General features: G+C 34.7%; 4 protein-coding genes and 1 long non-coding RNA gene across 6 annotated transcripts; 2 read left to right on the forward strand and 3 right to left on the reverse strand.

The window, feature by feature from the left end:
- Positions 1-3,447: 3,447 nt before the first annotated feature.
- On the reverse strand, positions 3,448-6,086 carry LOC145102037 (putative 2-carboxy-D-arabinitol-1-phosphatase). 2 transcript variants are annotated; one of them, XM_079039363.1, is made up of 7 exons: positions 5,844-6,086; positions 5,476-5,627; positions 4,591-4,734; positions 4,341-4,440; positions 4,009-4,148; positions 3,850-3,929; positions 3,448-3,666 (listed from the first exon to the last, which is right to left on the reverse strand). In XM_079039363.1, exons 1-7 carry the CDS (start codon positions 5,971-5,973, stop codon positions 3,540-3,542), a joined length of 873 nt encoding a protein of 290 aa, XP_078895489.1. In that variant the 5' UTR covers positions 5,974-6,086; the 3' UTR covers positions 3,448-3,539. The 2 variants fall into 2 exon arrangements, with proteins under 2 accessions (XP_078895489.1, XP_078895490.1); XM_079039364.1 differs by having other exon boundaries at positions 4,615-4,734; positions 5,844-6,084.
- An 18,990-nt stretch (positions 6,087-25,076) lies between these two features.
- Positions 25,077-27,305, reverse strand: LOC145100232 (DNA ligase-like protein). The gene is made up of 8 exons (XM_079037587.1): positions 27,091-27,305; positions 26,805-26,894; positions 26,152-26,211; positions 26,027-26,066; positions 25,835-25,928; positions 25,658-25,717; positions 25,473-25,564; positions 25,077-25,359 (listed from the first exon to the last, which is right to left on the reverse strand). The coding sequence occupies exons 1-8, from the start codon at positions 27,273-27,275 to the stop codon at positions 25,273-25,275; spliced, it is 708 nt and encodes a 235-aa protein (XP_078893713.1). The 5' UTR covers positions 27,276-27,305; the 3' UTR covers positions 25,077-25,272.
- A 24,529-nt stretch (positions 27,306-51,834) lies between these two features.
- LOC145100233 (uncharacterized) lies at positions 51,835-53,024 on the forward strand. The gene is made up of 3 exons (XR_013704910.1): positions 51,835-52,512; positions 52,588-52,658; positions 52,795-53,024. It is a non-coding gene; the product is annotated as an uncharacterized LOC145100233 (long non-coding RNA).
- Positions 53,025-59,767: 6,743 nt separating this feature from the next.
- LOC145098570 (uncharacterized) lies at positions 59,768-61,054 on the forward strand. The gene is made up of 3 exons (XM_079036197.1): positions 59,768-60,339; positions 60,445-60,654; positions 60,757-61,054. Exons 1-3 carry the CDS (start codon positions 59,768-59,770, stop codon positions 61,052-61,054), a joined length of 1,080 nt encoding a protein of 359 aa, XP_078892323.1.
- Positions 61,055-65,087: 4,033 nt separating this feature from the next.
- Positions 65,088-66,126, reverse strand: LOC145098571 (uncharacterized). The gene is made up of 2 exons (XM_079036198.1): positions 65,894-66,126; positions 65,088-65,784 (listed from the first exon to the last, which is right to left on the reverse strand). The coding sequence occupies exons 1-2, from the start codon at positions 66,124-66,126 to the stop codon at positions 65,088-65,090; spliced, it is 930 nt and encodes a 309-aa protein (XP_078892324.1).
- Positions 66,127-72,089: the final 5,963 nt, after the last annotated feature.

Genomic DNA, 72,089 nt, shown 5'->3' on the forward strand with positions numbered 1-72,089 from the left:
CTATCACACAACGAGTTGTATGAAAGATTTTTTGTTGTGCTTTAAAAGCCCCGTTTATTAATAAAAAGCGGAAGAAACTCTTTTTGGCCTTATTATATATGGTTTTGTGGTTCATTTGGAAGGCGAGAAACTCGTTGGTGTTCAACAATAGGAGATGTTCCCTTTTTAGAACAGCGGATGATATCCAATTACTTGTTTTCAATTGGATCAAACATAGGTATTTGTTTAGGGAGCTGATCCGTACACAATAATTTTTCTCCATACACAACAATTAGTGCTTTAAAATGTTGTATTGTACAACTATATAATACATGAATTGTTGTGTATGGCAAAAAACCATTTATTTAAGTCTATTTGTGGTTTGATTGATGCATGTCTCCTTTTAATGCTTGTATTTTGTAATCTTTTGCTAGCATTTTGCTAGTTCTTTAATGCATTTGTCATTCCAAAAAGAAAAAAAAATCTATCACACACCGTCATACTTTTTTTTTTCTAAAAACAAAATATATAAAAATAGTAATAAATAAAAGTTTATAAAAAATATAAAACTAATAATGATGAATAAAAATTACAAGACTAAATAATAATTAAAATATATCATCAAAAGTACATAAAAGTATTTCGTTCTAAACTCATCCCTGTGTTATTTCACGCTTTACTACAAAAATAATGGGCATTAGCGGCGACGTTTTACCAGCGACAGACACCTTTAGCGGCGACACATAACTTTCGCGTTATGTGTCGCCGCTAAAGGTGGTTGTCGCCGCTAATGCCTATCGACCCCGATCCACGTCGAAATATGAGGTGAACCCTTAGCCGTTGATTTTGTCCCTAATCCAAGGACTGAAAATCGATAACGTACAAACCAATAGCGGCGACGGGGTCGCCGCTAATACTCGAAAATTTTGACCGCCAAAGTTTCCCCCAAAAGTTGTCACTGATAATACTCAAAAATTTTGACCATCAAAATTTCCCCCCAAAGGCATCGCCGCTAATACTCTATATGTCGCCGCTAATACTCTACCTGTCGCCGCTAAAAGCTGTCGCCGCTAATTTCATTCGCAGATATAACCCCATTCAGCTCCTTTTTCCCTCTTTTATGAGCTCATTTCTCAGCTCTTTCTTCCCTCTTCTATGAACTCATTTCTCTTTGTATGTAGAATGTGTATTTTATATATGTTTGTGAATTTATATGTATATTATGTATGTATTTGTGTATTAGTATATATATATATATATATATATATATATATATATATATATATATATATATATATGTGTGTGTGTGTGTGTGTGTGTGTGTATGTGTGCGCGCGCGTGTGTAACATGTATGTATATGTGTTTTTGTATATGTATGTATATGTTTTTGTATGTGTATTATGTATGTATTTGTGTATGTATGGATGTGTTTTTGGTTATATGTTTTATAAAAATTCTATATTTTTATGATAATTTTTATAATTTTATAACGTTTCTTTTGTATATGGAAGAATGTTTTTAAAAAAAAAATGACAAAACTATAATTAGCGGCGACGGAAAGTATTAGTGGCGATAAGGTATTAGCGGCCACAGCCACCTTTAGCGGCGACGCCTGTCGCCACTAATGGTCATTATTCTTGTAGTGCTTGTGCAGTGACATAACTATGATTTTGTTTTAGGATAGACCAAATAATTTATAAAATATGAACTAATAGAAAAAATACTTCAAGTGATAACAAAATATAACTTTGTATCATTTTCTAGTAAATTGTTTTGTGTCTTTGACCTAGCAGTAGGGAGTGACTTTTTCAAATGAGAGGTTATGAGTTCAAATCTTTTAGGAGACATAAGTAATATGTAGGAGCAGATTGGTTAGTTTGCAGTTTCAAAAAAAAGAAAAAAAAAAGTTGGAAGTAATTGATTAATTAAAATAATAAAAAAAATATATTAATACATGACCCTAATGAAAAAGAAATTCTCTATGAAGATTGAAATGCAATTTGATCTATTCAAAAAAATGTTGCCTCAATTCTTTAATTGACGTGCCTCAACAAATAAATTATTTCTTTCATTATGAATTTAAGTTTTAAATAGGATGGATTCAAAAGAAATATAAATTCTATATATAATATATATTTCACTTTAAATTTATATGAGGTGGGTCAAGACTCACTTTTGCACCCATATACGCCTCTATGCTTGTGTTTGTGTGATTATACCGCATTCGACTGCGCTCCAATCAAATAATCTTGTGGACAAAGATAAATTTGCATATCATTATAATTTGTCATTTTAAAAAACTGAAATATAGATGTTTAAGGGGCGCAACGGCCGCGGCATCCATCCCAATTAGGGACCTTTTTATTTGGTCCCGAGACTCCCCCGTATCCGTATTCATTCGCGACCGTTCCAGGACTAGATTTGGTGGTGGCTAATAAATTTATCCTACGACAATTTCCAGGACTAGATTTGAACGAAAGAGTGATATCGAAGTATATATTTATTTATTTTATTTTATTGAGAGAGAGAGAGAGAGATTTAACCTTTAAATTTACAAAGACAGTAAAAAATAAAAGAAGACTTGGATGTTTTGAGAGATGCTGTGGGTTCAAAAGAACAAGAAGAATTCTAGAGGAGAAACCGAGAAACCCGCATCAGCACTCCAGTGATCGGAAAACTGATGTATATTTGTTGTAAAAAAGGAAAGAGGAAAAGGAGATTTACCACATTCATGCTTCCCAAATCCCACATAGCTGGTGGACTGGAGTGGTGAGTAAAAAGTAAAAACTATAAAGAGGAGAGAAGTCTCATTTTTCATTTTCTAAAGTTTTTTGAGGGGGCAAATTGTAACTTTGATTCTAACATAGAGACGATGCCCGTTTGTCTTTGACATATTTCTCAATGGCTTTCTTGATCATCTTGTAGCCTCCCTCTTTTCCATGGACTTTGTGCTGTGTGCATAAACATGCATGGTAATGATGATTCTTTAAGATGAAGATTTCTCGCCACCTTTCTTTTAGCGATGGTATATACGTACATAAAAACGATCCAATACGTACATACACTTTCAAAAAAGTGATTTCTATTTACTAGTGTTTCATCCACAGTGGCTTATACACACATCTTCGGGAAGAGGGAGGATACGAGATGATCAAGAAAGCTACTAAGAAGATGTGTATATTGATGTGCTTATGGCGAAGGGAAGACGTCTTAACTTGAGTAGTGGAAAAATGTGAGAAGAAGAATTAGATCTAGGGGTGTCAAAAAAATCTGTATCGATTAAAATATTTCTTTTCTTAGATGAAAAAAAAAAAAAAAAAATAGCTACAGTTATCTCGTACCTTAGCATTTAAGGCACGCAATCGTACTCATGGCAAAATCATCAAGGCATTGGTCTCAAGTTCCAACTTCCAATAGCATCTTTTTGAATAATGTACTATTGTTTATTCTTTTTAGTAACATATCAGGTGGATATTCAATACTTTCTTTTATATATTTATTTGTTTCAATAACTAACAATAACACATTTAAGTTTTAACAACATCGCAAAATATATAGATCTAATAAACATAATTGTAATCAGTATACATATGAGCCGTCATGTTCAAAGATTGAAGCATGGGTTCGCCTTCCACGTTCAACTTAAACACCGTTATCCCACCATTATTCACATCAACCGCCCGAAACCTAATAAATTGAAAATTCAGTTTTATTGTACTGTACTGTGTTTTACATGTATTGGACTGAGACTGATGTCCTAAGGACAAAAACTACATTTTTTTCGTCCCGCCCAAAAAGAAGTGGAAGCTCTAAATCTATGGTCTGTACAAAGGACGTAAATTCCCTCCTCATCCTGAAATAAATACATACCTCTCGGGGGTTAGTCCAAGAGCCGTGCATATTAGCGCCCGTAATATTGATTTATGGGTCACAACAAGAAAACTTTCTCCCTAAAAAACAAGCTTTGTTAGCCATAATGTGAAATGACTAAAATACCCTTTCGGGTGTAAACGAAGAGTGAGTTCTTACGGGTGTAAACAAGATTTCCTTCCAAGCAATTTTTGCAGTGTCCCATAGTTGGCGAACAGGATAAACGCCGTTTACATTGAAACTGGAGGGGTCTTGTCTCCACATTGTGTACTCTTTTGGATATATTCGCTTAGCATCCTCTGCCTCCAAATGCTGAAACTCATTTAGTATATAATAATACATAGAGACTAGAGACATGACTTAATCTGGTAAGCTATATATATATATATATACATGTGTTTCATTTTGATTTTTGAGTTAATGCAGAAAGAATGACTTAATAGATAAATTCATAGAAATGAGTCTTTCCCCATTAAGTCCTATATGCTGACCATTTTTCATGCCTTCAAGATAGAATAGATGTGCCTCCTTCAACGTATCAAGAAAGATCAATGGCTCTTCCCTCCCCTCCCACAAGATTTCAGCAGTCGACTGCATCAACATCACAAAATTTAAGAATTAGATTACATCTAAATGCAAAAAAATAGCAATGTACTTTTATATTATTTTTTTATTAGAGCATTCTAACTCAATAAATTTACAAAGTACATTGCTATTTCTTGAACTTAGCCTTTAATTTACCAAAAGCAATAGTTTCATATGGACCTTGGCACGAGAAATTGGACTGGAGAAACACTGGTCAAAATGTATATCTGACAAAGCTTTCTTGCATCTTTCTGCTTGTATGATTCCAGTTTCTGTTAAGATTGATAGGTTTGAGCTTCCCTGAATGTCATAAATCAGCAGAAAATATCAAAATGTTATAATCATAACAATTTAGAAGTAAAATTGATGTTTTATGTATTTGATAAAATGAATAAGGCTTAATGAAGAAATGTCCGAATGGAAAATTGGGATAATTTTCTATCTGGGATGCTCATGACAATTGTAACATTTCCCTTTTTGGGTAACTTTTGAGTATAAAGTTACTTATGAGCCCATTCACATCATTATAAAAATATGGCAAGATTGATTTAGGTTACATAAAGACTTTTGATTCTTCATTAACTATAACACTTCTCAAACAAACAGTCGTTTTTTATTCAGCTTCACTTATAGACACATGGGTAAAATAGTCATTTACTCTCATTCAGCATAACAATACAGAAGCATGCCTTTAATCGGCTATATGTGAGTGTTTCTTCTTGACTTAATGCAAAAAGAACAAGTTACTAGAGAATGAGGAAAATGCTCATTCAATCCTATGCTATTACAAGTTTGCCCTTATTATTTTTTTGTTTCTTAATCATTTTCTCAAATTGTCTTTAAGCATAATTTATCTACACAATACTGGATGAAAAACAAAGTTCTACATGTTATTACCCTGTGTTCTCTTCTTTAAACACTATTTATAGCGTGCATATTTTACTCATCAAAGAGTGAGCTCTAATATCATCATTTTAAGAGCTTACGCCATGCCTTATACATGGTTTCAGAAGATTAAAGGTAAAATAATGAATGGCAAACCTGAACTCTACTTTCATCGTTCCAAGAGCTTAAGCCATGCCTTACAAGAGTCACTTGTTTCGGGGATGACAATAATTTCTGTGTAAGAGAAGTTGTTGCTTTACTATAATCGTACGCACCACCAGTCACTGAAGCATCATTGCCAATTGTCCCTGCAATGGTTGCATATACACCTTAAATACTTCATCATCAAATTCTTCTGTTACTCAAAATAACATACAAACAGGTTGTTTGCCATTCCAACAAATCCAATTCAAGTTGATGAAGATTAATCCACACAGATCAGCCAATCATTCAAAACGCATTATCATGTACAGCATAATCACGCAATTCAGTTAAAAGAAAAAGATCTAGGGTTAGATCTGAACCTGATAACGAACATAGAATCTGAAATCGTGGAGATGAACAAGGAGTGTAGGATTGAGGAAACTTTTGAGATTTATCTGCTATAGGATTGAAAGGTAAATGAGTAGTTGTTAGAAGAACTCTAGAGCCCATGTTAAACCAGTGTGTTTGTCTGATTTTAGCATCAAGCGTTTTCTAAAATTGGGGAATATTTTATGTTTCGCTGGGAAGGGAATGGTTGAGGAGAAACCATATGTGAAATGAATGGATTAGGGTCGCCTGGGGTATCATCAGACTTCAATGGTGGGGCCATAACTTCAAAACTGGAAAAGGTGGGAGTGCAAGAAGATGCTCGTCAAAACCAACTCAAACCATTTTTTTTATTATTATATAAATAATAAATTTTTAAATTATCTTTTATTCTACTAATACTAGCCGTGTACCCGTGCAAAGCGGCGGACGGCGAATAATTTGATCTCTTTAAAGTTAAAATCATTTTGCTTTCATTTCAAGAAATAAATATTAAATGATATTCATTTTTCAAGAGCATTACTATACCATATTAAGGGGGTGTTTGACTAAGCTTTTTTTAAAACAACTTATTAGGTTCCACATCACTATAAGTTAAAAAAGTGTTTGGATTACAAATAACTTATTCTGGTGGGGAACCTCTAATACGTTATTTTTTCATAAGTTACCCTATACTTACTTATTAATTTATAAGCTAATAAACTAATAAGCAATAAGCTTTTTTGCCAAACACACCCTAAATGGTTATTACTTCCATTTATACATACCCAAACCACTTGTACTGTTTATCGCCCTCTTTTTTTTTTCGTTTTCCTTAATTCCTTTATTAATTTAATGTCCTACTAAGTAAAATGCTAAAATATATAAATAATAGTTTATAAAAATAAATCTTTAGAATATCAGGTATTGTGATTCAAAAGTCGATAAATAGGCCTTTGAGAATGCCAAAATACTCAGGTGTCAACTTGTTCATTGTGATTTTAAACCAAGTTTGGTCACAAATTAAAACATTTTCAACGATGGTATGTAAGTCAAGGATTCATATTGATTTAGGTTCTCAAAACCTTAAAATATTGAACAAAATCTATATAGAACCTTATAATAAGGATAATAATCACCGTAATCAGGAAGTCAATGTGATGAAACTTGATATTATAAGGACCAATGATAAAAAAATGTTTCATTTTTAGACTAAACAAGATGAAAAATATACAAACTACCTTAATCATGTCAAATCTTGTGTTTAACCGTTCTTTATTGCAAAAATAAGATGTCAAAATATACAAACTAATGATAATACAATGCTCTAACTGGCCCTCTTGGTTGAGTTCTTTGAACCTGCAAAGCCAACACATTAAAGAAACATAGTAAAAACCTTTTTAGGAACAAACCTGATATAATAAAGCCTTCACCCAATATATTTATAAAATAAAAATACAAAAAGTTAAAAATGATGAAATCAATTACAAGAAATGATTAAAATAAAAACCTGTTAAGAAAGAGTCATCTGCAGGAGGGATATTTGAATCAACATGTATTTTCTGATGGTTTCAAATTTTGAATTATCCGAAATTCAGGGAAGGAGATAAAATTTGTTGAGAAATATAAGGATTCAAAACACAAGTTAAAATTTAATATTATTTTATTGATGACTACTTGTACTATTAGCTTAATGATTTGAACGTCTTAAAAAAATAATATTATTATATTCAATCTATTTTTAGAAATAGTGGGATTTCTTTTATAAGATAGTAAAGATAATAAGAAAAAATAAAAATAATTTATTTAGTTGGATTAATAAATTGGTTATTTTAAATATAAAACTAAAAAAAAATTATATTTGAAAACAAACTTAATAAAATAGATAAACAAAGTTATAATCCAAACATAAAATACAATATTACATATACGAAAAATACAAACTACATAATCATCCATCAATGCTAAAATTTTATCATATATGTTAAGTCAAATCGTTTTTTATAATGTTATAAGTTTTTCTATTGTGAAGTTGTGTCATATTGGTGATATAGTTGGATAGATCTGCAATTTGTTGAGTGAAATATTCTAAATTTTGTTCGTCATCTTAAATATAGGTTCCTTATTTCTGGTTTGTGGGCATGTCATTTAGAAATTCGGATGGATCATAATAATGAATGTATGTATACGTTCATCCTCCACAATCATATTATGAATGATAATACATGCAATCATAATTTTCCCCATTATATCATTGTCCTACAAAAGACAAGGGTGTCAAAGAAATGCAAAACGAGCTTGTAGAACTCCAAATGCTCATTCAACATTTTTTCTAGCGGCCTCTTGATGTTCAGTGGACAACTTGTGTTTTTGAAGTTGGGAAGTTATTGACTTGACAAAAGCAGCCCATGAAGGATATATGCCATCAGTGAGATAATATGTCATATTATTTTCCCGGCCATTCACGTCGTAACTCATATGTGGTGCTCGGCCTGCTAATACATCATCATAAGTAGGAGACCAGTGGAGGACGTTAATGTCATTGCACATACATGGTGTTCCAAATAATGCATACCATATCCATAAGTCATGTACACAACGACTTCTCAAATGATTGTTGGTTTACCGCTTTTACCTACATATTTTCCGGCTAAAGCGGTGGGACAATTTTTCTATGTACACTACATACAATCAATGCTTCTTATTATACCTGGATATCCATGTTCCTTCCCCACACAAAGTAGTCTTACCAAATCAACTTCATTGGGACATCTAAGATACTTTTCACCGAAACATGAAATGACACCTTCTACGAACTTTATTACAACTTCCCTTGTTACAGTTTCATTCATTCTCAAATATTCATCTTGTACATCTGTTGATGTCCTATAAGCCAAGACCCGCATAGTTGTCGTACATTTCTACAATGGTGAAAGATCTTGTCTACATGTGGCATCACGTCTTTGTTGAAAATATAGGCCATTGGTTGTAACAATTATCACTATATGGAGAAATAGTGGTCTTTTCATATGAAATCTACGACAAAAGGTTGCTTGATCATACGTTGGGTTGTCAACTGTAACGACCGAAAATCAAGGGTAAAATTTTCATTTTTAATATTGTCAAAACATAAATACCATTATTTCCAAACATCCAGGACATTATTAATTAAAACATTTATCAGAGTCCATCCCAAAATCATTCAATGCGGAAAATATGGGTGTGTGCATTGCGATCAATCCAGTCCCTTCTTTTCCATAACGATGATACCTGAAACAATAAACAAGACTGTAAGCACGAAGCTTAGTGAGTTCCCCAGAGCATACCCCACACAATCCACATAACCACATAATCCATATTAGCTATAATAGCTACATAAACTGTATCAATCACATATCCATATCCATATCAATCACATAGTCATGCATATAATGGATTTCGTGGGCTCCCCCCTCCTCCCCCCCCCCCCCCCCAGTATCTTACTCCAAGATGCCATGGGCTCCCTATATGGTCTTGCACCTAAGTGTCATGGGTTCTCCCATAGCCTTTAATAGGAAAGCCATGGGCTCTCCACATGGTCTTGCATCCGAGTGTCATGGCTCTCCTATGGTCTTTTAGTAGGAAAGTCATGGGCTCTCCACATGGTCTTGCATCCAGGTGCCATGGGCTCTCCCATGGTCTTCCATGCAAATATCACAAAGATAATTAGCATACCACATGATCACTAGCATACCACATATACATGCATACCAAACATATCAGTAGTGAATCAACAATAAACACTACAAAATAGTAGGAAATTCATGGGCTCTCTACATGGTCTTACATCCAGGTGCCATGGGCTCTCCCATGGTCTTCCATACAAGCATAACACATATACCACTAACATACTTCCTAGCACATTACCGGCTAACATGCCACATAATACAACTTCAGCTAGTATATCACATATCATAAAATGGGTCGGCCTTGGTGCCTTAGACCCATTGGTATGGTGATGAGACTCACCTGGCACTGTTGAAGTCCCGCGGACGCAACTCCAGCTGCTGGTTGACAGATTCCCAAACTGCGAACATCAAACAATACCCAATTAATAATTGGGTTCCAAGCCCAAGGTCCAACTCACACCCCAAAGGTCTAATATTCAAGTAATGGGCCAAAGCCCAACATATAGCCCAATTTTCCGAATTGGGCCCAACCCTTCACATGGGCCTTACCTTAAGGCTCAACCACCTATTCTGGTCTAAATACTTGGCATTCCAATGATCCAATATCTCATAATCATAAAGGCCCAATTATGGCCCATCTATGGCCTAATTTTTCAAATTGGGCCCAAGTCTTTCACATAGGCCTTATCCTAAAGCCCATTTAATTATTTTAGTCTATTTACTTGTCCTTGGATAGCCCATCAGTAACCTAATTACCAAAGCCCAGAAGAAAGGGCCAAATCAAGGCCCAAGTGAAATTAGGGTTTTCCTATGAAATGACGATTTGGGTTAAGTGTTCCTACTTAATCCATTAAGGACTTAATCCATTATGTCCAATATTGCCTTAGGTTAATTTGCCAATGATTGTTAATTAATATTTTAAGTTTATTAATTAATTCTAGTGCGGGTCCCGATCTATTTATTTATTTAATAAACAGGATGTTACATCAACAAAGTAGTCTTCCATTAAACGTGTCTCCCTCTGGTCACGTTCTCGATCACAATACCTCCTTCTTGCTCTGGGAGGATGATCTCCTATGAGTAATGTAGTGACGATTTCATCGAGTAATCAATTATTTTGAACAACCCGTGTTTCCCATTCTGAATATTCATTCAAACTCGATGAGTTTTCATTATGAGACATTTTTCAAAGAGATAAGAAATGAAGAGTTAGTGTTGGATATCAACGTATGCCTATTCTATACTCTATTTATACTAAAATGTAATGATAAGAAAAAATGATAATGTTAAATTAGTTTATCTGAATAAAAGTAAGCATTCATTTCTTAATATATTATACTAACAATTCAAAATAAAACTCTTACACCTAGTTCCCGAGTTTAATCAAAGAAAAGAAAGTACGGAGAAAAAAGAAGATAAAGGAAAGGCAATGAAATTTGTCTGTGGTGTTCGGAAAGAAGTGGAAGGAAAATTAATCATTTTCTTCTTTCTTTCCAAATCCTTCCAAATCGGAAGGAAAGTTAGGAGAGAAAGTGATCATTCCATTTCCCTCCACTTCCCTCCTTTAATGAAACTCGGGAACACCAATTTATTATACTTTCTTCTCATTTTCACCAATTTTCTTTCTTTTTGTCTCGTTAAGTTGAACTCGGGAACGAGGTGTTTTTGGTGATCTCAGAATTCACTTTGCATCGCCCCTCTTTAATGAAGTCACCCTTCTTCTCCGGCGAGTGCAAACGCCGTAGAGTGCTAGTTTTGATCGGTTTTCTCTTCTTTTTCCTTTTCTGGTGAAATCATTTGATGACAAGGAACGATAAATGGGAATGGAGATTTAGGAAGAATTGAATTGGAATTAGGATCAATGCAAGCAATCAATGGAGGATAATCTGAATTCTCGCCAACAGAGTAAGGTTGATCACATCTCTGTTTCATATTTCATTACAAACTTCCCTCCATCTATGGAGGTACAGGGCATGCGAAAACTTTGTGTTGATTATGGGGCTATGGTGGATGTTTATATTGCAAGAAAATTTTCAAGTTAGGTAAAAGGTTTGGATTTGTGCAATTCTTGAAGGTCAAAGATGTCATTGGTTTGGCAAAGTGTTTAAGTGATATTTAGGTAGGGAACTACCATATATTTGCTTAAGTAACGAGATTTAGAAAATATAATGTAACAAGGCATGTTGTCCATGAACAAAAACTTCATAATCATGTGTTGGAAAAGAAACAGAGTAACATGTATAGTTTATTTGGTCAGGCTACATATGCTTGGGTTGTTGAAGGAAAGCTTAGTTTAAATAATTCTAATGTTGGTGGTAGTTTGAAGAAACACTTACAATTAAGATTGATGATCTTTTCAAGATTCTTGACCCTTATTATGTTGTTTTGGGTGATGTTGGGAATGTTCTTTCAATTGTTAATTTAAGTATAATTTGCAAGGAGGAAGGCTTTCAAGGGGTAGAAATTCACTATGTTTCTGGTCTTTAGGTATGGCTTGAATTTCCAACTCGACTTAGATGCAAAAATCTCCAAGAGCATTCTGTGTTTAAGAAGATTTTTAGAGTTTTTAAACCGATGGAAGATGCTTTTGTTGTGCATGATCGTTAGGTTTGGATAGAGATCGAGGGGTTACCACTTGTTGCATGGTTTTCAAATTCGTTTAATAAAATTTTGAGTTCATGGGGTTCTTTTCTTTTCCTTGATGAAGACTCTGATGAGTAGGGACGGATCTTATAAGGGACTAGGGGGGTTGTGGCCCCCCTGTTTTTTTTTTATAATTAGTCCATTAGTATTAAAAAAAAAATACATATTTGGCCTAAAGCTAAAAAAATTTACTGTGGCCCCCTGATCTTTAAGTTTTATACATATTATACTTTCAGCCCCCCAACCCAAAAGTTCAAGCTCCGTCACTGCTGATGAGAGCATTGGTGTCGATAGAGTTTGTATTCTTACAAATTCTTTTTTAGAGATTAAGGAAAAAGCAATGGTTGTGATAAATGACCAAGAATTTAATATTCGAGTCAAGGAGATTTCGGCTTGGAAGCCTCCTTCTTTAAAGCCAAGTAAAACTTTTTCTCATAATGGTTCATTTGATTGTGGTAGTGAGAATGACAAAATGGAGAATGACCATGAGATAAATGACGACGATAACTCAAAAGATGAGTTATTTTTTGAGGAATCACCCCCCCCCCTCCCAAAACCCAAAAAAAAGTTGAATAATCCGTTGAAGGCTAACGCACATTATTCTATTCAGGAATTTGGAAAAGAAATTCAGTTGGAAGATAAATTAAGACAAGAAGTAAAGGAAACATAAAAGGTGAATTATGGAAAGCAAGTTGTGGAACAGAAAAATATTGTTAAGGCTTATTGGAATTTTGATTAGGAGGCGGCTGATTCTTTTCCTAGACCACTTGCTTTTGGTGGTCATCGTTTTATCCAAATGAGTCGCGATCCCCAAACTCTTGGTTTAAAAAGAATAATAACAAAATAGAAGTTGCTTCCTTTTCACAATCTTCAAGTTTCAGTAGTAAAAACAATTCCCAGTTTTCTAATTTCTCATTATTAAAAAGAGATGGTTCATCTTTAATTGATGGGGTTCAAAAGTATTTACTTATAGCAAAGGCTTTGGGTCACAATATGATTGGTACAAAAGACGAATTGCAAAAATTGTTGGTAAGTATGGGTGTGAAGAATGTGGATCCATGAATACTATGTCTTTTAATATTTGTTGTATGGGAACGATTTATAAAAGGAGACCAATAAATAAAATTTGCTTTAACCATTCAATTAGTTTTTTGGGTTTGCAAGAAAATTTTCTTACTAAGGTATATTTGTTCAAGATTCATGTTGTTTGGGGTAATAATAGGTTTGACTTTGCTTCCAGCCAAGCTAGGTATCACTCACGTGGTATATTATCCATTTGGAATCCTAATGTTTTTTTAAACTCGTATTATTTGTTCAGATAATTTGGTGTTTGTTCAAGGGGCGTGGCTAAACTTTGATTTTCAAGTTTATATGGTTAATGTTTACATGCCTCAAAGTATTCATGACAAGTATGGTATTTGGGTTTTTATTACTGGATTTATGAATCGTAATCCAGGACAAGGTGATTTAATGCTGTCAGATGTTCTGAAGAAAGGTGGGGTCAATGTATTGTCAGAGTTCAATGAATCATTTCAATAACTTCATTATTGATAATGAGTTGTTTGATATTCAATGAGTGGTTTTAATTTTACTCGGTGTACTAGAAGTGAAGATAAAATGAGTAAACTGGACAGATTCTTGGCTTCGGAAGGGGTGGTTGATAGATTCTCAGATTTGGTGGATATTGCGCTTGATAGGTCTATTTCAGATCATAAGCCCATTGGTTTAAAGAATGGGAACGTTTATTACGAACCATCTCCTTTCAAGTTTTCTGATTTTTGGCTCGAGTTGAAGGGATTTGATGAAGTTGTTCGTGATTTTTGGTCTAATTTTCAACGTGATATTTTTGCTAATCATTTTATTTATTTTAAGGATAAAATTAATTTCTTAAAAATCAAGGATTAGAGATTGGCTTCGGGTTTTTAATTTGGCTGCCAAAAATGAGAAACAAGTTACTAAAAAAAGTCTTTGTGAGATCGATAAACTCTTGGATATTGGTTTTGGCTCACAATAGTTCTCAGTTGAGAGTCATAATCTTAGATCTCGGATTCTTGAGATGGAGAAAATAGTGGTTAGTGATTTGTCCCAAAAAATAAAATTGAAATGGTCAATGGAATGTGATGAAAATACAAAGTACTTTCATGGGTTGCACAAGAAGAAATGACGTTAGAATAATATTAAAGGTATTCGTGTGAACGATCAATGGGTTACACAACCAAATAGAGTAAAGGATGATTTTTTTTTTAATTTCTATAAAGAAAAGTTTGATTCTTTCCATGGGGTTCAGATTTCCAATCCTAGTCCTCAATTTAGGCTTTTAAATCAGGAACATGTTTGGTTTCTAGATGTTATTCCAGATATTGAGGAGGTTCGTATTGTAGTGTGGGCTTGCAGTAGTGATAAGCGTTGGTCCAGAAGGTTTCTCTTTCGCTTTTGTTAAAAGGTATTGTGATATTAAGATATATTTCGGTTTGTGTTTTCCTTTTTTAAATCGAATCATATTCCTATAGGTTGTAATTCTTCTTTTATCACATTTATTCCTAAAATTGATAAACCATTGCTTATTAAAGATTTTAGACTGATCACTCTTACTAGTAATTAATATAAGATTATTGTCAAATTATTGGCTCTTCGTTCAGCCAAAGTCGTCGACTTAGTGATGGGATCGGTGCAGACTGCTTTTGTGAAAGGAAGACAAATTCTGGATAGACCTCATATTGTTAATGAGGTGGTTGATTGGTGCAAGTTGAAGGAAAAAAAAAGGTTGATGTTTTTCAAAGTTGACTTTGAAAAGGTGTATGACTCAATTTCGTGGGACTTTCATTTTAAGATTTTAGGATTCATGGATTTTTTAGAGTTTTGGATAAATTTGATTTGTGATCGTTTGGGTAATAGCTGATCTTCTATTCTTATTAATGACAATTCGAATCATGAGTTCTCTATAAAACGTGTGTTGAAACAAGGTGATTCGTTATCACATTTTCTGTTTATTTTGGCAATGGAAGGTTTACATGTTGCTGTTAAAGATGCAGTTGCAATAAGTATCTTTTGTGGCATTCATGTTGGAGATCAAAGTATTCTCCTTTCTCATTTTTTATGCTGATGATGCCATATTTTTTTGGAGAATGGTCTCGTGATAATATTGTGAATTTGATTAGTGTTCTGCGATGCTTTTATATGGTTTCTACTCTTCAGATTAATCTTCAGAATTCTAATTTTTTTAGGATTAATGTCTCCTAAGAGGTGGTGGATCAATTTGCTTTAATTACATATTGTAAAAGTGAAAAAAATACCTTTTACTTACTTGGTTCTCCCGGTTGGTGCATGTATGCCACGGTTTAATGCTTGGAAGGTCATTATAGATAAGTTTCAAAAGAAACTTGCTCCTTGGCAAATTCGATTACTTTTCCATAGGGGGTCGTGTTATGTTATTGAAGTTGATGTTGGGTTCTTTAGGAATCTTTTATATGTCTCTTTTTCGCATGCCAAGTGTGGTAAACAAATATCTTGAGAAGGTTAGAGCAGGTTTTTTGGGGGTGATGACGAAGATGATCGTAAATTATATTGGGTTAAATGGAAGATTATTTTAGCCGATAAACAAAAAGGTGGTTTTGATATTGCTTTGTTGGAAGCTTTTAACAAAGCTTTGTTATTCAAATGGAAGTGGCATATTTTGGTTGATTTTAATTCGATTTGGGTTAAATTGTTAAAGTCTTTACATGGGAGACTTGGTGATTTTGGTTGGATTGATGGTTCGGTTCTTAAAAGTGGAGTTTGGAATTTGATCATTGATACGATCATTCAACTTTATGACACCAAAATAATCATGAGGGATGCTATTATTCGAAAATTTGGTAATGGAATGAGTACTTTTTGGAAAGATCAGTGGATTGGTGATAGTCATTTGATGGTGCGGTTTCGAAGACTATTTATTTTGGAAAGATCAGTGGATTGTTAATGGGGTTGATTGAAATTGGAATTGGTCTCGCCCAGTAAAGGGGGTATGCTTTTTGCGATACTACAAGAATTGACGACCACTATCATCTAGTTCGTCTTTTTGGATTGTAGAGATAAGTGGGTGTGGGATGTTGGCGGCTCTGATGAGTTCATCGATTCAGAGGCCCGTAGACTCATTGATGATATTTCTCTTCAGGATGGTTATCGTTCTACCAGATGGAATAAATATGTCCCTCGTAAAGTAAATATATATTTTTTATTAGAGATGTCATTTAAACATGTTGCCAACTCATATGAAATTGGTTGATAAAGGTGTAGATGTCCCTCTATGGTTTGTTTTATTTTCAACGCCGATATTTAAGATATCTTTCATATTTTCATTAAGTGCGAAGTGGACGGTAATCTTTGGACGTTTTTTTGGGAGATGGTGCGATGTTCCTATTCCTAATTCTTCAAAAATTGAAGATGTGGTCGGTTGGATCGATTCTCTTCATTTGACTGTTATTAAGAAAAGTGCAGTGTAAGCGATTGTCATGATCATGTGGTGGGTGCTTTGGAATTTTAGGAATGCTATCATTTTTAGTTGTCAAAACATGAAAATAAGTATGTTGATTGATAACTTGATCAATTACTCCTACAATTGGTTTGTTTTTAGAAATAAAAAGCTTTCTTTTAGTAGGATCACATGGTTTTTAAACCCAATTCTTTCCATTCCTTTGTAAGTATGTGTTAGCTCTTAGCTAACTTTTTTAACAAAAATTTTCGGCTATTAAAAAAAATATCTAAGCATCCAATATAAAAGTTGACACGTGAAAATGAAGATAATATTCGATTTGGTAGATGATAAAAAAATATTTGATTTGGTAGATGGCAAAGTATGGCAGTGCCTTATGACAACTCCATGTGCAAAAAAGATTTGTAAACAACATTAATTCATAAAATATATTACAAATACGTGAAATACAAAAGTAGAATATCTTACAAATACATGCTACACAAAACTACATAATAAAATATCTTACAAGTACATTCAAAGACAAACTGAAAATAAAACACATAATGAATGGTAATTAGTTTCCATAAAACTTTAACATTAGAAAACGTTTCATGTTTTCTTCTCCAATAGATAAATGCTTCTTTTATAGTAGTGTGTTCAAATGCACAAGTTGCATCTTCATTAACTCTCTTTCATCTATTTTTTGCTCCCTTTCTTTATCCAAGTCGATTCTTTTTTTTTTTTTTCATGACTTCAAGTTCACTTTCTCTAGCAAGCCTCATTGCATGAAGTCTGTAGCAATTTCATTAGAAGCCTTACATTTTCCTTTTTTTAGTTGTATCTCTGTCTGTTGGACGTTTAATTGTTGAACCATCACTAGTTGGCGTTTCTGGGTTAGAATGGACACAATACTCCCTTCTTCAGTAATCATTGATCTTTTCGTGCTACCACCACTTTCTTCGTTACCCACTTCATATTCAGGATGGGAACATGTTGTGTCATGATCTAACCCTAAAGCCCACTTCTGGTGTTTACACATAACTTCATTAAAAGCAATAATGTCGTTAAACTTATTCTCACTTGCCTCGTAAAGTTTATGAGCTTCGTTCTCAATATCTTTTTCACTCATTCCACTTCTTCTTCGACGTCATGCTTCCTGATATACACCAACCCACTTTTGTGCATTTTCATTAAGTTGTTTAAAACGACCTCTTATTCAATCTTCGACCCTGCTATTTAACTTTCTAGATTTTAAACCTAAGCGACATCATATAGTTCCTTTATTCGTGCCTACAATGATACATTTGTCTGGTTTTTTCCACACTTCTTATCTTCACTAGTAAAACATCATGTTGACATTAAAGCAACATCTTCCACAGCATCCCATTTATTTCTCCGTGGTTATTTTTCAGTATTTTGTGATGTTTGAAGATTATTTGTGATAGAAACTTGGTTGGGGTTTGAAAAAACCAGAGAGTTTTCAAAATATTGAGGCATGAGAACAATTTTGAGAGTCTTCAAGATTTATATAAAAATTTAGAAACTCATCATCCATTTTTAGAAAATACATCTCTAAAGAGATTAAAATACAAAATGAGGATTGGATATGAAGATGATATCATACTCTTTTTATAGATTAAAAAAGTTACGATTTTCTATATATATATATATATATATATATATATATATATATATATATATATATATATATATATATATATTAATTTTTTTAAATAGATAATGTTAAATTTTATTAGATATACAACTTTATTCTATAGAAATCTTAGTTTTAATTGTTACGAGGAGACATGTTTTAATATATATATATATATATATATATATATATATATATATATATATATATATATATATATATATATATATATATATATATAAAATAAAAAAAAGTAATCACAACTTGCTATAGCCATTGCGTCGTGGGATTTGTCACAATTTCTTATTTTTTTTAATACTAGTATTATTTTGACTGCCGACTAGCTTTTTTTTTTTTTTTTTCACCAATGGGCATGTCTTAAGAGTTAAAGACTTTTAGTTTTAGGCTAGAGGAGGGGTAGGTTAGGTACCACCCTTGCCATGAAAATAATGCCTAGCATTGGGTAAGTTCTTGTAGATAAAAGAGATTTAAAAATTAATATTTGTTTTGATTTTTTTATCAATAGTTCAAAAAACATTATAACAACTTATCCTTTAAATGGCAAAATGAATATACAATGTGACAAAACTGAGGTGGGATGCAAAATAGTGATGTGGCAGGGCCATATGCATAACATCCTTCCTTCTGGCCTAGAGCCACAAAAGAACAATTGATTTAGAACTCGAATCACCCAAAAAGAAAAATAGGAGAAAGAAGATGGGCTATTGGTTTGACGGGGCATATCATTCATTTCACCTTCCTTGTTAAAATAATTATATTTCATTAAACTTTTCAAGATTATGATAAATATTGTTTCATGTTTTAGAAGAACATAAGCATAATTTAGAATTAGGGCCAGAAGATCTTTAAAATTGTAAACTAGCATCTAAATTTGCCATTACGATCTTGTTGTGTAATACAGTAGTATACATTATTTGTTGTGGTTATTGTCACTCTTACCTAAACTATCTTTTTTGGTCTTATTTAGTCACTATAATTATTTTCTTGTATTATGGATCCCTCAAACTTTGATTTTATCGTTTAATTAGAGGAACCTTTTAAAGTGTATCCTGTTTTATTGGTTATAAGGCTAGGATATGGCCAAATGAACGGGGCCATGACCACGGAATAGGGTCAAACCCAAATCTTCCTCAACATACTTGATTTTCATCGTTGCTAAATCGGAAACTATCTATTTGAAATAAAAAAGAATGATTAAGAATGTTTTTTATTCATCTTTTAGTTTGTGTAGAAATACTTTTTTTTTCTTAAAATACATTTTAATGGTAAGATGAGTTTCTCATGCATATCTAATTTTTCTTTTTCCCAACTAAGTCCCGATTAATCTCTAACTAGTCATTGACTAGAAGGTGAATAACAATTAATCCTTACATACACAATAAGTGAAGCAGTAGCAAACAATTATTTTTAACCTATTTTGTTATAATATTAGTGATATTTACGAACTTTGTTATGATGTAAGTCATATTCAATTTTTTAAAATTCAAAAAAAAAAAAAACAATTTAGGGTCTCTGATTAATCATCACCATACCGATTAATCTCTTAACCTCAATCTACCGACTAGCTAAAGTTGGAGGTTTTTTACAAACTTGGAATTTATTGGAAAATATTATTGTGGAGATGGAGCTGAATTAGGGATATGACCTAATTTCTTCTTCTCTTCTCTAATCCCATCGATTTGAATTTTTGCTTCCATAAGTATACAATACATCATCATAATATTCTTGAGCCAATAATGCTCTCATCTTGACTTGTCATAAAGAAAATCCGGTAGCACAATATAACAAAATAAGGTCATATTTTATTGAAACCGTCAATCGAATATCAATATATCACCTTAACATGTTTAGACGAAATTGATATGAACCTTGTTGTAAGTTTTGAGGAAATCAATTTAAACATGTAGAGGTGTAGGAAGAAAATTAGTAGATTGAGAAACAATCCATTTAAGCATGTGAAGGTATAGGAAGAAAATAGGCAGGTTTGGAAAGAAATATTTAAGTCTTTGAAGATTTAAGAAGAAAATCAATAAAACTCTATTGTAGGTTAAGAGAAAAATGGATTAAAAGTAAAGTTGTAAACAAGCCGAGCTTAACTTGGCATAACCAAGCTCGACTCATTTAATTTTATAAAGCTTAAGCTTGAACTCGAATCGTTTCAAGCCGTATATGTAAAGTTCAAGCTTGGATTATTTGACTCATTTCAAACAAGTCTAAACAAGCCACGACTTTGCCCAACCTAAACTCATTTGTCAAGCAGCCTAAACAAACCAAACCAAAGTATGACCTGAGATTGGCTCACTATATGAGAAAAGTTTTGAACTAATTATTGTTTTTGAGCTCCAACTCATTTATTCTTTGTGCAAATGTTATAGAATAGAAACAACAACTTCGATTTTGTAACATAAATGGTTGGCTTTACAAATTCCTTGCTGGACATAAATCTAACATAACCTAATTTAGGGAAAATGACTCATGAGGGTAACTAACTGTTGAGTTTGTTCACATTTGATCATTTTTTTTGTATCAAATATACCATCGAACTTGTTGTTTGTGTTCACCTGTATCATTAATTCATTATGACTTACTATTGTAGGTTTAGTCGGTCAAGTTGATTTTTTCGGCCAATATATGAATTTTCCGGTGACTATATGAATTTTCAAGCAAAAATATGAATTTTCCAGCGAATTTATGAATTTTTTGGCAATTTCAAATGTGTGTTCATTAGATTCGTTCCAGAAATCGTTGATTCATCAAACGTGTTCTATAAGATTTGTTCATTAGATTCGTTCATCAGATGTGTTCTATTAGATTTGTTCATTAGATTCATTCATCAGATTTGTGTTTATCAGATTCGTTCCTCATATTTGTGTTCATTATGTTTATGTCCATAAATTGATTTCAGATCTTTAGATGTGTGTTCATCATATTTATGGAACGATTTCAGATGTGTGTTCATGGTTTGTTCTATGTGCTCTTATTCTTGGAACAATTTTTGAAACCCCACAAATCATAAACTAAAGCTGAAGAACAACATAGAATGATTTGGAACAATTTCTATGGCACACACTTACCTGCTTGTTTTCTCAAATCTGACACACTCCATGGATGAAATCGATTTGAAGGTCCATATTTGGAAAATGGGTTTGAAGCTACATCCATGGCAGAAACTGAATCTAGAACCACTCAACTTTAAACCCATGAATCTGGAACTCTTTAAACTATGGAATTTGGAACCCTTCAAACTTGTTGGTTTCCGGAGAAGACAAAGTAGTCGGAAATTCATGTTTGGTCAAAGACTCGCCGGATGAGATAACCGAAGGGTCGCCGGAAATGATGAATTTGTCAGAAACCTTCAATAGCATGTTACAATGGTTTTTGTGAACACTTATACAAGTTAAATGGTATATTGGGTACAAAAAAAAGGAAAATAACCAAATGTGAACAAACTCAACAATTGGTTACCCTCCTAAGTCATTTTCTCCCTAATTTATCAACGATTTAGGCTAAATGGTATCATACCGTTTTCGCCGATAGACAGCTAGACATTTTGCCAATTTTGCAACTTTTAAAAATGGGTAGGTGTGGGCTTTTATTTACCATCGGCAAAACCCATACAAAACTCACAAAAAGTTGATTTTTGCCACCGGTGAACTTCCACCGCCGACACATTACCGTCGGTAAAACAAAATCTAGGAGGTGATGTTCACCATTGGTAAAAGGTGCCACATAGGCACACCGCCGATAAAAAAAGGTATGACACCGTTCGACCTTAGTACATTTCAAACTATTTATAAAGGCACATAATTTCTTTCTTCTATAGTTCATGATCGATGTGAGACCGGCTTAACACGTTCATTTGTATCTCTATATACTCAACACTTCATTGACCATTTGAGTGTTTTTTTGTTAATATGACAAATTACAATCACAATATGTAATAGCCTAACATATTTTGGTTATTCTTTATTTATTTATTTTTTGCTTCTGGTCAATGATAATAACGGATGAATTGCCAATAATAATATTGTTGCTTATCTTAAAAAAGAAAGTTTATCTGCACTCAAAAATCAATTAATAATGATCGTATTCAGCAAAAGTAGTAGGAAGATGGTGAGAGATAGCTGGAAACTCGTATCAGTAACTATAAACTTTTGAAATATGTAAAATTACATAAAAAGACATATAGATATAAACTAAAACTGAAATATAATCATGATAAATTAGTTTTTCTAAACTATAACCATCAAAAGTTAAAAACCTTTCAAATGATAATTTTATTTTGTAAGAACTTAGACCAAACATTTTTTACATATTACAAGTGTTTCGGCATACTTAAAAGAAACAATATTATTTGTTACGGCATACTCAAATACTCAAAAGAAACAATATTATTGTATATTAACTTTGGTTTGTAAATTTATATAATAAATTATATTTATTTAATAAACTATATTTATCTTTAATCATATAAAATATATTTTGTTTTAAATAAAAAATCATAATTGTTGAAATATATTTATATTTAATCGTATAAGATAATTAACAAAAGTATGAATGTGATTTATTTATTTTAAAGGGTATTTAAATCAATTTGTTGAAAATCTAAAAAAGTGTTTTTTGTTAAACGCTAATTGAAATAACTTTTGGACGTGAGGTTTTTGTTTAACTCAAGTTAAAAGCTCCTAGAAATTGTTTTTTTTTTAATGAAGTTTTTCTTAAAAGGTAGAAGTTCTCAAAAATTATGTGCTCGCCCATATATTATGCTTTAATAATTATATATTGATTTGGTATAATGAAACTATGAATTTGTCTTATAAAATTTAAATTTGGATGATTTTTATTGTTTTTGCTAGAATTAAATGCAAATCATTTAGTAATATTCAGTCTAATGTTTTGTTTTTGTATTTTTATTGTATATATAGTATTAATAATACTATACTGGGTTAAAAGTATCAGTTAATAGTATCATATTATCATCTCTATATTAATAAAAAAGTAGTTTTTTTGCCATGTGTCATCATATTAGACCTCTTAATTAATGTGTTGACACATGTCAATCTATTAGTTCTCTGTTTTAAATTTATTAGACACTAGTTGTGAAACCCGTATATTATACGGGTTAATTAAAACATAATGGTAAACATGAGCGATTAAATGAAGAGTTTATTTGAATTTGAAATATGAAATATGAAATAAGTGAATTATGAAAAAAAAACATGCAAAAAATAAATTAGTTAAAATTATGTGTTTAATTGTTAGACTCGTGTACTAAACGATTTATTATAATAAAATGTTAAATACAAATGTTTAAAGTGTAAATTTATTTGAAATTGAAATTGAAATTTCAAATTTGAAATTTGAAATTTGAAAATTATTAATTATTATAGTAGGTTTAATTTATGGAAACTAAATTAATTAATGATATAGTGGAAATGAATAATGAAGTAATTGACAAGTGGAAAATAAATATATTTCAAAATTATGACAAAATGACATATGGCCAAATAAATGAGAGAATGACAAGTGGCAATAACATTTTTATTTATTAGGGTAGATCATCATTAATGTGATGCTATTTGTCAATGTATTTATTTTCTATTTTAAATTTTAAATTTAAATTTTATATTATTGTTTTCATTAATTCACGAATAAAAATGTCTAATATATATTAAAAATTAATTTTACATATTTATTTGAATCAACGATTATAATTTCATATAACTAATAAAAACATCTCTTAATTAATAATTTATTTAAAATAATTGATTAATAATTTTGAGTTTTTTACTATAAAAGTTTAATTAATTTTATAAACATAATTCCCACGGGTTATAAACTAGTATTATATAAATAATTTGTATAGGTTCATTTAGGTTCGCAGAGCTCGTGCTTAGTCCTAATATATGGAAATATTGCTTAATCATAATAATTGGAAAGAATATAACCAAATAACTTTTAAAAAATGGAGATGTTATTAGAAATAAAGTAACGAAATAACTCAAAAATGGAGAATTCGGCTCACGTTTTAACAGAAAATTCATGGAATAGATGATAAAAAAAAAAAAGGCTAATTCGATCATTTTACTTTGATATAAAACATTTTGTTTAGAAAGAATAATGGATTCTTCTTAACCAAACAAAAACTTTTTTTCAAGTGACAAACAAAGTCTGTCAAATAGCAAACAATATTCATAATCTTCCAGCTTAGTAGCTTTTTTTTTTTTTTTTTTTTTTTTTTTTTTTTTTTTTGCACATTTTCAATTCTTAAACTCTAAAGATGTTGTGACCAACTGATGCAAAATAAATAATCTTATATATTTTATACAATGGTGGTGACCCATTTCAAATCACTGTAAATCCAACCGCAATAAAATCTTGGTGACCATCGATAATATCGCACGAACTTGATTATATTATCAATTTAGCTATCTGATTCATGAGTCATGACTTAATCATAAAAAGTAAGATTATTTTTTCTTTACTATCTAATGTATTTTTCCCTAGAATTGAACGTTACATTTTGGTTGAAAATGGTATTTTGCCTTAGGGGTACTATGATTATTTTGATACATAAAACTTTTACAAAAAAATCAATGAATGCATAAACATAATACATAAATTTATATTTAATAAATTTTTTACTAAATAATCTTGCTTCTTGCCTTATATTTTCAGGCAATCTGATTAATAAATAACTAGCCAATCTCTGAACTTTTTAAAAGAGGGATGTGACAAATGGTGGACCCACATAATAAAAAAAAAAACTTTTTAACATAAAACTCCATTGATCAATTTAACTCCCAATTTAAACATCGATATATAATCCAATTTATATCCCTAACTGCATAAAAACAAACAAGTTTCTGGTTGATTTTGATATCCAAAGTGGTGGATTACTAGAATCTAGATAAGCATCTTTTTTTAACTAAAGTTCACTAAGATTATTATTATTATTATTAGCATATGAGAGAAAAAGTAGCAACAAGATTTCAATTTTCACCTCATTCATCAGGTGGGCAGTCATCATCAGAAGCAGTATCAAGAAATGAGCTTAAAGTCTTCCTCAGAAAGCTGAATGTTTTGTCATCCTACCAAACAAAAACAACATCTTTAACTCATAGCATATGAAATTTATAACATTTATTTTGAAAATGTTATTTTATAACCGAATTTATTTATTCACAAAGCAACAATCTCTAACCTGTTTCTTTTTCTTGAGTGATTCCTCAAGTTCAGAAATTTTGGTTGCACAAGCCTTCTCATGCTCGGATATCATGTTCTTTTCTTTCTTTCCTGTGTGCTCAGATATTAAAGTACATTGATATTTTTTTTACAACTTTAATTTTGATTGAATTATATGACAAGTGAAGGAGATTGATTGCTTACTGTGTTGTTCATATCTCATGGACAATCTCTCCTTCTCTTCTTCGTATTTTGAAATGGTATCTGTTTAGCAATAAAACCAAACATTCAGGAATTAATCATTCAAGACAGAAGAATTCACAAAATCAAGGGACTAATTTGCAATAGATGTCTTTTTATAATAAACAAGTGTTAAAGTACCTTTCAGAGCCTGAAGATGTGAGTTTTTGTCCTTGCAGAAAGTTTCATAAATTGTTTGGAACTTGGTAGTCTCATTCTTCAGCATGTTCTCACACTGTGTATGCAAATTTATAAGTGTTTTAAGTATTCAACAATGGAGAACCAAAATTATTACAAGTAAACTGTTTTAAGATGGATATTCTCTTTGCAAACCTCTTTTGAGCTCTTTGATAGTGCCTTGGCAAAGTTTTGCCTGAAATTTACAGATGAAGAATGTGTATTTGATCAAGACTATATGATAGAGATTCAAGCAGACATCAGTAGGTAATTACAGTCACCTTTCTTTCTCTACTTTGGACTTCAACTCATCAAATGTAGACCTGATTTCTGTAGCAACACTGTTGGAAAACCAAAATATTATCAATCTCAGTGAAACAGAACAATAGATAGGAAGAAGATATGTAAACTACAGAATCAATAAATACAAACTAAATGTTTATGAATCAGGGGCATATATCCGGATTGTATCTTGTGATTATGATTGTGCATATATCCAAATTATATCTTAGCCTCTTAGGTATAACAAATAGTTACAGTAGTGAAATACATGAGTGTCCACTGATAAGTGATGATATGCATAATTGAAGAAGGAGAGTACATAAGACCTTCTCATATATGGAAGAACAATTCCGTTACAGAAATAAAAACAATTGCGATCTAATTAAACCAGATAATGAATCATCATCTTTGCTACAAATCACGATGAATGATCGTATCCAAGAACATAACACAGAATCACCAGAACATACTTGCGATGTAGCAAACAGGCAATAGCTATCTTATTATGTAGATCCAGATAGCTAAAACATTAATAAATTTTATAGAAAACCTCACTAGGTCAAATAGACCTGATTCGTCATTCTATAGCAATGATGCTTTAGCAGCATGGATAATAAACAGAATTAAGACATAAGCAAATAGAGGAGTTCACCTGGAAATAGTCTCCTCTTTTTTCTTCTGTCCGTCCTTTTGCGCTTTCTCTTTGATCTGATGTAATGCGTTCATCAAACCTTTTATATCACTGCAAATTTCCAAAACAAGTTGTACGAACTCAAAATCTACAGATGATTATTACTTATATACAGAAAATAAGCAACACTACACGTCTACACCAAGTCATTGCAATTGAACTACTAAACTTAATCAATTTCGATTAAATCCTGTTCACTATCAACTGGACGCGTCGTCGATATTTTAGATTGAAACTGAGAATTTACCTAGATATATCGGCATCGAAATCATCTTCAAAGGTCGACCGTTGTTTCTTCGGAGCTCGCTGCTTCAATTGATTAGCATCGAAGTTGAAAACATCTTCTTCCACCATCGTACGTTTGATCTCCGTTTTCGGAGTTCCGGATTCAGTGATCTTCTTCTTCCTGGAGCTCGATTTTGTTGGCGACATTTTTAGAGTTTCAAGGCCTGTGAGCGAGACTGCGAGAGCAAGGAATAAGGAATTTGGCGCCCTTCAAAATGTTCTTGTTCGGTGATTTAAACTAACATACCGAAAACATTTTTATTTATGAAAAAGTAAATATTAAAGGTGTTTGACTTAACTTTTTAAATGACTTTTGATTTTATTTTTTAGAAAAAGTCTCAAAAAATGTTTGGCAAATGGAAAAGGACTTTTGTAAATGACTTTTCCCATAGAGTAATTTGAGTCTTTTTGAAAAGTCACGATTACCTGATTTTTTCTAACTTTTCACCAGCTAAAAATATTAAATTACCAATATACCCATCATCTACCCTAAACATGTCATTTTTTGTCATTTTACATGTAAAAGTTAAATCAAACACTTTAATTTTTGACTTTTTCCGTTCAAAAACCAATCCAAATACATTTTAAAAAATAACTTTTATAAAAAGTTCTTTTACAAAAATGATTTTTACCTCACAAAAGCTAAACCAAACACCCCCTTAATCCCTTTGTTATATATTATATTCATAGTATTAAAAGTGAGATTTAATTTTTGTGTAACTTAGCTTTTGCATTTGAGGTGCAATACTTAAATTAAAATTAATCCAAACAAAAAGCATAAGTCTACAATGTGAAAAGTATAGCATGTGACAAAATACTTAGAATGTTTAATTAAAAACTAATTATAACATAAGTTCTGAAAAATGATAGACTAAAGATATTTACTCGGTATTTTAGGAATGTCACAAGTTGGTATTAGAGTCTTGGTTTGAGGGACTTAGACACATTCTCAGGTGTATCTGAACTCAAACTGAGGAGTTAATAAAAAATTTTAAAAAGAAAATGAATTTTCCAAAAAAGTTTCTTTTAAGAAAAAATGGTGTGATGCATGCAATCAACCCAACTTAGCTCAAGTAAGTATTTCCTAAAATATCCATACATGTGTTTGATGAGTTTCTAGGTTATAAACAAAAATTACATGTGGCGGAAAACACTTCAACCCTTAACTTCGCATGCAACCTAGAAAGAATCTATGTTTTCTCTATTGATAGCAACTAACTATAAATATCAAAAAAAAAAAAAACCCTAAGAAAGAGGGCTTTGGGGCTCTTGGTTCGAATTATGTGCATGGTTCTCTTGGGTTTCATCTTCCGATTTGAATCAAGAGTGTAACCGTTATCCTATCTGCGGTTCGTGTACGACTTTGTTTTCGTAAGGTTTTGCTTTGGGGCAGCTATGTTGTGCTCAGTTGGCGCGGTGAGACTGTCGACAATGCCAGTGGGTTACCGGGAGCATTCCAGTCATAGGCTGTGGGCCTAGTGATCATGACGGTTCATTTCTTCTGCCTGTAGTACTTTCGATGTGGACGCGTTAATGGGGGTCATGCGAGTCGTAAATCTTTTGGTTGGATAAGGGAAGCTGTAAGGATTAAGGGAAGTATCAGTCAGGTATCAAAAAGTCTCAGCAGATTGTATGCAATATAATTCCAGTTGTTCGCAAGATGTTGTTAGATTTGTGATTTTCAAGTTGGAAATTTCTTATGCAGTCGTAAGTCATCAAGTTCTTGGTGATTGTATTGAGTGAATTCTCAGGTGGGGGTGCACCGGAACTGGTAAAGGTTGGATGTATCGCAGAAGTTCATGGTTTAATCGTCGTTGCTCGACGAAGCAGTGGTTGGTATTGGCATATCAAAGAGTCAAGAGTTGTTGAGATTTAGGTTTATCATATGGTTCGGTTTTGTGTTAAGTTCGCGGTTGATGTGATTTCAGGCTCATTCTCCATGGTGTTGGTAGTGCCCCAGTTAGGGTTTGGGGGTAGAATCAAATGGATATTCATCAATTTAAGGAAGGTTCCGTGAGGAGGTATCTGTTGGATTAGTGTCTAAGGCTGTAACTATATTTGGTAAGTATTTGATCCGGTTATGCATGGTCCTTTTGGGTTGCCTTCACCATAGCAACTTGACAGGATGATTTGTTAAGAGAGAAGAGATATTATTGTTAATATATTATGAGAATAATATATTAAAGGATTAATAATGTTATTTGATTAATATAAGTCATATATTAATTAAGAATTAATTTGGTGACTTAAAGAGGTTAATTGAATAAAGGGGCATAAACTGTCAAATGTGTGATAGTTGTGTTTTGGGCTATGTATCCTTATGTTTATGAGGGTGGACGAAATTTAGGGTTTGGGAACCTTAAAATCGTCCAAGCCTAATATCTAGGAGGATCTTGGATTGCTTAGGGCCTAAGTTATTCAATTAGGGTTAAAGGTGAAACCTTAGTAGCTCATAGTATAAATAGACCCCTAGGGTGAGGGAAATCGCCACTCATGCAAGGCAAGAAACCCTAGGGCCAATTTCCCACCCTCCTCCCTCTCTCTCAAGATCATCTTCTTGCTAGTTGGTGTTTGTAAGCCATTAGAGGAGTGATAATTGTGACTCTAAGCTCCAAGAAGAAGAAGTATCAAGCAAGTAATCCAAGGTATTATTCTATATCCTAATTCATATGATTAGAATCAATTGTTTACATTAGATCTAGTATTGAAAGTCTTGGATACAATGCATGTTCAATTAGAGAAACCTAGATCCAAGCAATTAGGGTTTGCATGTGCACATAGGAAAGTTCTTATGGCTCCAACCCATCCGTGGTATCAGAGCTTTGATTGATTTCTATTGAATTGATGCATTGGTTGATTGCTTGTTGCTTGAAAAAATTCGATTTTTTGATTCTGCTTGATGAACTCGGTGAGTTCCACTGTGGACTCGGCGAGTAGCTCCAACTCGACGAGTCCATAGTGGGAACTCGGTGAGTTCGAGCGTCAGAAAGAGGGAGTTTCGGGATTTCTTGCTGTTTTACTTGAGGAAACTTGCCTTAACTGCTTTGGGTCATTAAAATCCGATTTTAAACATATATATGAGTATATTCTTGACCAAACAAAAGATAATTACCAATTAGTTGAATAATAATTTCCTTATATGATAACAATTGATTGTTTGAATTGAATTGGTGGATTGTCTTGCAAGTAATATTAAATAAGATCAAATTAAGATAATCTAATTGGTTGATTTATATTATTTGCTATTTGATCCTTATGTTTTGAAAAGTTTAAAACTTGTCCTCAAGTTTTTGAAATTTAAGTTTTGTAATTAAAAGTCTAATTTGAATAATTTAAATTTCAAACCCTAGAATTTTACAAGTATAAAATTCAACACTATACTAATATATTATTACAAGCTTAATATATATATATATATATATATATATATATATATATATATATGATTAAAGATGCTAGTCTTACCGTTAGTAGGCCCCATTCACGAAGCCAGTCTATAAGGTGGGTATAAGGTTGCTGCCTATAAAATGGCGCTTAATGGGTGTACACTCACACTCACCGCTTGCTTGACTGGTGGAGGGTCGTTAGCCGAACGGGTAGGATAGGGCAAACCTCTTCTCATTAATAAGTATAATGAATCTATTTAAAGTAACTAAACTATTTTATAAAATTCTCAATCTTAGTTACTTTAGGAAAAGTGAATTGACGCAATCCCATGAAATTACACTTTGCACCCTTGTTTAGATATTAGTGGAGCGTGTGTGGTTAACCGGCACACTAATTGATTCTAAACAAAGGTGGAAAAGGGTGATTCATTGTTTGTCATAGTTCGGTGGAGCGTGTGTGGTTTACCGACACATTGAATAAGTGATTGTAACAATGAAGGCACCATGTAAATTTGCATGGTTATTCACACCCGCTTTGTGATCCTCGGTATCCCAGTCACAAACTAGAGGGGCATATCGAGATTTAAACATGCCATTGAAAAGTTCAATGAATCTCAAAATCTAGGAATTCTCAATACATTTAAAACTTAAAGATTATGTTTTTCGTGGTGAAGAATTAGTGAATCGTCATTCACTTACCTCCAAATTATTTGCATGTTGGATTACGGTATCCCTTTTCTAATGTGTAAATAATGTTGTTGGGTCCTAACCCTAAATTTCCATTTTGGGTGTTAATTAGGGACTTAACTCTAATCAACTTTGTTCCTTTCTATTTGTAGATGTCTAACGCAAACAACGCTGCTGCTAGCTCATTCACGCTAATGAGCCTTTGTCAAAAAGTGACTTTCGATGGATCGAACTTTAGCGAATGGATAAGATACATTCACATAATCGTGCGTTACGAGGACAAGGAGTATGTTCTCGATGAGAAGCTCGAGAAGATCAATCTATAAACTGCTACTCCCGAAGAAATGGCTGTCTTTGAGACCCATGAACGTGATGCAACGAAAGTCCATTGCATCATGATAGCCACAATGAACTCTGAATTCCAAAAGTCCTATGAGGACATGTATCCTTATGAGATGCATCTAGACTTGATGGAGCGATACCACCAAAGCGCGAGGCAAGAGCGCTATGAGATCATAACGAATATGATCGCTGCTAAAATGGGAAGTGGAGAGTCTCTGATGGTGCACTTGCAAAAGATGCAAAGGTATGTCGATCGTCTTCTCAAGTTGAATGTCAACTTTGGGGAAGATTTGGCTATCGACATTGTTCTCCACTCCTTGACCTCATGCTACAACCAATTTAGGATGACCTACCACATGAACAAGGAAGAGGTCACCCTAAGTAAACTCCAAGGGCTCCTAAGGACTGCTGAGAGCAACCTTAAGGACAAGTCTGTTGCACCAACTCCCAATCCAACCGTTGCTCCTGTTTTGGCTATTGGGCAGGGAAGGGGCAAGAAGAGGAAGGCATCTTCAAAGAACCACCGCAAGGGAAAGTCCCAAGATGGTTCCTCTTCTAGTGGGACCAAGGTTGATCCTGCCAAGCCTAACCCAAAAGAGGCAGAGTGCCATCATTGCCACAAAATAGGGCATTGGAAGAGAAGCTGCCCAAAATATCTGCAAGCCATCAAGGATGGAAAGATCAAGCCATCTTTTGCAGGTATATACACAATTAAATCTAATGATTCATCCCATGTTATTTCTTGGGTTCTTGATACAGGGTGTGGTTACCACATTTGTTCTGATTTGCAGGGACTAGGAAGAAATAGTGATGTGGAGCTTGGAAGAATAAATCTAATTATGGGGAACAGAAGATCGTCGCCTGTTACCAAGATTGGAGTGTATTCTTTAGTGCTTAGTAATGGATTGAATTTAGATTTGTTGTTACTCGCCAGATATGGCAAGAAACATCATTTCTTTTCATGGTTTGTTTTAACAAGGATTTAGATATTCGTTTAATAATGAGAATGGTTCGATTTATGCTTATCTAAATGGTGTTTTATATTTTTAAGCAATGCCTTGTAATGGAATTTATGAAACTGTTATGGTTGTAGATAACCTAGGAAATGATGTGTTGTGTATGGATTCTTCCAATAGTATGGATAGAGCATCCTTGTGGCATTGTCGTCTTGGACATGTCAACAAGAGGCGCATAGCCCAACTCCAAAAGGATGGAGTGTTGGAGTCATTCAACCTTAGGGAAGATGACACGTGCGAATCTTGTTTACTTGGAAAGATGACCAAGTCACCCTTCACTGGCACTTGTGAGAGGGGTGACGGTTTATTGGATCTCATACACACTGACGTGTGTGGGCCCTTTAGATCTACCACAAAGGATGGGAACCGCTTCTACGTGACTTTCACCGATGATTATAGTAGATATGGGTATATCTACTTAATCAAGCACAAGTCAGAAACGTTTGAAAAGGTCAAAGAATTCAAACATGAAGTGTAGAATCAATTGGGCAGGAAAATCAAGATGCTTAGATCCGATCGAGGAGGAGAGTACCTAAGTCTTGAATTCCACGACTATCTCAAGGAATGCGGAATAGTTTCACAATTGACGCCACCTAGGACACCGCAGTTGAATGATGTGGCAGAAAGGCGTAATCGAACCCTGTTAGACATGGTTCGTTCTATGATGAGTCATGATTCACTACCTATCTCATTATGGGGGTATGCCTTAGAGACTGCCGCCCATATCCTTAACCGAGTCCCTACAAAGAAGGTTGCCAAAACACCTCACGAGATGTGGACATGGAAAGCTCCCTCGTTGGCACATATCAAGGTTTGGGGCTGTGAGGTTTTCGTAAGACGAGACTCACGAAAAGCTCGAACCTCGAAGTGAGCGATGTATTTTCATCGGCTACCCACAGAAATCCTTTGGATATCTCTTCGATAGACCGAGTGACAATGTTGTTTTCGTTGAGAGGACAGGGGTTTTCCGAGAGCGAGAACTCATAAGCCAAGGAGACAGTGGGAGGCAAATCGATCTTAAAGAGATGCAAGAGTCGTACGATGAAGGAACCTCTAACACTGGCGCTCAGCCCGAGGAGGAAACTCCATTTGAACCGATTGACGAGTCCTTACCTCTTAGACGTTCTGAAAGAATTAGAGTTCAACCCCAGTTTTATGGTTTTCATATTACTACAGAAGGGGATAGGTATATTAGTAATGGTACACTAATAAATCTAGATGAACCTAATAGCTATAAGGAAGCCATGGCAGGCCCAGAGTCTGTAAAATGGAAAGAGGCGATGGACAGCGAGATTCAGTCCATGTATGACAACCAAGTTTGGAATTTGGTTGATAATGTGCCCGGACGTAAGACGGTTGCGTGCAAATGGATCTGCAAGAAGAAGACCGACGTGGATGGGAATGTGCACACGTATAAGGCACGACTAGTGGCGAAGGGCTTTACTCAAACTCCCGGAGTTGACTATGATGAGACCTTCTCACCAGTTGCTAAGATAAAATCTATTAAGGTGATGCTAGCCATTGCTGCATTTCATGATTATGAGATATGGCAGATGGATGTCAAGACCTCTTTCCTTAATGGGAAGTTGGCTGAGGATGTTTACATGGCTCAGCCAGAGGGTTTTGTCGATCCGAAGCATCCCAATAGAGTGTGCAAGCTTGAAAAGTCCATTTATGGACTTAAGCAAGCGTCTCGTAGATGGAATCTTTGCTTAAATGAGAAAGTCAAAGAGTTTGGATTTGTACGAAGTGAAGATGAATCATGTGTATATGTCAAGGCTACTGGGAGTATAGTTAGCTTCCTCGTTTTGTATGTCGATGACATACTGCTCATAGGAAACGACGTCCCTGTTGGATTAGTGTCTAATTCCATAACTATTTTGATATGTACTTGACCCGATGGTGCATGGTCCTTTTGGGTTGCCTTCACCAAAGCAACTTGATAGGATGAATTATGGAGAGAAAGGATTAATTATGATTCATTAATACATTATGAGAATAATATATTAAAAGAGAAATCATATTGTTTAATTAATATTAGTCAATAATTAATAAGAATTAAGTTTGTGTCTAAAAGACATTAATTAAACTTAAGGGACTAGAACAATCAATTGTGTGATAGTTGAATATTGGGCTAATAGACTCCATATTAGAGGGGTGGACGAATTCTATGGGGAAACCCATTAGAAATTTTCTTAGGCGTTTAAGGAAGGAGTCCATGGGTTGCTTAGGGCTTAAGCATCCAAATTAGGGTATCCTTGTTAGATAACCCTAATAGCCTCAATATTTAAAGGACCCTTAAGGCTCAAAAGCGTGGTGAACTTGTTCATTAGGGTTTCCACACATTTTGGGCAGCCTCCTCTCTCCTTATTCTTCATCCTCTTGCTCTTGGCGTTTGTAAGCCATTTGAGGAGTGACACTTGTGACTCTAAGCTTTCTAAAGTCATTACAACGAGGATTTGCGATTGTTATTGCTACATAACAATCAAGGTAAGTTCCAAAAACTCTTTCACATGTTAATATGATTAATTATATGCTAGAACTAGGGTTTAAAGTCTTGGATGAATTGCATGTACAATAGAGAAACCTAGATCCAAGCATTAGGGTTTGCATGAGCACATATGATGTTTTTATGGCGAAAACCCATCAGTGGTTTCAGAGCCTTGATTGGTTTCTATTGTATTGATGCTTTGGTTATTTGTTCAAGCTTCAAAAATCGTTTTTTAGCTCCCTGCCTGATGAACTCGGCGAGTTGCTCCTACTCGGCAAGTCCATAGAGGAACTCGGCGAGTTCGAGCGTCAGAAGGAGGCTGTTTCGGGATTTTTGCCTATTTTGACTTAGGATAACTGCCATAATTGTTTAAAATTAATAAAAGTTGAATTTTATTGATTCCTTATGATTATCTTTGTCAAAATAAAAGATTTTGGTCATCTAATTAGATAATTGTTGCCTTATTTGATAAATGTTAAATTATTTGGATTATTTGATCATTATCTTGCATGAAATTGAATTAGATCATAATTAGATAATCACCAATTAATTGTTTAATTTCCTTATTTGCATTTTGATCTAATAGTTTTAAAAGGTTTCAAAATTTACCCTCAAGTTTTGGAATTTAAATTTTTGATTAAAAAGGTTTGATTTTGAAATATTTAAATTCTAAACCCTAATGATTTGAAATGTTTCAAAACTTGCCCTCAAGTTTTGGAATTTAAAAGTTGATTAAAAGTTTAATTTAGAAATGTTAAATTCTAAAACCCTAGTATAGTTTTGAAAAGTTCAAATCACACCCTTATGGTTTTATTAATTAATTAAGGTGTATAATTAAAAGAGATTTAATAAATCCATAAGTTTTGGTTTACAATTTAATTAAATTAAAAGTATAATTATTAAATTTGACCATCTAGTATTTTAAAAGTGTAAAATACACCCTATACTATATATAACATTAAAAGTCTAACATTATATATATGTATGAGTAAAAAGTCAGTCTTACCGTTAGTAGGTCTCATTCACGAAGCTGGTCTATAAGGGGTGTTTAAGGAAATTGCCTATAAAATGGCGATTGAATGGGTATCCACTCTTACCCACCGCACTCTTTGCTAGTGGAGGGTCGTTAGCGAACGGGTAGGATAGGACAAAAACCTTACATTATAAGTATAATGAAATACAAAAGTAACTAAATGCCTTTACAAATTCCCAATCTTAGTTACTTTAGGCAAAAGTGAATTGATGCAATTCCATGAAATTACACTTTGTACCTTGCGAAGACGTTAGTGGAGTGTGTCTGGTTAACCGTCACATTAAATGGTTCTAAGCAAAGGTAGCAAAGGGTGGCTCAATGTTTGTCATAGTTCGGTGGAGCGTGTGTAGTTAGCCGGCACATCGAATAGGTGACTGTAACATGTGGGGGCACCATGTAAGTTTGCATGGTTATTCACACCTTGCTTTGTGATCCTCGACATCCTAGTCACAAATCGAGGGGCATATCGAGATTTAAACATGCCATTGAAAAGTTCAATGAATCTCAAAAGATCTAGGAATTTTCAATAGATTTAAAACTTAATTTTGTTTCGTTTTTCATGGTGGAAATTAGTGAATCGTCATTCACTTACCTTCAAATGTTCTGCAATTTGGGTTACGGCATCCCTCTCCCATGTTGTAGAGTATTGTGTTGGGTCCTAGCCTTAATATCTAATTTGGGTGATTTATTAAGGACTCAATCGATCAACTAACTTGAATTTAATTTTTCTCCCGTTTTGTAGATGTCAGAGTATGACAACTATGGTCTTCCCAAATCCCGTGGAACAAGCTTTTCACATGAAGATGATATTCCATGATTCAATAGAGAAACACGAGATCATGCTTCACTTCCTCCACCTCCCCCTATTGTTCTCCCTAACCCACAAGTTCAAAAGATTGAAAAGTTCAAACTCACTCAAGCCCTTTTGGCAAGTAAACATGAAGAAGGAAAGTCAGTGTGTGCACACATCCTAGAGATGAAGTCACACATTTATAGATTAAGAATGTTGGGATATATTGTCTGTGAGGAGTTGGTTGTTGACTGGGTTCTTCAGTCGCTTCCTGACTCATATAGTGAGTTCGTAAGAGAGTACTATATGATGAACCACGACATAACCCTCATTGATCTCACCTATATGCTTATTGCTGCTGAATCAGCAATGATTTGGCGCACTGGAAAAGCAAAGTTGATTGGTGGATCTACCTTCCAGACCTCTATGGATATAGGCAATGGCAATGAAAGGCATGCCATGATCAAAAAGTTTGATCATAAGAGAAAGGCAAAGTCAGAAGTAGTTCCATGTGCTGTTCCAAAAGAGTCAATTTGCTTTTATTGCCAAGAAAAGGGGCATTGGAGACGAAGCTGCCCTATTTACTTAAGAGATCTAAGGGATGGGAGAGTCAAAACATATGGCTCTACTTTAGGTAAAATCCATTAACTAACTCTTTTAAGTTCCTATTCTAGATTCTTAATACATGATGTGATAAGATTACATTTTAATGTTTCTTAGGATCGAAGAAAAGAAAGGAAGCTGAAGCCGAATCTAATCGTGAAGAAATGGATTTCGATCGCATTGATTGAAGATTAGATTCTTAAGTTACTACTTGGAGTTAGAATATATTGCTTAGGAATATGTAACAACATAGTTTTTCAATTGAATTGCATTCTAAGGACAAATTTTTCCGCAATAAAATAAATTTTGATTTTATATTATTTATTTATCCTTGCAAGGGCGTGTATGAAAAATTGATATTTGTAAGTTTCTATTATTAGCAATAATGGATTTGATTCTTAATTATGTTATTTTTGGAAAGGTCAAGAATTTACCAAATAGGGAAAGTTTCTCATCGCCCAAGTTTCAATTGGATAGAAACTTGGAATCATACAACTTGGTTGCATGATGAATGAGAAATTTCATATTTGGAAATTTGACTAATTCGTTGACAAAGTGTCAAGTGAAGGACTAGGAGATCGAGTACATAAGGTTGTATGTTAATTAAATCCACCACAAGAGTGACAAAGATATTCGTCATGATTTGCTAAAAGTTTAGTGGATATGATTATGCTTATAAGATTAAGTGTAATTCCGAGTTGATTTGAAAGAGTTTAGATCAATAGCAGAACGAATAAGAAGAATCAAGTAGGCAGAAAGATAAAAAGTTTCTCTATTCTAAGAAGAAGGGAAAGTACCTTTTATTATGTTTTATGATAAGGTCTTAATGATTAAGGACCATATCTCAATTGATCCTCTAAGTAAGTCTTAGTACAATTGTATGTCTGAGAAGAGGAATCAAGAATTGAAGAAATGATTAAATCAAGAAGTCAATCATACTTCGTTCCAAAACAAGTCTTAGAGTTAAGATTGTGACATTAAGTGACAAGTATTAAGAAGGTTTATAACATTCATCAAATGTGGAAAGTAGTGATGTCTTGGATAAGACAAAGATCAACTAGGACCAATTTTGTGAAATGTTTAGTCTTGATAAAAGTTGCACTAACTCTTGAATATTTGTTTGTCGAGAAATGTTTATTGACAAGAGAATATTATATGTCAAGGAGTCAGTAGGAGTCTTAATGGTCTTGAAAGGTTTCAAGAACTAATCAAGAATAAACCTTATCAATCATCACTAGCACACGACTTGAGGTTTACTACCTATCGTGTTGACACCATCTTGTTTCTGTGCGGTTCCAATTGAGTTAATTATGAGTTCTCATTTAAACGCATAAAAGGCAAGCACTTTGATGAATGAAAAGTACATTGATAGGAAAGGGTGAGCTGCTTAACTACTTGGAAGACATGGTGGGCAGCTGTGTTACCATAAGGCAAGAGATCAAGATTGAGAAGGTTCAGTCCATATGAGTTTGGATTTGTCGCAAACTTTGGTTTTGACAAATTCGCATGGATAGGAACACATACACCATTAAAATCTAAGTGTCATAAGATTCCCTCCTTCATGAAGATGACTGTGAGGAAATGATTTCACTAAGAGAGATTTTAAGAAGATAGTGATTGTGAAATTGTATTCTCGAATTCGATTATGGTTACTGTATCCCTTTCCATAATTCGAATTGTGAGATTTGGCAATTAGTCTGAATTGTTTTAGACACACATATGAGCTATCTAAGGCAAAGGTGTATAAGTTTGAGAAGCTTAGATAAAATATTATCAAAGCATTAAGTATTAGAAATATGAACGTAAGAAATTCAATAGGTATTGTTTTCTGAATACATGTCAAAGCTAGTGGGAGCATAAGTGTTATGCTTATATGATAATAATCATCGTAATAGTGGGAGCATAAATGTTATGATTGCATGATTATTAAGGCAAGTATTGCAAGTTAGCAATATTAATTATAGAAAACAAGAGTCATACTTTGCAAAGTTGCAAGGGTTGAATAGTTGTTTTTTCTATAATTAAGGGAGAGAATATTATGCTTCATTTCAAAACTAAAGGCTTAGGATATGGAATGTTAATAAACTTAGTCAAGGATACATAGTGAGTTCTTAAATTTCGATTATGATTATGACATTCCTCATCATAATTCGAATCATAAGAATGTGACACATATGATATTATGGCAGAAGATTGATAAAGTATCAAATCTTTATGTAAGACATTATGCATCGTGTCCCATACACTTCGGGTATAGGATCGATTGCAAATGCTATAATATTTAACCATTCTAAAATTTTCCAAATGTCTAGCGCATTTAGAGGGAAAAAGGACAATAATCGGCTTTGACTAAGATAATTAAACAACTATCAAAGGAAGATCCAAAGCTCGTTGAGGATTGGTTGCTTGTGAGTAGTTGGAAGTATGATATTGGATGGACCATATCGACATTATTATGAATAGATAAGATTCTATTAGGAATGAGTTGTCATATGGAAAAATATGGAAATGTTTCCATATTGGGAGTTGGGCATTAAGAATCTATGTCTAGATTAGAAACTTTTATGCAAAAGGATGTTCAAAGGAATGTACTTTGAGTGAAAGATATCACATCTATGGAATTGTCTTGTAACAATTTCCGATAGAGAAATTTGTAATTTCATTGGAAATAGTCATTGTGACTTTTGTGCTATGACGTTACAAAAGGATCAATGCATAAAATGTTAGAATCTAGCATATTCTATAAGTGGCAAGAATTTGATATTCTTTCACTTGTGAAAAGGATTAGGAGTTGTAAAATGAGTATGATTGGAAATGTGTTCATTTGATCTATTTCACAAAGTAAGAAGCATGGGTAAACATTGTGTGCATACTATGAGCATGGGACAAGTATTGTAATAATTCAAGTAAGAATTTGATTACCCGAAACAACAAATAATGAGTAATCAATATGGTGATAGATAAAAGGTGTTTTATTTATACTCAAAAGTTTGGGGTCATATGGGATTAGTATTATTCTTGTGTTTCACTTTGCATGTTTTGACTTCCTGAATAATTTAATTGGTTCAGAACAGTCAAATTATTCGAACGGACCACAGTCGTTCATATGTTGGAAGTAGGTATGAATGAAGACTGACGTGAATTGGTGTGTGGATTGTCTAAAGTGTATTAGACATAAGCAAATGTTTGCTGTAACGTTCATGAGTGCTTATGAATATGATTTGAGCATTGGATTAAACCCACGCTCACTTGGATCACTTCATGGATTTTATTACGAGTGATTGGTGAGACAATAACATCTTATATTCTTTAAACCGAGATGTGTGAGTTGTATCTTGCGAGTCGGTTGCACATTGATAATATGTAAACACACCAGTAACTTGGTGTTATAAAACATATTGTTGTGTGTAATTCGGTAAGTGAGTGCAAGCGAGCATTGAGTTAAAGTTTATTCGTTCCTTTTATCCAAAGTAGGATAAAAGCAATATCTTTGGGCCCCTCGATGATTTAGTGATGGCACCTAAGTGCTTGGCCGAGCTGGGACTAAATTGATGGTTCAATTGTAGTCTGTTGTCAGTCGTCATAAATCGGAAGTCGGGAAATAGTATAGAGAGAATGATTAAATTCATGTCTCATATCTATACGATATCTAGAATGGAGGAATATATGATCCCTTATCTAAAGGACACGCGTATCTGATAAGATCAGAGTTGACAGCGGCTTTGGAAAGCTACGATTGCAGATCAGGATCTGAACTCGTACGCAGAATAGTTATTAGAATTATCCAAGTGGGAGACTGTTAGATTAGTGTCTAAGTCCATAACTATGTTAATATGTACTTGACCCGATGGTGCATGGTCCTTTTGGGTTGCCTTCACCAAAGCAACTTGATGGGATGAATTATGGAGAGAAAGGATTAGTTATGATTCATTAATATATTATGAGAATAATATATTAAAAGAGAAATCATATTGTTTAATTAATATTAGTCAATAATTAATAAGAATTAAGTTTGTGTCTAAAAGACATTAATTAAACTTAAGGGACTAGAACTGTCAATTGTGTGATAGTTGAATATTGGGCTAATAGACTCCATATTAAAGGGGTGGACGAATTCTATGGGGAAACCCATTAGAAATTGTCTTAGGCCTTTAAGGAAGGAGTCCATGGGTTGCTTAGGGCTTAAGCATCCAAATTAGGGTTTCCTTGTTAGATAACCCTAATAGCCTCACTATTTAAAGGACCCTTAAGGCTCAAAAACATGGTGAACTTGTTCATTAGGGTTTCCACACGTTTTGGGCAGCCTCCTCTCTCCTTATTCTTCATCCTCTTGCTCTTGGTGTTTGTAAGCCATTAGAGGAGTGACACTTGTGACTCTAAGCTTTCTAAAGTCATTACAACGAGGATTTGAGATTGTTATTGCTACATAACAATCAAGGTAAGTTCTAAAACCCTTTCACATGTTAATATGATTAATTGTATGCTAGAACTAGGGTTTAAAGTCTTGGATGAATTGCATGTACAATAGAGAAACCTAGATCCAAGCATTAGGGTTTGCATGAGCACATAGGATGTTCTTATTGCGAAAACCCATCAGTCCCGACTTTGTAGGAGGTTAAATCCTGGCTCGGGAAGTGCTTCGCTATGAAGGACCTCGGAGAGGCTTCCTATATTTTGGGAATAAGGATAGTGAGAGAACGAAGTAAGAGACTAATAGGAGGTTAAATCCTGGCTCGGGAATTCTCTCTCAAGTTCATCCTTTGTCCATGGTGTGTTGTGATTCCATTTGAGGCTTCCACACTATTGGGGCTAAGCTCTTTAAGGCCAAATACACCAAGAATTCAAGCTCCATCAAAAGGTATGTCATGCTAATTAGTATATTATATTTTTATGTTAAATGCATGCTAGTTGTAAGATTAATACCTTGGAAACCATTTGCATGTATAATTAGTGAAAACATAGATCCAAGGTATTTAGGGTTGTATGTGCACCATAGGATGTTGTAGTATACCAAAACCCAACATAAGTACCTTCGGAGGACCAAGGAATGGTTCTTAGTTCTCGGAGGGAGTGATGACTTAAAGGTGCGAGGGTATAGTGACGCCAGCTTTCAGACCGACAGGGACAACTACCGTTCGTAGTCGGGCTGGGTCTTTACTCTTAATGGAGGAGCAGTGACTTGGAAAAGTTCCAAACAAGAGACCGTAGCTGATTCAACGTGCAAATCAGAGTACATTGCAGCGAGCGAAGCAGGAGGCGATGTGGTTGAAGAACTTCATTAGTGACCTTGGAGTTGTGCCTGCTATAAAGGAGCCTATGGAAATTTTCCGTGATAATGAGGGAGCGGTTGCCTTGACCAAGGAACCGAGGGATCATGGTAGATCTCGACATATCGATAGAAAATATCACTTTATTAGACATCGAGTAGAAGAAGGACACCTCGTAGTGAAGAGGGTATCGTCAGAGGATAACCCAGCAGATCCGCTTACGAAGGGACTGAGTAGGGTTAAGCATTTGCAGCACGCTAGGAGCATTGGGCTGAAAGACGATATTAGTTTAGATTAGATAGTTTTGAAACACGTAATAGATAAATGTAATTGACATTTGATTATTAAATAAAAGAGTATTATTTATAAGTAAAGATATTGTCTTATGTTAATTGTTTAACTATTGTTTCACTTTGCATGTTTTGACTTCCTGAATAATTAAGTTATTAAGAATAATTGAATTATTCGAATGGTCCACAATCGTTCATATGTTGGAAGTAGGTATGAATGAAGATTGTTATGAATTGGTGTGTAGATTGTCTAAAAGTGTATTAGACATAACAAAGGTTTGCTACAACATTCATGAGTGCTTATGAACAAGTTTTGAGCATTGGAATAAACCCATGCTTGCTGGAATCACTTTATGGAATGTGACACAAGTGATCGCAAGACGATAATATCATATGGTCTTAAAACCAAGATATATGGTTTATTGTTTATTAATTGGTTGTGCATTGACAATGCGAAACCGCATCAGTAAATTGATGTCATAAAACACATTGTTGTGTATAGTTGATTAGTAAATAGTAAATGCAGATAGGTCAAAGTTTATCTGTTACTTTTATCCTAAGAGAATAAAAGCGATATCACAGGCACTCGATGATTTTATTTGACTTATGTGTCGGGCCCGGTCAGGACTGAATTGATGTGTTCAATTAAGTTCTATGTCAAATGAATCTGAGATCGAGAAACCAACTGCTGGACAATAAGTTCCATAAGATTGTTCGCATAATATCTAAACAGAGGACTGTACGATCCCTTATCTAAAGGACAGGAGATTGATAAGATCAGAGTTGACAGCGTCTTTGAGAGCTACAATTGCAAATCGGATTGTGTTTGCATATATAGTTACTATACTTATCCAAGTGGGAGACTGTTGGATTAGTGTCTAAGGCTGTAACTATATTTGGTAAGTATTTGATCCGGTTATGCATGGTCCTTTTGGGTTGCCTTCACCATAACAACTTGACAGGATGATTTGTTAAGAGAGAAGAGATATTATTGTTAATATATTATGAGAACAATATATTAAAGGATTAATAATGTTATTTGATTAATATAAGTCATATATTAATTAAGAATTAATTTGGTGACTTAAAGAGGTTAATTGAATAAAGGGGCATAAACTGTCAAATGTGTGATAGTTGTGTTTTGGGCTATGTATCCTTATGTTTATGAGGGTGGATGAAATTTAGGGTTTGGGAACCTTAAAATCGTCTAAGCCTAATATCTAGGAGGATCTTGGATTGCTTAGGGCCTAAGTTATTCAATTAGGAGTTTTTCTCTTTTCAAAAAAAAAAAAAAAAGTTATTCAATTAGGGTTAAAGGTGAAACCCTAGTAGCTCATAGTATAAATAGACCCCTAGGGTGAGGAAATCGCCACTCATGCAAGGCAAGAAACCCTAGGGCTGATTTCCCACCCTCCTCCCTCTCTCTCAAGATCATCTTCTTGCTAGTTGGTGTTTGTAAGCCATTAGAGAAGTGACAATGGTGACTCTAAGCTCCAAGAAGAAGAAGTATCAAGCAAGTAATCCAAGGTATTGTTCTAGATCCTAATTCATATGATTAGAATCAATTGTTTACATTAGATCTAGTATTGAAAGTATTGGATACAATGCATGTTCGATTAGAGAAACCTAGATCCAAGCAATTAGGGTTTGCATGTGCACATAGGAAAGTTCTTATGGCTCCAACCCATCAATATCATGGGTAGCCATTTTCATGCAGGATTTTGGGTGGAAACTCGTGTTAGGAATCGCGAGTGGGTCCGTGCAAGTTCCGTATCCAGAGTGGAGAGAGTTAAGAAATCTATATGTCAAAGGTATCAGTTGGAGGGTTCAGGATTTAGCTTACGTGTATGAGCTCCTGGAGGGCTTCATCTTATGAATGAATAGAAGTGATGAGGTTTCGGGCTCTTAGCAGCTGTGTATCGGCCCGACAGTCGAGGAAGTCTGTATTTTTGTATCTCTTGTGTGTTTATGGAATTGTTATCATCAAAGGTTGGATATATTGTTCGATGGATAAGTGTCATGGTTTTAGCAATCAGTTCAGTTTGGGAGGTTTGTCAGGGAGTCTGACTAATTCGATACCCAAGTTCGAATATATAAGGTTGGGTCTTTGCATGGGATCTTGGGTTGTTCTTCTTCAGGTTGGAAGTTTCTGTTTGGGTTTGATTGTTTTGGGAAGGTTGTTTTATGTGTAGCATGTTTGGGTGCGTTCCTCAAGTGGTTGTTTTGTTATGAGTGTTAGTAAGGAGCAATTTCGGGGATGAAATCAAATTTAAGTGTAACTAATCTGTAGTTGTATATGGTATGTGTTTTCATCCCTTTATGTGTCAAGATAATATGGGTTGGAAGTATTTGATTTAGTCTAAGCTTCTTATGGAATTGGTTTGATAGTGAATTAGAGTGGGTGGTCTGTCAGGAAGTCAGGTCAATTTGAGATTCTAGGTTTCGGGAGAGGTAGAGGTGGTTCTGCGAGGGTTTAAGGTTCGTTCTTCTCCAGGATGGTGAGTATTACTAGGATTGGTTCCAGTTGCTTTTGGGAAGCGATAGTTTTCTCGGGTTGTAGTAGAGCGGATCAATGTGTTTGGTGTGATGAGAAAAGTAAGGACAAATTTCGAGGACAATATCTAGTTTAAGTGGGGGAGAGTTGTAACATCCAAAATCTTGAAGAGAAATTGTTGAGAATAACCCTATTTATAGTTCAACTCGACGAGTTAGAGGGACCAACTTGTCGTGTTGAAGATGGATGGATCGCAAAGGTTTAATGAACCAACTCGACAAGTTGAGGAGCCTCAACTCGACGAGTTGGCAGCTGGGAAGGAAACCCTAATTTTTAGGATCTTGCACCCTATTTAAGATCCTTATGTCCTTTTGATGGCCTCCTTATCAGACTTCATTGTTATCAAAACCCTAAAACGAGTTGTAGCCTCGATTGTCAAGTTTTTGGAGCCTTGGAAGGAAGTTGGTGTTCTTTTTAAGGAATTAGAAGATCTTGAAGTTTCTAGCTTGGAGAAGGAAGTCTTGGATCCAGTATCACTCCATTTCTTGCAGTCATTCTAAGGTATCAAGTTCATACCTTGACTTATAGATGATTAGATCTCCTTATTTTGGGTTTTGTTGTGTTTAGGCCTGTTTTTGGGGATGATGATGGAATGAAGTCGTTTAAGGGGTTGTTCATCAAGATTTGAGTTGGTTTTGATACCCTTGAGATTAAAGGTGCAAACTTTATGAGGATATTGGTGTCATGCATGCATTAAGTCAGTTATTAAGTCCATTCTAAGCTTAAGAGCTTCATTTAGACATGCATGAACGTAAAGTTGGCAACTTTACATGGTTTTCCAGCTCAAGGAAGTCAGATCTATGTTTTGGAGTCATGTCCTTATGGATTAAGTGCTTAGTGTATTAAGATGTGGGTTTCTGGCGAACTTGGCAAGTTGGCTCGGTTTTCCCCGACATTTTCAGATTGATAGAAAAACTCGACGAGTTGAAGGACTACTAGGCGAGTTGGGTCAACTAGGACTGTTGACTTTGACTTTCGATTTATGTCTTTGAGCAAGTTTGTCCCAAGGGTTATTTGAGGTAATATGAATTGTAATAAGGAAATTTATGGGCTTAGGATAAGGTCTATATGGGGTTGGGCCCAATTTAGAAAATTGGGCCATTAATGGGCCTTTATGGATCTTTTGTTTTTGGGGCTCAGTTTTGGTTCATGTTGGGTCAGGGCAAAATGGTTATTTTACCCCAAGTAAGGATTATTGATTATAGCATGGAACCCAATTGCTAATTTGGTATTTTGTTGATATTGATAGCTCGGGAGCCGGCAGGTCAGCAGCTAGGGATTTCTTTCAGGGAATTTCTGCATTCGAAGTGAGTTTTCCTTACTGTACTTATGGGTCGAAGGTATCAATGTTGGCCCTTTGGATTATTATCATTGTTTATCGTCTGATTGAGTACTGTGGTGATCTGTCAGATCATTATCCTGGTAGATAGGATGGTGTTATGCTTAGTGATCTGTTAGATCTGCCTGCTATTTGTTCTTGATATATGTTTTCCAGTAGCATGTGTTGATGTAGTGTGGTTGGGTTGAGACTGTACTGCTTTATGCTTCCAGTCAACAAACCCGGTAATGTTTATATCGGTACATTATATGTATGCTTATTTGTTATGTATATGTCAACATGGTTTGTGTGTGTGGTTGGGTTGAGGCGGATCTGCTTTGTGTTGAAGGCCAACAGACCCAGGGCGGCCCGTATAGACTGAAGGCTTGTAAGGCGGACTAATCAGGCCGAAGGCCCGGAGAACGGCCTAAACAGGCTAAAGGCCCGGTGAGGCGGTCCAGACATTCTGAAGGTTCTGTGAGCGGTCCAGACAGGTTGAAGGTCCGGTGAGGCGGTCCAGACATGGTGAAGACTCTATATACATGTTATTATTTGTATATGTTATCTAGTGGGGTATTATTTGTATATGTCATGGTGAATGCGTGACCGTACACATCCTCGCGTTTTGGACTTATGATTTATGGGAAACTCTGATAATGTGAATGTTTTGAAAACTATGTTGAAAGAGATTATGATTTTTAAATAATGTTTTGGGAACAACCGTTTTTGCAAACACTTCTTTAGAAAAAAAAATGTTGTTTTGAAAAGTTTAAATTTTATAAATTTTTATGGATGTTACAAGTCTTAACGGGACCACTGGAACAAAAATGACAATCTAAACCTGCAACAATGATGTCATGTCGAAACAACACTAAAGCCGAAGGAATCCTATCAAGACATGCACGCTAAACGAAACAATTAATTTTAAGGGACACCAAATGAAGCCAAATAGTCGGGTTCCTCAAACCCTTCAATCTCCATCTACGAATTAAAGAACTTAAATGAAATAGTTATATAATCACCAATCACATCTTTCAAGAAAATCTTTGATGATCCGAGACCGACATTATTAAGCGCTTAAGCAACAATATTAACCATTAAAGAAATTTTCAAGTTACTCTTTAATTTAGAAATAAAAAATTCATGAAGTTTACCAAAGTTTTTCCTCATGCGAACTGATTCTCGTGAAAGCAAACTCATCCATTTTTACATTGTGCAAACCTACTAGCAAAATAAAACTATTAAAATGGCCAAAACATCATTTTGGTTGAATACAAAACCAAGTCTCTGGACAGGCTCCTTGACAACGTGAAAGCACCAAAAAGCATGTAACAAACCAGATGTCGTCTCATAAACAAAGATATCAAATTTCATAACATACATATAAATTCAATCACCTTGTGGGTATAGACGTTTATCATGAAATATCTAACCTTGCAAAACGCTCTTTCACATTCAACAATAACCATATTATTTATACAGAAGATTTCGGACTTTACGAAGACGTGGGGTCCTACATCGACACCCACCCACCCTATCTATGAGCACTACTACACAAAGCTAGGGATGACCTTTGGAACCGGACCGGTTCGGATCCGGAACCGGTTTTGCTATATTATAAGAACCGGGAACCGGACCATCGATTCTAGCGCCGGTTCCGGTTCCGGTCTCAGTTTTTTGGTTATTTTTCAAAATAGAACCGGTTGAAATATTATAGATTATATGCTATCTTTTAGAACTTGTAAATAATTCAATATTTAACCAAATTATGACTTTTTTACATTCTAAATTGAAGTACAAACACTAAATTACATAATGAAAAAAGAATCAAGTAATTCCGACTTCATATGAGTGAGTTAAGCGCATTTTAAAAGCGGGGACAGATTCCAAAAAAATAAAAAATGCCGAAACAGAAAAAACGCAGCACTGATATGTTGTCTCCCGGGGTCTATAACTGATTCAATATCTAACCAAAATATGTGTTTTTATAGTCTAAAATGAACTACAAACATTAAATTACGTGCTGGAAAAAAAATTAAATAATTCCGACGTCATATGAATGAGTTATACACATTTAAAAAATGAGACATATTCAAAAAACAAAAAAAATAATGCTGAAATAAAAAAAACGCAACATCGATATGCTTTCTTTCGGGGCATATGTCTGATTCCATATCTATCAAAAACATATGTTTGTACAGTCAAAAATGAAAAACTCCAAATTACATGTTGGAAAAAAATCAAATAATTTCGACTTCATATGAGCGAATTATACGCATTTTAAAAAATGAAAAAAATGTCAAACTGGTTCCAGTTTTTAGAACCGGGACCGGTTTTTATAAAAATGGAGAACCGGTAACCGGACCTATTACCAATTCCGGTTCCGGTTCCGGTTCCGACAGTTCTAATGCTCATCCCTACACAAAGCATACTACAAGCATATTGAAATTTCCCGCATACCGCTTTCAGTTTATACAAGTCGAATCTAACCTTATGTGTTTCCTGAAGTTCCAAGAAAATTAGGTGTTGTTTGTTTTTTCGAAGCGAAAATTCATGAAGTCTGCGGACCAGCTCTGCAATCTTCTGTAGCAGAAGAGGTGGAACAAACGGCTGCAGCCTATAATAAGAACCATGCTTGTTTTTTAACATCTGCAAACTGCTACAATAAACTGAAATTTAAATAAACTAATTTTATAAACTGAAAATAGTTATCAACACCGAAATTTAATAATTCTAGTCTTATAACATTGAAATAATAATAAAAAGAGCATGTAAAAAAACAAAAATATAAAACGTTTTTTTAAAGAAAAAACTTAAAAAAATATAAAAGACGCTAATAGTTTTATTCTAGAAAAAAACTAATTTTAAAAATATTAAAAAAAGAAAATAATAAAAAAATTAAGAAAGTATTGCAAACGTTGTCTACAAAGTTCGTAAAAAATTACAAACGTTAAAAAAGATGTAACTGAAATTGAAAATATTATTAATAAAACGGTAAAAAAAAAAATTAAAAAAATCAAGTTAAAAAAAATCGTGGAAATTATAAAAATAAATTGTATCACATCCGTAAATAAAAATTTAAGAAAATCAAAGTTTTAAAAAAAAATTAGAAAAAAAGTTATACAAAAATTCTTAAAAAAAACACTTAGAAAAAATGAAAGCTGAAGATGTTAGAAGAGGTAAGTCAAGTGCTGCGCCACGCAGCATACGCACAGAGGTTTTGTAATCTGATGTCTTCCAAAAAACAAACTGCTGCGAGAAGGAAAATGTTGCGCGTGTATTACGCAGCGCAGCAATAAGTAGTTTGAAGAAGTTTTTATAAAAAAACAAACAGTACCTTAATTATGACGGTTATTATCTCCTCCTCCACAAACCAACTGACCATTTAGCGATGGTTTTTTGGATGGATATTATTTATCACCCAAAAGCTGAAAAAATAATATCCCTAGAAAAAGACTATAGCGTCGAAAAATTTAAGATTTTAAGTTGATATTTCAAACAATTTATTTTGAAATCATATTTAGTTATTCACTTATTTACCCTTAAAAAGGTAAAAAGATAATAATGATGTCCAATTGTTTATTCCGTCTTTCTAGAATGTCACGAGATGACGAGATGTACGGATATATTTCAATATAGAACAACATTTTTTTACTGATAAACACTATAACATATATATAAAAATAAATTTTTATTGATGAAATATTATTTTATTGTTCATAAACAAAATGATTCAAAACATGCGCAACAGCAGTTCATACCAAGCACAAACAAGTTAACAACAAAGTCAATATATGTACACAATCAAAGCAAGTGACTATTGATTCCCAAAATCTAAGTTTTTTGTCGTATTAATAAATAAGCTATACTTTATTTGTTATAAACTTATAAATAGAGAACATACATAAAATCTTTATATTTTGGGTTTTATATGATTTTTTATCAATAAAAATTATTTATTTTTCAAAAGAAGTTTTCATGCGTGAAATTATTATTTTCAATGTAGCATGTGTTAAAATTAATGTCTTTCTCGTTATCTACATTGCATTATATATAGTTTATAAAATATTATTTTTCTTTTTGAAATAACTTCTTATTCATATGTTTACCATGTAATTAAATAAGAAATCTATTCAAATAATTAGATGCTATTTTATGAGATGTACTAGGTGTACGATTGTGCATTGCATGGGTGGGAGTAAAAATATGTGGTAAAAATTGCTTAACATAAATGATTTAAAATTTTTAGATCTAATCTGAATATACAAAATTATTTATACATCGATCATCACTATACAAATCATGTATTGATAGTAAAGTTTACATCATAAATTCGAACTTTTGAAATCAATCATATCAACATAATAATAATAAATCTGCAAAAAAAAAACTTATCGTTCTTTTGATTCTTTAGACGGCATAATATGTTTATTTGGCTCGATATTTATCATAAACAATGATTTCATTCATTTGATACTGTAATTCATTTGATACTGTAATTTAATCTTATAACAATGACGATCAAACTTTTATTGTTTGAAAATAAATTTAATTTTATAATAAAATTTTCAATTTACCTACTAAAATACTACCAAATATTTATCTACATTAGAATTTTATAAATAAAGTTTTAAGAAACTAAAATACTTTTAAATATTTATTTACATTAGAATTTTATAAAAAAAGTTGTTGGAAAAAATTAATGTGGAGACATTAAATATCTATACATTTATGCATATAAAAAAGAGGTGTTGCTATTCGCACCTATGATTTCCGTCAAAACCATCAATTCTAAAAGTCAAGACCATTGTTTTTATTAAAAACCCAAACTGAAATTAGTCTTTAATGGATAGGTCTTATATCTATCGAGATAATTGAGAAATAGTCAAATCATCTCTGTTATCTTTTTCTAGCTATAAATGAGGGCTTTTGGTAACTCCTCTTTTTATTCTTCCAAGTCGCCATCATCTCATAGTGAAGGTAATCCTCTTTCCTTTTATTTGTTATTCCGTTGTTTTGATTTTCCTTGTCATGGCTAAGAAAATTAATCGTTCTTGAGCTGACATTGTTATTCCTTCCGAGAACGATTTTAATGACGAAGGAATCTTAACCTATGGCGAGGTTTCTTCTTTCGATAATGAAGACATGAAATCGTTGAAAGCCATCGGTGCTTTCCCTTCTGATATGGTTTTTCATCCTTTCGAGGCTACCGTTCAACCTGATTTTGTGTCTCCAACATGGGTTTGTTTTCCTGAATACCCATTCACTCTAGGTTTAATTTATCCTTTTACTGGTATTATTTGTGATTTCTTTTTGTTTACCCAAATCTCCTATATCCAAGCTATGCCTGTGGTTTGGAGGATCCTCTTTTGGATTGATCGCTTGAATCAGTCCAAAAATATGGACACTGGATTACCTAAATTGGCCTTCATCTATGATCTTTCTACTTTCGGTTCTTCTCATTTCCTGTTAAGAGTTAAGATAAACAAACCCCCCTCATTCTGAAATCTAAACAAAATGATGGCGCTTGGAAAGAAAAATATTTCTTCGTGAGACGCGAACCGATTCCTAAGGGGGATTCCTTGCCAAGATCATGGATTAAAAAGGGTAGGAAACAAGTTTAGATATCAAGGATCCTGAAATTTACATCCCTTATTTTGTTTGTTTTAATGCAACGTTTAGGTTTGAGGAGCTTATTCCTGTCACCGGTGACTCTGAGGACAAGATATCCAAATTCTTCACACTTCCTACAGGTGAGAGGTCGTTAAGGCTTGAATATTCCAGTCTTCAAGAGAGTTCCTCCACTACTGCTTTTATGTCCACTGGTAACATTATTTTTCTTGGATATGTCTTTTTAGAGGATCCTGACTTGATAGGGATCTCTGGCAGGTTCTAAGACTGCCTGGTCCAAGGCCCACATTGGTTTGGCAGATCTTGAAGATGATATGACCAGTGGTTCAATCAAAGCAAAACAGGAAAAATGTGCCATTCTCTCTCTTCCCAAGAGATTGCATATAGATCTTACGGTTAAGCCTTAAGGATCTCGAAAATGAAAAACTTATGAGGCGGTAGATTTCAGTTGAGAGAATCTCAGCATTGAGGATGCTCTTAGGAAGTTGTCTTCATTTACCCAAGCTGTAAGAACTCTGCATAGGCATTTTTCATATTAATCTATCATACCTGTCATTTTTCATGCTGATGTTTATGTTTCTTCCAGGTCTTCGCTCACGTTTCCCATGTTACCAACAACCTCAAGGTCCATGTCGATAAAGTCGAGTTTGTTATAAAAGAGCAAGAGAAGACATGGAGGGTCACCAATGAGGATGTTCTCCAAAGGGTGGAGTTTTTGAGCAAATAGAAAGTCGAAAAAGAAGAAGAGCATCTTGCAGATCTCGAGGAGGTGATTGCTGACGCCAAGACAAGTGTTGCGATAGCTATTCTGCAGGCTAAGATCAAGTTGGTTGAGGATCTAGAAAACGTGAGGTCTTGGGACGTGGAGGGATAGTGTGAGGCGTTGGCCAAGCTGATCGATAAGCCTGTTGTCGCCAATCAGGATCTTGTGTTGCTATTGATCGGAGGAGGGGAGAGGAAGGACACGACCGATGATGACCAGACTAAGGTCTATGCCTGCCAAAAATTGGTTTAAGTAGTTTTTTTTTTGTAAGTGATGTAAGAAAATTAACCTTTTGGATGGGTTGATATGCAACCCTTTCTTCTTTTGAATGATATGGTAATATTTTCCTTTTACATCTCTCTCATGGTTTTTTTGCATGGCTGATTGTCTTTGAGTTTCTCTTTAAGCTTCATGAGTCTTTGAATTTTAGAATTTACTGAGGATATTCCAACTTAGGAGAGAACTTTGGTTCACTGTTGAGAATGAGGTTCCTTATCAACGAAGGTCGATGAGGATCCTTAAGGGCAAGGATCCTTACCGTCAGAGATTCTTAAGGATCTTAGATATCATATGGGAAATTTCCCCTTAGGATAACCTGTTTAGATTATAGACTTTGACAAAATAGATAACATGTTAATGTTATATTCTGGGGAGGATCCCAACCTTTGATACAATTCGTAGGAGAGATCCTTATATAAAATAACATGAAAATGTTACAATTTGATTGTATTCTCTGGGGAAAATTCCCAACGTGTGATAACATGAAGACTTATGTAATTTCTGGTGTAAGATCCCAATCTTTGATAACATGAAAATGTTATAAACCTTAAGTAATCACGGGGGTAGGATTCCGATTTCTGGATAACATGAAAATGTTATAAACCTTAAGTAATCACTGAGGTAGGATCCTGATTTCTGGATAACATGAAAATATTACAAACCTTAAGGATCTCAACTTGTGTTTAAGGATAAATGGGTTGCCAAGCCACTGAATCGTGAAATGATCTCCTTACCCATATCCCACAGTTAAATATCATGCGTCCAGGTGAGGTGTGTAAAACTTAGTTCATGTGAAAGATGTAATTAGCTCTTTAAACCTTAGAGGGGATTAAGTACCCTTAAGCGTGGGAGAGATGATCAGTCTTTAGCTTGTGTACATGATATTTTAGAGATTACATTATTAAATATAATGGAATTTACCAAGTATTGAGATCTTCATGTGTCAAGATCCTTGTGTTTCAGGGTGTTCAAACTTGAGTATCCTGATGTTCCAGGATCTTCGCTTGTGAGGATCCTGATGCTTCAGGATCTTCAATCTTGAGGATCCTTAATAATACGTCGTTCTACATAGAAAACATTAGTGAAGGGTGGTCGTTAGTCTAGCTAACGCCCCTATGATGCTTAATTTGGTAACGTATTCGAGGAGAAAATCAGTGATAATAAATTTTTTTAAGGTAAAGAACATATGTACCTTGGTTTTGTTGTGGATCATTCGACCCTACGTACATGTAGTATGCTTTGAGGTGTATAGCATTCCAGGATCTTGGCATAATGTCTCCTTCGAGTGTTGCTAGCCAATATGCTTCTTTTCCTACTTCAACATCTATAAGATATGGTCCTTCCCATTTAGGAGCCAGTTTTCCTGCACGGGGATCCTTGGTGTTTTGGACATGTTTTCCTTAATACCAAGTCTCCTATTTGAAACCTTCTGACTCTTATGTTCCTATTGTAGGCTTTGGTGATCCTTTGCCAATGAGCAGCAATGCGTATTTTGGCAAGATCCTTAAGCTCGTCAATAATGTCAAGATCATGAGCTAGGATCCTGTTGTTATTCTCTTGGTCTTGCAGCAAGTATCTTGTCATTGGGATTACTACTTCCATAGGGATTACTGCTTCTATACCTAACACCAAAGAATAAGGGGGTTTGACATGTGGCCACTTTTGAAGTGGTCCTATTTGCCCATAAAATGAAAGGAAGCTCTTCTGCCCATCTTCCTTTTCTTTTGTTCAGCCTTTTCTTTAAATCGTTTACTAAGATTTTGTTGCTAGATTCCGCTTGACCATTAGCTTGGGGATGGACAGGAATGGACATTATCATTTTGATTCCCCAGCTTATGCAAAAGTCTCTTGTCCTTTTTCTTATAAATTAGGATCTGTTGTCGCATATGATTTTAGTCGGGATCTCGAACTTGGTCAAGATATTATGTTTAATGAATGATACTACCTCTTTGTCTCTTACCTGAACGAAAGCTTCAGCTTCGATCCATTTGGAGAAGTAATTAGTCATCACCAACTTGAAGACTTTTCCTCCTGGGGCCACTGGTAATTTCCCTACTATATCTATTCCCCATTTCATTAATGGCCATGGGGAGCTAATAGGATGTAGAGGTTCTGTCGGTGGATATAGGATGTTGTTGTGTCTTTGGCAAGCATCACACTTTTGAGCATGTAGAAAAGAGTCTTTCTTCATGGTTGGCCAGTAGTATCCTGTTCTTAGTATTTTGGAGCATAAGGATCTGCCCCCGGTGTGATTTCCACAATCTCCTTCATGTATTTCCTTTAAGACTTTTACAGCTTCCGGATCTTCCAAGCATCTAAGGTATGGACCTGCCATAGATTTTTTGTAAATTTTACCTTATATTAACACGAATCTCGATAATCTCGTCCTGAATGCTCTTTCACTTTTTTTCTTTTGTCGGGATTGTGCCATTTTGGAGATACTCCACAATGGGTTGGGTCCATGATCACGGACTTCTTCGAAGATCCTGTCTGTTGGGATATCTTTGAGGAAGGATCCTAGAGTCAAGATCTTCAATAACTGCTACTCTTGTCGGATGTTTAGGATCTTCTTATTTTTCGAAGAGGGTTTCTATGGCTGGGGTTAATATATGGGTTATAGAATATTCGTCTCTGGTGGGATCCTAAGGGAGGATCCTATATTGGCTAATGCATCTACTTCTGTGTATTCTTCTATGGGAACTTGGGTTAGGCTAAAGTTTTCGAAGTCAGAAGCTAATTTTTTGAGGATCTCTATATATAATTATAATTTCTCACCTTTCACTGCATAATATCCATTGTAGTGATTGGTTAGTAATAAAGAATCAAAAAATACCTAAAGATCCCTTATTTGAAGATCCTTAGCCAATTGTAGTCCCATGATGTGTTCTTCGTATTCTGCTTCTTGTTGGTAGTTTGAATTCACAACTAACTGCCTGGGGTATGATGTCCCCTTGTGGCGACTTTAGTATGATCCCTAGGCCTATTCCTTTCTGATTTGAAGCTCCATATGTGAACATCGCCCATTTTCCAGATGTTCATCTTCTAGGAGTTGCTTGGCTTCCATGTCCACCTCGTTTTGTAGATCATCAGTAAAGTCAGCCACAAAGTCTGCTAATGCTTGTGATTTTATATCGAATCTTGGTTCATATCTGATGTCAAATGTGCTTAACTTCACTAACCATTTTGCCATCCTTCCTGGCATTTCCGGTTTTCTCATGACATTCTTGATAGGATAGTAAGATTTTACATGTATAGTGTGTGTTTCGAAATAGTGTCTTAATTTAGTAGAAGCAATTACTAAGGCAAGAATTAATTTTTCAAGGTGAGAGTATCTGGTTTCAGGATCCAGGAGACTTTTACTTACATAGTAGATAGGATGTTGATCCCCGTTAAGCTCCTTGACCAGAACGACACTTACCGCGTTTGAGGATACTGAGAGGTAGATAATAAATGGTTCTCCATCTATAGGCTTCACTAGTAGTGGAGCAGAGCTTAGATAGTTTTGGAGTTCCTGGAAGGTTTTCTTGTGTTCCTCCTTCCACTCAAATTTCTTGTTCTTTTTCAAGATATCGTAAAAGGGATTGCACCTTTTTGAGGATCTTGAAATGAATCTGTTGAGTGCTGCTACTCTTCCGGTTAGCCTTTGGATGTCCTTTTTTGAAGATGGGGATCTTAATACCATGATTATTTTGATCTGTTCCGGGCTTGCTTATATCCCTCTTTTGGTTACCATGTATCTAAGGAACTTGTCTGACTTCATTCTAAAGTGACATTTGAGTGGGTTTAGCTTCATATTGTATTCGTCTAGGATGTCAAATGCTTCCTTAAGGTCTCTGATGTGATCTTCGACTTTCATTGACTTCACTACCATGTCGTGAATATAAACTTCCATGGTGTCCCCTAACTTGTCTTTGAACATTCGATTCATCAACCTTTGATCTGTCGCACCTGCATTTTTAAGAACAAAAGGCATTGCGGTGTAACAATATATACGTGTTGGTGTTATGAAAGCAGTATCTTCTTGGTCTGATGGTTCCATTTGGATTTGTTGGAATCCTACTGCAGCATCCATGAAGGTCGGGATTTCATGGCCAACCATTGCATCTATCATAGAGTCAATATGCGGTAGAGGGAAAGGATCCTTAGGGCAAGCCTTGTTAAGATCCATGTAATCTGCATACACTCGCCATTTGCCATTTTTATTTTGTACGACAACCACATTAGCTAGCCATCTTGGGAACTTTACTTCCTTGATCATCCCTGTTTTGAGGAGCTTCTCTACATCTTCTTGGATGATCTGATTCCTTTCAGGTGCAAACTTCCTTCTCTTTTGGTGTATTGGTCAGAAAGAAGGATCAATATTAAGGAGTTTTAACCATAATAGACTTAATGGAAAAAAAAACCATTTTAGGGTTCTTTCAAAAATATTTACCAAAATGGTATTATTTTAGTTTCAAAACTAATATTATTGTTTTAAAAAAAACAAAAACACGTCTTCTAATTACCCAGGAAGATTAGAATGATAACAGAAAAAAAACGTCGACCATATCGTCTGTCAACGCAACTAGGGCTCCAGCTTCGGTTCGTTCGTCTCATCACACGTCGACCATCGTCTGTCGCCTGCCATCTCCTCCTCTGTCGCCTACCGTCTCCTCCTCCATCGTTGGTGAATTGCAACTCCTCCATCCTTCGCTCCATTCAAGGTTCTTCCTGCTTGTTTTCTTGATTTCGGTTCTTCAGTTTTTTGTTTGCTTTTTGCTTCTGCATTTTGTTTTTCTTGATTGGCACAAAAACTGACAGCCTGCATTTGGACATCATATGTTGTAAGAAAAGACTATCTTGCCCTTTATGACACTAACATCTACATGTTGATACACTATAGTATCTTTGGTGGGAGAAGGGCAGGTGTTGGATTCTTTTGGTCTAATGCTTTAAGCTTGCATGCCACTGTCTGAACTCAAAGGTTAACCTACCTGACGTCACCCAGTATCCAATTAAAGCAAAACTAATATTTGATACGATTTAAATATCATGATCCAGTCTATGTTTACACGTAATAAAATTAATTATTTTTATTCCATTACTTTATATTGTTACCTTCATAGATGACTAAATAACTTGAACTCTAACCTCTCTTGATTGTTAATAGTTGTGCTTCTTTTATTACCATTTACGATACTTGATTAAATGTCACCGATTAAAATATAAGATCACTTATGTAGCTTATAATTTGAATAGATTTTTTAATATACACTATTTTATTGATTTGTTTGTTTTATTAGTTATTACAGATTGATTTATTGTTTCGTACAACTGAAATGAAGTCTATCGGCCATTTGGATAAGAAATAGTGCATTTGACTGGTAGTTAATTTGGAACAACACCTGCCCTTCTCCCACCAAAGGTACTATACCTGAATTTCATTAGTGAAGGATTTTGAGAGGTTATTATGTAAGTTCAATACGTACCTAGATAGGAAAAATTGTTGATCAATTTTTGCTTTTGTAGATGGAATATCACAGCTGGTTTTTTTATTTTTTTTTAATCTTTTTGTAGATGGAATTGATTGCAAACATGTCATTATGTTTCTTTTTTCTTGCAATCACAAATTCGCATGATCATTTTTTGATCAATTTTTGTTTGTTTTTGTTTGTTTTGTAGATGAATTCTATTATAGATATCACAAAAGTCTCAAGCTGTTGTTGTGACTAATGTGATGAATATAGACAATGAAGTTGAGTTAAATGAAATATTGGAAGATGGAATTGGAGATGAAGATGATGAGGAAGCATCTTTTGACAATAATGTTGAAGTACCTTCGAATTTTACTAATATGGAAGGAACAAATTTGACTATTGATGACAATTGGATTATGACACAATCACGAGTAAGAATGATTTTACGTAAGAGTTAGGAAAAGATTCTTTCAAGGATAAGGAGGAACTTGTTAGAGCAATCAAGATCCATAACATTAGGACACATAGACAATTTGAGGTCATTGAGTCACGCCCAACAATTTAGACTCTAAGACGCAAGTTGTACTTACAATCTGGTTGCAAATGGAAATTTCATGCAAGTAAACGTAAATGTAGTGGTTATTTTGAAATCACATCGTATACCGGTCCGCACACTTGTTTACACTATAAGCTTTCTCTAGACCATCCGAACCTAGGTGCAAGCTTGATTGCTATGGAAACTAGACACCTTATAAAAGAGCAACCTTCTATCATTATTCCGGCTTTGAGAGCTGAAATAGTTGAAAAATTGGGCTATACTCCTTCATATAAGAAGGTTTGGGTTGGAAAGCAAAAATCAATTGAATGTGTGTTTGGAAACTGGGAAGAGTCTTATGTTGCTTTACCAAAATATCTAGGCGCACTTGAAAAGTTCAATCCAGGAACTATAGTTGAATGGTGTGTTTCAAGATCGACCGATGTGGATGAAGTTGAATTTAGGCGTGTTTTTTGGGCTTTTGCTCCTTCTATCAAAGGGTTTCACTATTCTCGACCAATGATTAGCATTGATGGCACACATTTGTATGGTAAATACAAGGGTAAGATGCTAATTGCAATGAGAGTTAATGGTAATAATCAAATTTTGCCACTTGCATTTGCTATTATAGAAAATGAATCTTATGATACTTGGGATTGGTTCCTTTCTCATGTCAAGAATCATTTGGTGAAAGACCGTGAAGGCATATGTCTAATATCTGATCGTCATGGGGGAATTCTTAAGGCTGTCAATGAGCATGGATCTCAATGGTTAGAGCCACGTGGTTTTCATAAGTATTGTTATATTTCTTAAGTATTCTTGTAGGACATTCATTAACTTGTCATTAACTTACATTATTTTTTTTAATTTTAAAGGTATTGTTTACGACATTTCATCAGCAACTTTTATGACAAGTTTCGTAATTCAGAATTGAAAGCTTTAGCTTATCGTGCCGGGAGTCAGAATCAAATTCGAAAGTTCAACTCCATGATGGAAGAAATTAGGAAGTTAAATCTACGTGCTCGAGAATGGTTGGAGAGTCATCCACTTAATAGATGGACACTTGCACATGATGGTGGAAGGAGGTATGGGCTGCTCACAATAAATTTGTCATAGATTTTCAACAGTGTACTTAAAGGTGCTTGTTTTTTACCAATCACAGCTTGTGTGCAACTTACATTCTATAGAATGGTGCATTATTTTGAGGTTAGACGTCCTTTAGGATCTAGTTCTCAAGCCCATGGAGATGCACATACTCCACATGTTGTGGTAGAACAAGTAGCTTTGATGGCAAAAGCAAGTGCACATTCCTTAAGATCTTTTAACCGAGAAAAAGGTATACTTGAGTTGATAACTCAACGAGGTCGAAATGTGCAAGTAGTTAATTTTGAACAAAAAACTTGCACATGTGGTAAATGGGAGGCATTTAAATATCTTTGTTCTCATGTCTTGAGTGCATGTGTCAAACTCTCTTTGAATAGGTGACAATATGTTAATAGATGTTACTCGATTGAATATTATTGTGCTACTTGGGCATCTAAGTTCTCCCCGCTTCCTCATGAAGTGTATTGGCCGCAATCACCATTTAACGAATTACTTCCAAATTTAGAACTATTACAAAATAAAAAAGGTCGCCCTCGTTCAACAAGACTAAAAAATGGTATGAACATTAAAGAAGGAAGAAATGCCAATCTTTGTAGAATTTGTAGGCAACCGGGACATAATCGAAAACGATGTCTGTCTATGCCAAAGTAGTTTAAAAAAATATTTTTATGGTATTTGTTGTGTTTATTTCCTCTTTTTTTTACTGGTAAGGATTTGTTACCGGTTCAAATTCAAGCTAATTGTGATGTTTTTTTTTCTTTTTGTAATAAACAATGTTGGAGTTTATTTTGTGGTATTTTTTGTAACAAATAATATTGAGGTTTTTGATGTTTTTTTGTATGTGAATGTGAGAGTTTTTGCACCTTAAAATATATTGTATCTTTAATTTTTGATGGCGAAAATTTGACGGTAAAAAGGTTGTATAAGAAAAAATGATATCTAGAAAAAAAAGAAAAAAAAAGATTAAAAAAATTGCTATTTAAAAAAGCTGTAAAAAAAGGTAAATAAACTAATATAATAGTTGTCGTTTATATATATATATATATATATATATATATATATATATATATATATATATATATATATATATATATATATATAAAGTGGAATAAAAGAGAAAAAAAAAGATATTTAAAATAAAAAAAAAACTGAAAAGAAAACTAAAAAGTAATGAAAATAAGAAAAATACCATTTTGGTAAATATTTATGAAAGGACACTAGAATGGTAAATATTTTTTTCAACTACCCTATTATGGTCAAAAACTCCAATATTAAGTTTATGAGTAATAATACTCTTGTCTATACCTGTCATCTCTTCGTGTTTCCATGCGAATGTCTTGCTTCCGGTTCTTAAGAAATCCAATAGATCCGGATCGACCTGCTCAGGCATTGAGGATCCTATGAGGAATTTAGCTTCGGGATCCTCAGTACCTAGGGGCACTTCCTTTACGTCTTGTACCTTTGTCTCTAAAACATGTCATGCCCCCTGCCTTAATTGCTATCCTTATTGGGATTTGGTCGCAGATTTCATTAGGGTTTTGTAGCATTCTTTTGATTCTTGTTGATCTCCCATGATCTTCATTGTTCCCCATGGAGTGGGCAACTTCACACACTGATGGTATGTTGATGGAACGACTTTCATCTCATGGATCCATGGTCTACCTAGTATCACAATATAAGAAGATAAGGTGTCAATAACGCAGAAATTTTGTATAGAGTTTAACCCTTCTATGTATATTGGTAGCTTTATTTCTCCAATTGTGAGTTTTCGTTTCCCTGCTAAATCCTCTGAGGACTGAGGATCTTCTATGTAACGCCCGCAGATCCAGGCTAGCCAATTTAGAGACAATGTGCGTCAAAAATGAGTTTTTAATGGAAGATTATTTAGAAGGATTAATCTTAACCAAGTTTTAGAATATGTCTCAAGGGTTCCTTACATATAAAGAACGCCAAAATCCGAGTTATAACGAAGAAGTTATGGCCCGCCAAAATTTTACGACAAAATCGACACGGCACCGGGAGACGTAAATAGTGAATTTTTGATAAAGTAATTTTTAGCCTTACTGATCTAAACAAAATTTTTAGTATACGTTAAACGGAGAACATACAAAAAAAAGAACGCCCAAATCTGACGTCGTATGAGGAAGTTATGAATTTTCTAAGATTTGGCATAACAATGCACGCCCCGAAACTCGAATTTTAGATCGAGCGGTTCTGGCCTATGCGACCTAAATGAGAATTGAAGATCTCATTAATAAGAACTCAACGGTAAAAAGACAGACGGAAACGGACTTCGTATGTAGAAGTTATGAATTTTACGGGGACATTTAACATTATAATCTCATCGTACTGTTAACTTTAGGATCGGTCGAGAATTAGCCGACGGAGTCAAAATGAAAGTTGTAAATATTATTTTTACCTACGCGTGGATATAAAGAACGTCGAAAACGGAGCTCGTATGCGAAAGTTACGGGGTTTAGAAGTTGGCAGGGTGCTGCTGCAAAAGGGGTGACGTGGCACAATCTTGGCCATGACTTTATCCCCAAGGCTTGCCACTAGATGGTGACATGTGGCACCAATTTCAGCCATATTTCACCCTATAAATACAACCCCTTCCACCCTTATTTTCTTCACACCTTTCTCATTCTTTCTTCTCTTTACTCTCTCTCTAGAACCTCTCTTTAGCCCCGAAACCACCCGAAAAGCCTAGGGAACCTCCTAGCACGAGGCTGAAGCCCCAGAGTGCTCGACGGCTCCGAGAAGAAGAGCTTTTCGGCTTGGAAACGCTTTTCCAAGCAAGTCTGGTTTTCTATAAAACTCGTTGTAAGTGAGCTACGTCTATGCTATTTTTAGTATAACTTTTATTTAATTATAGTAACGTTATTAGGAACTTATAATAAGTACTTGGGCTATTATTATGGGTTATATAAGTATTGTTTAATGCTTATATAATATTAATAATAACTAGACTATTAATTAGTCTCGATGAATAATAAACTAAACTCTAGTGGTAATAATATTAGGTTTCGTCGAAGAAAATTATTTTTAAGAAGCGAAACGCTGTCTGAGTTCGGAATCACCACCTTTTCAAGTGAGTGCATGGTCCCTTTCATCTTACACATAGATATGAAGTATTTTATATAAACTACGTGTTATGTGTTCATATTATCTGTATACTTCTTACTTGCTATCTATGCTGGATGAACGATTTTATACAAGTTTTATATGATTTAAACTGTATATGTATTTATATCTACGTAATATGTTGGGTAAAACATGGGTAGATGAAATATAAGTTGGATGATGAGTTGAGAGGTGATATAGACCATGAGCTAAGGGTGAAAGGTGGATGATGTGAGAAGCCTTGTTCCTAAATGCTGGCCCCGTCATCTAGCAGAGTATGGATGACAACCACGGACTATTCTAGACAGTCCAGTGGAACACTAGCAGGCTCGTTGTAGGTGTTGTCAACGATTTGTTCACCGGTGTACTCTAAAAACCCATTGAAATGTATTGCGAGTGGACTCTCGCAAACGATATTGTCAATAAACGAGATAACCCTAGAAGCTGTGCTCAAAGGACGATACTGGCAGCTGCGCCTCATATAGAATGTCACAATTCTGGCAGCTACGCCTAAGTGATAAAACTAGCAGCTGTGCTTGACAGCTGTGTCATTGACAACGATAGACTTCGTACCTAGTCCTTAGGATAATCCTTAGGAATGAATGAATGAGAAATAGCTGATTCTTAGGATAGACCCTTAAGAGTAAAGAAGATAATGGGGATGGGTAATTGGGTTAACTGTTTGATGATTAAACATAATAATTATATTATTGTGGGTTGAAAACCCTATGTACTCACCAGGTTTCCCAACCTGACCCACTTAGTTTATTTATATCACAAATGTTGATATGAAGTCACATTACATTGAGAGATTAAGGAGATATAAATCACTAGTGATAATGAATGTAAGTTTTGTTTATGCTTATGTTTCTGTATTGACGATGATATCCCAAATGTTTTAAAATGATTAAAAATACTTTTCTTCGGAAAATGGGGATGTCACATTCTGACTATCTCTGATTTTGGGATGTTCATTCTCTTCAACGCGTATAGGAGTACGATATTGAAAAGGATCCTCTGTCAACGAGGATCCTTCTGACGAAATGGTTGGCCATGTATAGTGTTATCACGAGTCCGTCATGGCGAGGATCTTGAATTCCTTCACTGTCGTCTAGTGAAATGTGATTTCTTTTTCACTATTGACCATGGTATTCTTTCATGGCCTGTCCTCCTTTTCTGTTTTAGAGACATTGGCGTGTCTTTTAGCCTAAGAATAAGAGGTACCATATATGTTAGATCTGCCTGAGATAACGTTAATTATCTTAGCGTCAGAGGGTAGATATCCTGGTTTCTACGGGATCCTGTGATCATCCTGACTATTCTCCTTGGATTTTTCTCTTTTTCTCCCAAGGATCTCTTTGAGGTGTCCTTTTCTAAGGAGGTAGCTGATTTCTTTTCTTAGGGCTATGCAATCCTCCGTCATGTGGCCAAAGTCTTCGTGGTAAGCACACCATTTGGACTTGTCTTTCCAAGTGGTGGACTTGCTATCTCTCTTTGGCCATCTTGGTTTGTCTCCAAAATCTTGCATAACATGAATTACAACTGAAACATCCATAGAAAAACAATAGTAAGTGATTTTAGGAATCTTTTCTTCTTCTCCTCCATCTTCAAGGGCATTAACCCAGTGATGATCCAGTTTAGAATAGGGCTTTGATTTATAGGATATTTGAGTCGAGGATTCGGCCTTCCTGTTGGGGTTCTCATATTGATCTGAAGGGTTGCTTCTATTTTGGATCTCTCTATCCTCTTCGAGTCTTATGAACCTCAATGCCCAACACCTGACTTCATCCAATCTTTTGCATGGGGTCATCACAAGGTCTTCATAGAAGGGTGAATTCTTTCTTAGTCCCATTTTAAAGGCTTCTACAGCGGTGACCATGTCGATGTTGGGGATGCTCAGAGCTTCCTTATTAACAAAGTCCCTAAGTTTTTCCTTAGGATCCTGAACCACCCAGTAGAGATCACTAGTGATCTTCTCGAAGGTTCTGCTGCAAGAAAACTAGTTATTAAAGATATTGACTAAGTGCACAAATAAACTAATAGAGTATGGGGGAACGTTTAGCAGCCATTTGAGGGCTGATCCTATAAGCGTCGAACCAAAGCCATTGCATAGGTAAGCTTCCTTCTATTCCCCGGGATGGGAATGATCTCCATTCTTGGGCTATATGCTCTTCAATATCTGTAGTTCCATCGTATAGCTTCATGTTGGGAGTTTGGAAGCACTTACGAACTTTGGTATCGGCTATTGCAGGAGTAAATCTCGAGATCATGTGGCTTGTAGGAGATGCTTCTGGTATTGGTTGGACCACTCCAGGTACATTGGAGATCATTTGTCTTGATTACTGAAGTTCCCTGGCCATGTTTGGGTTTATTCCTGCATCAACATTAGTATAGTTAGTATTAATAATATTGTTGTTTAAGAAGTTACTAGAATCAAGGCTTCTAGGAGTGTTGAAAGGCTCATTGAGATCATTAACCATGGACACTTGGTTGTCTATAATTGCCGCCCAGGGTGACGCCATAGTGGTAGGAATCATGTTCTTCGGGCAATTTTATGAGGATCCTGTATTATCGAAGTCCAGGATCCTTGGTTGCACAACTGTGGGTGTTGTTTCCTAGGATTTCTGAAATTCCGCCTTCATCCTCTCCACTTTTTTAAGTAGTGCTCTATTTTCCTCCTACTGTTGGGTCACCTGTTGTGTCATTTTCCTCATTATAGCAAAAAGTTTTGCAGTAGTGACTGAGGCAGTTGGATCCTGGAGCCCTAACGATCCCAAACTTTCCGGATTAACAACTGAAGGGGTGCTTTTCTTGGAAGTGTTAGGAGTTTTCCTCTGAGTAGGGGGCCCACTTGGAGGAGGTGGTAGGTTTTTGGTTGGAATGGAAGGAGCAGAGGACGAATAGAGGATCGGTTGTGTGGACATGATTTTTTTCGAGGATTTGGAACACCATGACCCCACGGTGGGCGCCAAATTGTTTTGGTCAAAAATTACACAAGTACTAATCAACCAAATTGAATGAGAGGTTGTGATGTTTAGATTGTATAATAGCAAATGGTAAAAGAAAGCGACACAATGGTTTACAAGGAAATCCCTTGATCCTTGCTAGGATCTCCAACATAAAACCTTGGGAGGTGATAATGATCACATGCCTTGATGATTTTATTGATATAAAATAAAGATTAATGTGAGTTCTTAGTAAGAATAAGTAAAGAATTTCATAGAGTAAGCTTAGACTAAAAAACAGTGTGTCGTGTGTAGATTACAAGTGTCAATTTATAGTCTAAACTAGCCAACAAGATGTCCGATATTTCTAGGATCTGCTATGACCAGCTTCATGAACGTTATTTGACCAAGGTTTTATGTCGGAGATACTAGCAAGGATCAAGGTCTTTCCTTGTAAACCACCTGTTTCATTTTGATCTCAATTCCATATCCATATTAATAACAACACCACAGCCTCTCATGTAATCTGGTTGATACTTATCTAGTCTATTTTTGACCAAAACACTTCCCTAACCTCACGATCTTAGATCCAACCTATTATGGAATACCTCCAGAATGGCATGATCCCAAAAGAGGAAAAAAGCGATAGAGCATTCAGAAAGAGGGTCTCAAGGTTTGTAATAATACAAGGTAAATTATATAAAAAAAAAATTATTGCATGTCCATACCTTAGATTCTTAGAAGATCATGAAGCTGCAGAAGTTCTAAAGGATGTACAAGAAGGAGACTACAACAATCACACTGGGGGCAGATCCTTATGCTCCAAAGTGTCGAGAACATGATACTACTGGCCAAAGATGAAGAAAGATTCCTTCATGCATGATTAAAAATGTGATGCTTGTCAAACACATAACAACATCTAACATCAACCAGTAGAACATCTACATCCTATCATCTCCATTTGGCCTTTCATGAAGTGGGGGATGGATATAGTCGGAAAAATGCTATTAGCACATGGAGAAAAAGTCTTCATTCTAGTGATGACCGACTACTTCTCAAAGTGGATAGAAGCCAAAGCTTTTGTTCAAGTAAAAGACAAAGAGGTAGTCTCATTTATTAAACGCAATATCTTGACCAGGTTCGGGATCCCTACCGAAATCATATGAGACAACAGATCCCAATTCATAAGAAAGAGGACAAGATACTTTTGCACAAGTTAGGGAATCAAAATGATAATGTCCACTTATGTTCACCCTCAAGCCAACGGTCAAGCATAATCTGGAAACAAAATCATATTCAATAACTTGAAGAAAAGATTAGATGAAAAGAAAGGAAAATGGGAAGAAGAACTTCCTTTCGTCCTATAGACAGATAGGACCTCTTCCAAAGTAGCCACAGGCCAAACCCCATATTCCTTGGTGTTTGGAGCAGAAGCAATGATCCTTACTAAAGTAGTGATCCCGACAGCATGATACCTACTTCAAAGTCAAGAAAACGACGATAGGATCCTGGCCTAGGATTTTGATACTATTAATGAACTCAGGGATCTTGCCAAGATCTATATCGCTACTCATCAATAGAGAATCACCAAGGCATACAACAAGAATATAAAAGTCAGAAGATTCAATATAGGAGACTTGGTAATAAGGAAAACATTCCGAAACACGAAGGATCCTAGTGTAGGTAAACTGGAACCTAAGTCGGAAGGGCCATATCTCATAGAGGCTGAAGCAGGAAAGAGGCATACTGGTTAGCTACTCTCGATAGGAGTATCTTGCCAAGATCCTAGAGTGCTATACATCTTAAAGCATCTCATACGTAAGTAAGATCAGTCACTCTTCAACAAACTCAAGGTGCACGTATTCTTTACCTTAACTATTATTATTTACTCTTCTTGAATACATTACTAACTTAAGCATCATAGGGGTGTTAGATAGACTAACTCCCACCCCTAGCTAATGTTTGTTGTGTGTATGGACTCAAGGATCCTGACACATGAAGATCCAAGGATCCTGACATACAAGGATCTTGACATTTGAGGACCCTGGCACTTAAGAGTCTCATAGCGACAATGTTTTATAATTCTTAACGCTTTCAATAGGCAAGTATCATAGTAACTAAGAATAGAGACTAATCATCTCTCCTAATAATAAGGTTACTTAATCCCCTCTAAGGTTTAAAGAGTTAGTTACCTATTTCATACGAGTTAAGGTTTCTACACCTCGCTTGGACGCATGTTATCTAACTATGGGATGTCAAAAAAGGGATCATTTCACGCTAAAATGACTTGGCAACCCTCTTATTTCTGAACGTAAGTTAAGATCCTAAAGTTTAAATCTAAGGTTAATAACATTGACATGTTATTTCAAGTTGGGGTCTTCCCCAGAAAATACACAAGGTTCATAACATTTTCATGTTATCTCAAGTTGGGATCTTCCCCAAAAAATACACAAGGTTAATAACATTTTCATGTTATCTCAAGTTGGGATCTTCCCCAGAAAATATACAAGGTTCATAACATTTTCATTTTATCTCAAGTTGGGATCTTCCCCAGAAAATAACTAAGGTTTATAACATTTTTATGTTATCATACAATTTGAGATCTTCCCCAGTAATTTACTAAGGTTCAGATAACCCCAAAAAATTATGCAAGACTCATAGTAGTACCATGTTAAAAAAAAAGAGCTTTCTCAGTTATTTCCTGTTTTGGTCAAAAAATGAAAAAGAAAGAATCAATTGAATTGTATGAGAAGTTGTGATGTTCAGAATAAAACAAATATAAAATGATGATTAAAGTGGCACAAGTAGTTTACAAAGAAAGCCCTTGATCCTTTCTAGGATCTCCAACACAACACCTTGGTAGGTAATAATGATCATCTGCCTTGATAATTTTATTGATTGAAAAATGCCGATTACAGAGATGAATGTATGAAAATCAAGTACATGTATTGTAGATGAGCTAAGTGTCGTGTGTAGTGCGATGAATAAGGGTGTTTTTTTAGTCTAAAACTAATAACAAGAAATCCGACAATTCTAGGATCCTTTGAGATCAACTTATAGCCGTTTTTTGACTTGGTCTTTCGGGTCTTTTCCATGGTCACGATGAATATTCGTTGAGAATAAGTCTTTGGCTAACTATTTTTGCTCATGTGAGAAAAATAAAAAAACATATAACCATTATAAATGTTAGGAGAATAAACCATAATAGTCAGGATCCTAAAGTATTTTAAGGATCCTGAATGTAATTTCAGGATCCTAGCCCTAACAATTACCCCCAAATTATTCCTGCAAAATATTTTGAAGTTAGTTTGCCAATATTTAAAGAGATAATTTTAAAATAAAAAAGGAAATAAAAGTGATAAGGGATTTGAATTTTAAATCTTGACGGATAGAATTTATCCGTTTAATAACCATCATTAACCGGTCAAATCGGCCTTTCTCTTTCTTCTGCCATCAACATAAATAGAGGCAATCGATTAGAGCTATTCTTCCTTGCTTCTTTTAGCTTTTATCCACAAGTTTACCAGTAATCCTCGAAGGTACACTTCTCACTTCTTCTCCTTAGTTTTCTTTTCACTAACCATGGGTAACAAAATGACGATATCTCATAAGAACATTCTCGCTCCTCATGAGGATGATTTTATTGATCAAAAGATCATGTTGCATGAAGAGATCTGTTCTGTTGATGTGGATGATATCGATTCACTGAAATCGACCAGCGCTTTCTCCAATGACGCTGTTTTCAAACCATTCAACCTGAATTCGTTTCCTCCTCTTGGATTTAATTCCCCGAATACCCTTTTACTTTGGGTTTGAAGTGCCCCTTTTCTGGAATCATCTCCAAGTTCTTCGAAGTTACTAAAATCTCCTATGCCCAAGCCATGCCTATTGTTTGGAGGATCTTGGTCTAGATCGACAAACCGAACCAGTCCAAAGACCTAAACATAGGTTTAGCTGAGTTGGCTCATGTATATGATCTTGGTACCTTTGGAAGTTCTCATTTTCTTCTCCGACTCAAATCTCACAAATTCCCTCTCATTCTGAAAATGAAACACAACGACGATGCTTGGAAGGAAAACTACTTTTTTATGAGACGTGGTTCGATCCTTGGTGGGATTCCCTGATAAAAACCTGGGTTAAAAAGGGTATGAATAATTTATTTTTGTACTGAGGATCCCGAAATTCACATTTAATTATTTTGTTTTATGTTTTTTTAGCTTTCAAGTTTGAAGAGCTCATCCCCATTGTAGAGGATACCGAAGAGAAGATATAGTAGTTCCTCGTTGTTTCTATAGCTGCCAAGCCTTTCAAATTTGATTGCTCTAGTCTCCAAGAAGGTTATTCCACCACTGCTTCAATGGCTATCGGTAAGAATCTTTATTTTGTTCTGTAGTGGTTTAGAATTGACAAGGATCCTGAACTAATGATGATCTTGCGTGATGTATAGGATCCAAGGTTACTCATTCCAACGCCCGATTTGGTTTGTCTGATCTTGAAGATGATATGTTCAGCGGCATGATTGTAGTCAAGAAGGAAAAAACTTCCTTTCCTTTTCCTCTTAAAAAATCTCGCATTAATCTTACTGTGAAGACCCTGGGCTCTCAAAAGAGGAAGACCTCATAAGCCATAGATTTGAACCTGGAGAATCTTGGAGCCGAGGAGGTGATTCAAAAGTTGCTTTCATTTTCCCAAGTTGTAAGTATCCGTGTGATTTTAGTTTCTGCTTGTTACCTGCTTTTACTGATGCCACACCTTTTTCAGGTTTCTACTCATGTCTGCTAATCTATAGCCGATCTAAGGATCTGTGCCGAGGGGGATGTGCGAGCCCTAAAGAAGCGGGTGAAGGAGTGGAAGACAACCAATGAGGATCTCCTCAAGAGGGTAGAGTTGTTGAGCAAGGAAAAGGTTGAGAAAGAGGAAGAGCATGTTGAGGAGATGGAGAAGGTGATTGTAGAAGGGAAGTCCAGTGCTGCAATGGCCATCTGGGAAACCAAGATCAAATTAGCTAAGGACGTTGCCAATGCAGGATCCTGGGATCTGGCGGGATGACGTGATGCTTTGGCCAAATTGACTGGTAAGCTTGTAAATAATAGTCAGGATCCTGAAGGGCAGCTGTCAAGGGTGGACGAGGTGGAGAAGACAACAAGCGATGATAACCAGTTAACAGTTTAGGCCTGCAAAAATTTGGTTTAAGTAGTTTTTTATTTTAAGGAATGTAAAAAAAATATTACTATCTTTTTTTTGTGGGGTTAGTGGGCAACCCCTTAATGTTACAGTTGTATAATATTTCATCGCATGCTTGATTGAATTGTGTGGTTGTAGGAGTAGGATTTTCGACGATCCTTATA

This window comes from Lactuca serriola, chromosome 4 (genome assembly GCF_051521515.1).
Source record: "Lactuca serriola cultivar US96UC23 chromosome 4, Lser_US96UC23_V15, whole genome shotgun sequence".
Lineage (NCBI taxonomy): Eukaryota > Viridiplantae > Streptophyta > Magnoliopsida > Asterales > Asteraceae > Lactuca > Lactuca serriola.

Coding starts and splice junctions, on each gene's coding strand:
- LOC145098570 (XM_079036197.1), top strand. CDS start 59,768: ATGGAAACTAGACACCTTATAAAAGAGCAACCTTCTATCATTATTCCG. Junction 60,340..60,444: donor AATGAGCATGGATCTCAATG/GTTAGAGCCACG, acceptor TTAATTTTAAAG/GTATTGTTTACGACATTTCA. Junction 60,655..60,756: donor GCACATGATGGTGGAAGGAG/GTATGGGCTGCT, acceptor TACATTCTATAG/AATGGTGCATTATTTTGAGG.
- LOC145100232 (XM_079037587.1), bottom strand. CDS start 27,275: ATGTCGCCAACAAAATCGAGCTCCAGGAAGAAGAAGATCACTGAATCC. Junction 26,895..27,090: donor TTCGATGCCGATATATCTAG/GTAAATTCTCAG, acceptor GGAAATTTGCAG/TGATATAAAAGGTTTGATGA. Junction 25,929..26,026: donor TATCAAAGAGCTCAAAAGAG/GTTTGCAAAGAG, acceptor TTGCATACACAG/TGTGAGAACATGCTGAAGAA.
- LOC145098571 (XM_079036198.1), bottom strand. CDS start 66,126: ATGATCTCCAATGTACCTGGAGTGGTCCAACCAATACCAGAAGCATCT. Junction 65,785..65,893: donor TTACCTATGCAATGGCTTTG/GTTCGACGCTTA, acceptor GTTTTCTTGCAG/CAGAACCTTCGAGAAGATCA.
- LOC145102037 (XM_079039363.1), bottom strand. CDS start 5,973: ATGGGCTCTAGAGTTCTTCTAACAACTACTCATTTACCTTTCAATCCT. Junction 4,441..4,590: donor ATATGAAACTATTGCTTTTG/GTAAATTAAAGG, acceptor ATGTTGATGCAG/TCGACTGCTGAAATCTTGTG. Junction 3,667..3,849: donor CTTGGACTAACCCCCGAGAG/GTATGTATTTAT, acceptor TCAATTTATTAG/GTTTCGGGCGGTTGATGTGA.